At 40.0% G+C, this 63,460-nt stretch overlaps 3 protein-coding genes across 4 annotated transcripts; all 3 read left to right on the top strand.

The window, feature by feature from the left end:
* Positions 1-6,531: 6,531 nt before the first annotated feature.
* tonsl (tonsoku-like, DNA repair protein) lies at positions 6,532-35,626 on the top strand. 2 transcript variants are annotated; one of them, XM_088354112.1, is made up of 28 exons: positions 6,532-6,780; positions 6,845-6,940; positions 9,342-9,484; positions 9,566-9,746; positions 9,829-9,958; positions 12,094-12,265; positions 12,335-12,449; positions 15,613-15,764; positions 16,929-17,081; positions 17,590-17,715; positions 20,458-20,662; positions 20,743-20,798; positions 20,870-20,959; positions 22,045-22,117; positions 22,186-22,349; positions 24,882-25,005; positions 25,084-25,322; positions 26,460-26,919; positions 26,991-27,178; positions 28,587-28,702; positions 30,470-30,626; positions 30,690-30,768; positions 31,796-32,103; positions 32,168-32,339; positions 33,668-33,843; positions 34,083-34,156; positions 34,328-34,461; positions 35,176-35,626. In XM_088354112.1, the coding sequence occupies exons 1-28, from the start codon at positions 6,756-6,758 to the stop codon at positions 35,373-35,375; spliced, it is 4,308 nt and encodes a 1,435-aa protein (XP_088210238.1). In that variant the 5' UTR covers positions 6,532-6,755; the 3' UTR covers positions 35,376-35,626. The 2 variants fall into 2 exon arrangements, with proteins under 2 accessions (XP_088210238.1, XP_088210237.1); XM_088354111.1 differs by having other exon boundaries at positions 26,991-27,184.
* Positions 35,627-42,409: 6,783 nt separating this feature from the next.
* LOC148351758 (actin, alpha cardiac muscle) lies at positions 42,410-53,328 on the top strand. The gene is made up of 9 exons (XM_088355201.1): positions 42,410-42,576; positions 46,824-46,976; positions 48,739-48,867; positions 48,956-49,066; positions 49,453-49,537; positions 50,967-51,128; positions 51,191-51,382; positions 52,837-53,018; positions 53,090-53,328. The coding sequence occupies exons 2-9, from the start codon at positions 46,848-46,850 to the stop codon at positions 53,231-53,233; spliced, it is 1,134 nt and encodes a 377-aa protein (XP_088211327.1). The 5' UTR covers positions 42,410-42,576; positions 46,824-46,847; the 3' UTR covers positions 53,234-53,328.
* Positions 53,329-57,551: 4,223 nt separating this feature from the next.
* LOC148351757 (olfactomedin-4-like) lies at positions 57,552-61,843 on the top strand. The gene is made up of 5 exons (XM_088355136.1): positions 57,552-57,608; positions 57,680-57,847; positions 59,753-59,965; positions 60,826-60,967; positions 61,050-61,843. The coding sequence occupies exons 1-5, from the start codon at positions 57,552-57,554 to the stop codon at positions 61,841-61,843; spliced, it is 1,374 nt and encodes a 457-aa protein (XP_088211262.1).
* The last annotated feature ends 1,617 nt before the right edge of the window (positions 61,844-63,460 follow it).

Genomic DNA, 63,460 nt, shown 5'->3' with positions numbered 1-63,460 from the left:
CACAGAGGAATGGTTTCCCTCATTGTGCTCTTTTTTGTGTTTATCTATTTCTCTCAGGACAACTTTCTGCCTTTTCCTATGTCATCTACATCCCTAGTGGTCTAATGATTGCACGTTGGATTTAGGTAATGTCAGGACCAGAACGGAAACAGGACCAACTCCCGTAACGTTTTCTAACAAGTTTTATTAGAAGAAAGGGAAAGGGGTGCGATCCGGGGATTGCTGGATGCGGGAAGCAGGTCGGTCCGAACGCGAAAGTGGGACTTCGGTGGCGAGCGATGGCAGTGTCAGGGGCGGAAAACTGGTTGGTAGCTGTGACTGGGAGAGCAAGACGTGGTCGGGGTCGGAAACGAGTCGTAAGCCGGGACGGGAGAGCAGACGTGGTCGAGATCAAAAACGGATCGTTATTCGGTGCGGGAGAGCAGAAGTGGTCGGGATAAAAACAGGTCGCAGCGGGAGACAAACAGGAGCAAAAAAACGGGACAGGCGTGAGTCGGGGTCGAAAAAAGGGCTTGCCGTGTAAAAACATTTGCAGATGGACCGACAAAAGGGGACTGACAGGACAGAGTTTAAATACTGACAGGGAGCCAATCTGTCAACAAGCTGCAGCTGGCGCCACACGGGCAGGGCCAATTGGGCACCATGGCAACCGTGACAGGTGACTTTTATTATTATTTTTACGAATGTGGTTATAGGGCTAGGCCCCGAGAATATTGTCAGACATCATACCCGTCCGTAGTACTGAAAAGGTTGGGGACCACTTATGTAAAACATGACACAGTAATTCAAAGTGCTCAACTTTATTCAATGTTGACGGGTTTTTTTTCCAGATAAGTGAATAAATGCCTCTGTCTAAAAGATAAAGCAATAAAACTGAGCAGTTTCCTTAGCAACATCCCTCAATGTTTGGACTTTTTTTGTTCCATTTACTGAATATTAATGGTTCTGCAAACACCAATTAAAAAGTCCCATGCTGCCTCTCTCTCTCTCTCTTTAAAAACACACAAACACACATACACACACATATATATATATAAAATCTCATTGTGTTATATATATATATTTCTCTCTCTATCATTCTCTCTTTCTCTCATGCAGAAGGTCGGATTATAAAGTAACGGATTGGGGTTAGCGTCACGGATGACAGAGCTGACAATTGGTGTAAATAACACAGTGCGGGGCTTTGTTTGTACTGCTGACTCTTAATGAGAACCGTTTAAGATTGCCATTGGCCTTGTTGCAATTAAAATATGGATAAATAGTATTGCTGGCTGTGCAATTTTTAAGAGGAAAGCAAAGATGCGAAAGAGTCCTGGGAATTTTCCCTTGAATTTGTTCTTTTTTTAATCTACAAGAAAAGCGCTGATAAAACATTCCAATGTTCTACAATACCTTTTATTTTTAACCAAAAATAATGAATAAAATAAATAATGAAAATGATCATACAGTAGATACCGACGACTAAAAAAAACAGAAATTAACTGACAACTGCTTGATCAGAGGAATTAATTATTATTATTCAGTGTCAGATGTCTGTATTAATGATATAACCTTAAACTTCCTGAACATGAATATAACATTAAACCCGAACTATTCTGAACAAGGCTAGAGACCTGGCAGGGCTTCTTCTCACAGATCTGAGACACATTAGTCCAGAGGGAAGAAGCAGTGGAGACACTCAGTGGGGCTTGAAGGTGCTCATAAGTAACTATGGACCTGTACTTGGACTTATTGAAGTTCAAGTTGGAGAAGAGCCTCTCACACAAGTATAGGCTCCCAAAAAGGCACATGGTCTGCTTGAACACTCGGGTAAGCTGGATGTCAAATCTCTCAAAAATTGCCAATGATTGTCTGCTTCTCCACACACCTTCTAGAACCTAGCTTTGAGTGCAGGGGTTGAACTGCAAGTCAATGAGTTCAATTTGAAACACAGGAGGGGCATGAAGGGGTCGGCAAAAATTTGGAATGTGGCTCTGTGTGTCGCACGAGCCGATTTACCCCAGCCTCTTGTGTATACAGTGCATTTTGACAGTGATGGTGTTATTTAGGCTCTTATTTTGACAAGGAGTCTGTGAATATGTGTGTTTGGTTCAGTTTATCAGCCACAGTGATCTAGTATGGTGTGAGTGTGGCGACTTTCTGAATTGGTCCGTTTGAGTTCAGTGTGTCCAAACACAGAGAGCAAGACATGAAATTCCGCTCTGTTTCTTATTTGCCTGGCAGTTCAAGCATGTGAAATTCGGATACTTTTGACAGGATCATTTTCTGATCAATTCACTCGTTCAGTGTGAAAAAAAATTGTACAGTCTATACCAAGCTTGACTCTTAAGTTTCAGTTTCATGAATAAATCATAAGCGACGCGCCTACATGGAGTAGGTCCGAGTTACTGAGAAGAACCAACACACAGCAGTGGAATGGATGCAAAGAAATGAATGGATGAATGGAATGAGTGAGTGAGCGAGTAACCCGACAGCCCGGCCAATGTCAACCCTACACCTAACCGTGATTGGTTAAGTCAGTTTCTCACACAAGTGTCATTCATATCAGTTTTACTAGGGTGTTTTGTTTTTTCTACTCGCACATGCATGGAACCTCGGTTTTCGAACGCCTCTCAATTCGAACAAATCGGAGTCCGACCAAAAATTTCGAGAAATTCTTGCTTCGCTGTTCGGTCAAAAAATCGGAGTTCGAACGTCGGTAATGCGTGAGTGCGTACGCTAGAGTGCGATGCTGAGCGGCGTACGGGTGTAGATCGCTCTTTTCGTGACCAACTGTTATTGCGTGCGGACGTGCATCGTTTTGCTTTCGCTTTCAATATAAGTGTACAAAGTGTTTTAGCCCATAATTACGCCTCTTAAGAAAGTCGGTGCAAGCAGCAACGTTGCTACAAGTGAAAAAAGAAAAGTAGTGCGTACAACTATTGCATTTAAGAAATAAATAATAGCACCAACGTCCACCTGCGCCTTCTGCTGACCACCACAAAGGTAAGAAATCCTATTCATAATTCTTTTCTTTATCCTTTTTTTTTTATTTTTACACGTTCATGTTAGCTTAATCTTTCGTACGGAAGATTACGATAACGCGAACGTACGATTAGCCCGCGTTAGCTTTAAGTTTACGTTGAACATTCAGTAAACATTCAGGGTGTTGGAACGGGGCCCAACATTGAGGGTGTTGGAACGGAGCCCCCTTTCCAATGAACCGCTCACCACTTGTTGTGGAGATCTGGGTGCTAAATGACTTGTTACCGACCTGATTTTTTTATTTTTTCACGTTCATGGTAGCGTAATCTTTCGTACAGATGATTACGATAACGCGAACATACGATTAGCCTGGGTTAGCTTTAAGTTTACGTTAAACATTCAAGGTAAACATTCAGGGTGTTGGAACGGATTAAAACGATTTACATTATTTTTAATGGGAAAAATGATTTCGGTGATCGAACAAATCGGTTTTCGAACAGGGTTCTGGAACGGATTATGGTCGAGAACCGAGGTTCCACTGTACTAAGTATTTGTGGCTGCATTTGTGAGTGAATTGTTTCCCAGTTTTGAGCTCTGCCTAACTAATTGGCACAGAGGTATACATATCAAACTTGCACAGGCCACATTGACATTAAGCATTTATATTAAGGCCGGGGCCCATAATTATTGTGGGTTCGAGACCAATGTCCTAGGTAATTGGTTTAGTCAAGTGGCTTCGGAGAGCTGTTATCCTTGAGTTTGAACTCCCTCCAAAGATTTTCGATTGGGTTCAGGTCTGGAAACTGGCTGGGCCATGCTAGAACCTTGATATGCTTCTTACAGAGCCACTCCTTGGTTTTTTGATTATTTTGAATTGCTTACGGCGTATAATTTGTGTAAGGGGAAAAAAACTACTGCTACGTATAATAAGCAATTCTAAATTTACTGCTAGAAGGGGAAAGAACTGGGGAATTTTAATCATTGTTAAGGGGAGTAACTGGTAAAGGTTGACAGGTATGTTATCTGTATATGACATGTTTTTATTGGTATTCTTTATTTACAAAAGTAATTTTACGATTACAGAACATAATGAATAGGCAGCACGGCGGCACAGTGGTTAGCGCGTGTCCGGCACAGTTCAAAGGTCATGAGATCGTACCTCCTGTGTGGAGTATGCATGTTCTCCCCGTGCTTGCGTGGGTTTCCCTCCGGGCACTCCGGTTTCCTCCCACATTCCAAAAACACGTATGTCAGGTTAATTGGCCGGTCCAAATTGTCCCGAATGAGCGAGCCAATTGTCCTGTGTGCCCTGCGACTGGCCGGCTACCAGTTCAGGGTGTCCCCTGCCCACTGCCCGGAGATAGCTGGGATGGGCTTCAGCACCCCCGCGACTCTACTGACGATAAGAGGTGCAGATAATGGATGTATTGAGAACATAATGAATACAGACACTACAGTATTGCATGAATACGGTAACAAAAAATTGCTATGCTAAGAGTACAGAAAGGTTGTATAAAAATATTGTAGAGATTTCACAGGTTTTAATATACATTACAATTTATTAATTATTTAATCGGGCAGCACGGCGGCGCAGTGGTTAGCGCTTGTGTGGCACAGTTCATGTCATGGGTTCAAATCCAGCTCCAGACTTACTGTGTGGAGTTTGTATGTTCTCCCCGTGCTTGCGTGGGTTTCCTCCGGGCATTCCGGTTTCCTCCCACGTTCCAAAAAAAACATGCATTTCAGGTGAATTGGCCGGTTCAAACTGTCCCTAGGTGTGAATGAGCGAATGAGTTGTGTGCCCTGCGATTGGCTGGCAACCAGTTCAGGGTGTCCCTTGCCCACTGCCCAGAGATGGCTGGGATGGGCTCCAGCCCGCCCGCGACCCTAATGAGGATAAGCGGTACGGCTAATTAGCTGAGATGAGATGAATTATTTAATCTTATAATTTACTCCATGGCCAGGGCTGCCCTGAAAAGAGTGGCCTATGCAAGGATCACTTTGCCCTAAAAGACCTAAGAAGGATGTGGCAGAGACTAGTAAAGATCACAAACTTCAGGTGCCACAAACTGGTGACTGTTGGGGCTTATGCTTCACTGGTAGAGGACCTCATCATTCCTTTGCTTTCTTTGATGTTGGCAGGTCACCCGCAGCCACACCAAAGTCACTAGGAACCACCAGGATTCCACTGGTATATCAGAAGCATGAAGTGAAACATGTGCTGAAGACTGTGAACCCCAGAAAGGCAGTTGGCCAAGGTGGAGTAAAAGGGAGGGTGCTAAGACACTGCGCAGACTACCTGGCTGGGGTCTTCGTCAACATCTTCAACCGGTCCCAACCATTTCACCCTGCCTAAAGCCGTCCACCATCATCCTAATCCCAACAGTGGTTGGCCTAAATGACAACAGGCCTGTCGCCTGTGGTCATGAAGTGCTTGTTGGTGTTCCAACACATCAGAGGTTCCCTACCCTCACACTGGACCCTCATTAATTTGCCTACAGGATAAACCGCTCCACTGATGAGCCGATAAACACCGCTCTTCATTCCGCGTTGGGGCATTTAGAAAAAACGCGAGAGCTATGTCAGAATGCTCTTCCTGGACTTCTGCTTTGTGTTTAACACCGTTGTTCCGGATATCCTGTAGGAGAAACATTACCAACTGGGGCGCTCCTCCATCTGCAGCTGGATTATGGACTTCTTTTCCAACCACCCGCAGGCTGTACAACTCGGCCGCCATGTTTCTTCCACCCTGTTGCTCACTGGACAGGACAAGTGCACTGAGTTAAAGATCACACAAATAAATCGTTAAAAAATCATGCATTGTGATTTCTGGATATTTTTTAGTTTATCTCTCTCACAGGGACATGCACCTTTTCTTTTCAAAGTCTCCGTATTACATGTTTTACCCTGGAGTGCCAATCTTTTTTCATAACGTTGATATCAATGACAATAAAGACAATTCTAATTTGGATTAAAGCCCCATTGTGTAATATTTGACCACTAGATGGCACCATGTTGTCTGGTACTAGAAGGTCAGTGATACACGGCAGAGTGTGGGGGCAGGATGCTGTAAGAACATGGCACCGATCCAAGAAGGGATACCACGGTGAAAACAGAATACAAATTTCTCGCTCTTTGATTTGGAAAAAAAAATGGTATGATAGTTCTTGTATCCTTGCCCAGTATTCAAATCAACGTTTTATTTAATATTTTTTGTTCCAATAGGAAGCCCTAAATATTACACACTGTCCCTTAAAAGTACATTTTCCTATTTCGTTCAGAGACTGTTAAAGTCATGTGATCCCGGGTAGCCAATCATTTATAACTTAATTTCTTCTCATCTTTGACTCACAGGCATGCTTTACAACTCGGTTTTGTCTTGCATAAAGTCAACAAATTTAAGACTTTTGAAACATGTTACTTGATTTTTATTATTGAATGTGAGTTTACAACATTTATCTCTTAAATCTTATGCGCATGGAAAAATAAAGTCTGCCTGACAGACTTAAAAAGCGGGGAAAACTATACGTGTTCTGATTGGATAGTAACCACACTGGCGGGGCTTTGCAAAGTTCCATAACAAAAAGTCGTCTCAAAATGGCGAAGTTTCTCATCATCAATAATAGTTTACGATCGTGCCATTAAATCGTTTTTTGTGATGTATTTAATCGAAAAACACACTTAAAAGTGTCATCCGGTCGGTCTTCGTTTCATCCCCTCGCAACCCAAATGAGTGAGCTGAACACTCTGCTAACAAGTTAGCAAACTGGTAACGTCGCTGGAACTTCAGGATGAGTTTTTCACGAGAGAAAAAGCGTAAGTAGGAAGTTCATCTCCCGATTTCTGTTCTTAACTCACTGCGATTGTTGTTGTTTTCCAGTGCTTCTGAAGGCGAAGAACAAAGCCCAAAACAACAACAATTTAAGAGAAGAAGCAAACGTTTGCAATCAGCTTGGAGAGCTGCTGTCAAGAAACGGTAACCACTCGATTATTGCCTCTTATTTTATATTTAAATGATGAAGTCAAGTCATGTTTATTTGTATGGCCCTTAATCACAAAGAGTCTCAAAGGGCTGCAAAGACCCGCGATTATTGCAAACCACAGACTATCATGACACCATTCCCTGATCTTAAACCTACATGAAGGCAAATAATACACTGATATTGTCAACATAAAATATAGGTTATTCATATGCTATAGAATAGAAGTATGTTTTAAGTTTAGATTTAAACATTTCCACTGAGGTTGCTGACCGAATCTCAGGGGGAAGAGCATTCCACAGCACCGGGGCCCGAATGGAGAACGCTCTCGAACCTGCGGATCTCTTCTTGGCTCTTGGGATCACTAATAAATCAGTGTTTTCCAAACGCAGGCTCCAGACCGTAACATAGGGGGGAATTAAATCTGAAAGATATGAAGGAGCAAGTCCATGCATGATTTTGTATACTACCAACAGAACCTTAAAATCACATCTTAAACTAACAGGGAGCCAATGCAGGTTAGCTAAAATCGGGGTAATGTGTTTCTTGTCTTGGTTAAAAGCCTCGCTGCAGCATTTTGTACCAGCTGAAGGCTCTTGATTTTGGACTTCAGGAGACCGGAGAGTAGTGAATTACAGTAATCGAGACGGGAGGTAACAAACGCGTGAATTATAATCTCTGCATCCGACTGAGACAGCATAGGGCAAATTTTAGCAATGTTGGGAAGATGGAAGAAAGTTGTTCTAGTAATATTCTTAACCTGTGTTTGAAAGGACAGATTGGGGTCAAATATGACACCAACATTTTTGACCGAGTCACTCTGGGTGATAATACATTTGTCAATGTTCAGAAGAAATCACAAGTACTAACGGGTTCAGAGATGTTTTCCCCATGGTCAAACAAGTGCACAAGATTATACTATATTGCATTTTTCTCGAGATTTTTAAAAATGGTTTAGATGTCATTGCATACTTTTTCTTTGAATTATTTTTCCAATGCTCTTTCAACTTAATTCACGAACAAGGGACATCACCCGATCACTTCCACAACAAGGTGGCGCTACTATAGGGAGAATTTGCATTCTGCCTTTGCTCCTGAGTGTGGATTGCACAAGTCAAGTCATGTTTATTTGTATGGACCCAATCACAAAGAGTCTCTAAGAGCTACTCAGACCAGATTATTGCAAACCACAGACTATATTACACCATCCCCGATCTAAAACCTACATGAGGGCAAAGAAAAACTCAAAAACCTCAACATGAGGAAAATGAAGAAACCTTGAAAAGGGACCGCAGATGAGGTAATCCCCTTCCAGGATGACCAGGCTGCAATTGATGTTTCAATGACAAATAATACACAGATATTGTCAACATAAAATATAGGTTATTCATATGCTAGAGAATATGGGAGCACCCTTAACAAGCGCTGAAGATCATAACCTGTAGCATTTTTCTTAATTCTCAATTCTTTCTAATGCACTTACAACTTATTTCAATCTCCACTACCTTATAAATAATTTGGCCTATTTTCTTCCTTTTTTTTCTTTTCTTTTTTTTATCCATCTCTAAAGTATTTATTACATGCGTATCCTGGAGTGCTACTTCTTATCTAGTTGTAAAACAATATGTCAATGACAATAAAACAAATTCTAATTCTCAAAACATTGAATGAATAAACTTGTATGCATTAAATGGAGTGATTATAATATAATACAGGAGAATTATTAATCTAAATAGAGACTGCTCTAATTCTATATTTTATTCAAGTCACTCAATCAGCACAAAACATTTGCACTTAGAATATATAAAATATCTATCTTCAAAATGTGCGTCTGTCCGTCCGTCATAACAAAATACACATGCCTTACAGTTTAAAAGTAATAAAACTTATTACCTATACTCCCAAAAAAAATTATACATACACAGCCCAAATAGTGTTAAAATGGATCAATCAACTACTTACATGAATTTGTCATCTTACTAGAGTTTTCACCAAATTGCCTAATATTTTATAATTTTCCAAATAATGACAGTTTTTGAGATAATAAAAAAAATCAAACTATCGCCACATTTAAGGCCGTTTAAAATAAAATAATATTTTTTGGGGGGCCACATTATAGGCAGTTTAAAACATTTTTTTGCTTTACATTTTATTCGAAACGTTTTTATAGGGGGTTTTGTTAAACAAAATTTGTTTGTTTTTTTTGGGTGTGTTTTACTTCATACATTGTTTTATTTTTAACCGAAATTTGTCGCTTTCTTATTTAGGGCTGTTTCAAACAATTGACCCAATACTTTGTATTCTAACAAACGAACCCAATTTTAGGTAATGTTAAACAAAAGGTTTTTTTTTTCAAAACTGAAATCGCAGGGTTTTTCCTTTTTTTTTCATATCCAGGTGACTACGAAGCTGCCATTGAGGAGCACAGGGAGGAGCTGGCACTTTCTGAGGTGTTGAACGATGTCATTGGACGAGCTGTTGCCCATCGCAAGATAGGAGAGTGCTACGCGGAGCTTGGTAACATTGAGACCGCTCTTAAAGTAAGTTTGTGTTTATCATGTTATGTAAAGATGTGGAAACGGGGCTCTTTATAAGGTACATGTGTTGTATGTCTTTATTAGCATCAGCGCTGTCACCTGGACTTGGCCCGCTCTGTCGGAAATCACATAGAGGAGCAGCGGGCGCTCGCCACAATAGGTCGGACGTACCTCTTCCGCTTCGAATCGGATCAATCGAGAAGAAGTTTGGAACAAGCAGAAGACGCCTTCAGGAAGAGCCTCGCCATTGTGGATAATCTTCAAGGTGAGAACCTGTTGCTGGTATCCAACCCTGTTCATGTGTAAACGTAATCACTTCACTGAGGTTGTGTCTGTTTCTTTGAAAGGGACCGTGCCAGAGCAGGAAATTCATGAAATGAAAGCTCGACTTTTTCTCAATCTCGGTTTGGTTTGTGACCATCTGGGTGAGCCCGAACGTTGCAGCGAGTTCATCCGACGCAGTGTTTACATTGCAGAGTAAGGGCCGCCTCGTCCATTCTGTTTTTTTAATTTTTATTATTATTATTTGTTGACATTTTATTTCTTTCTCTCTTTTCATCCCAGAAGCAAGGTCTGTTCAAAAACAACACAAACAAAGTTAAAAAATAAAAGTCCCACAGGAAAAATTCAAAGCTTATCTTAGTCCCGTCCCCTAAACTGTCTTAGAAACCTTTACATTAGGATATTCAAGAAACAGAATGACAATAGCATAGGGTTTAAATCAAACAATCATTTTTAGTATTTGTTGAAAAGAAAACTCTAGTTTTTTATTACCTTAACTCAGACACAAGGCATATACCTGTAAAGCACTCAACGTGTTATTAAAGGGACATTGTGTATTTTTTAAACGCCTCCTAGTGGTAAGAAAAACAAAAATAAATAAAATAAGACGATTGATTGGTAAAATAATCCAAAATACATGAACTATCATACAAAAGTGCATCATAGGTTGAGAAATTTATTTTACATAATATAAGGCTAACCTAAAGGATGCTGACCCCAAAAATGTATGAAAGGCTGGGTAAAAAAATTAGAAGGAAATGGGGCAGTTTGGTCACTTGAGTCTTCGTAGTTTGTATTCTTCCTTGTGCTTTTTAGCACTCGTTTTTGTTGGCACTACACAACACAGCAGCATATAGTGGTCAAATATTACACAGAGTCCTTTTATGGTACTATCAAATATAAATTTATACATTTTGTTTTCACATTAGATTTAACCCACCGTATATTCCGCACCATAAGCTAGTTTTTTTCATAGTTTGGCCGGGGGTGCGCCTTATACTCCGGTGAGACTTATCTGTGAAATTTTTAACAAAATATAATTGGGTTAAAATTTCACTTATTTTCACAGTAAACCTCAAGAGGTCGCTCTTGGCCTGTGTTGATCATTTCAAAATTGCCTGTGTTGTCCCGCTTGCGTGAAGTAGAAAACGTCACTAAAATGACTTCATATCTTGTTTTTGGGGGAAATGTAGTAAAAAGGTAAAGCACGGATAATTTGCATCTTGTATGGAAATCAGTTTCGAGCAAGCTAACAATATTTACTGGCGAAATGACGCAACCTTTTCTTGCCATTGACGTACACGAAAACGAGTTGCTTTTATCGCAATTCACCGGTGATTCCAAACGGTAAACATCCGAGTATCACATGTATTGAAAACTGTTATGTGCTCTACCATTAAGCTTATTAGGCTGAAATGAACTGTCAAATTATTGGAGCGGGTCCCTCGCGACTTTAACTGGCGTGTCTACTGCGAGTCTCATATAGATATAGATATATATACGTATGTGATATATATATATATATATATATATATATATGATGTTAAAAAATGTTCAGAAGATAAGGCGTTATTTTGCCAAGGTAACTATTTTAAGTATTTCACTTATAAGCAATTTTTGAAAAAGATGCAAATCCTCTGTTTTACTGTTCTAATACATTCCCCAAAAATGAGATCCAAAGTCGTTTTAGTAGTGTTTTTGCAAGTGACGTATGCTAGTAGGGGCTTTTAATGAGCGGAGGGGGTGTCATCTAAATTGACGTTCAAGATGTCATGTATTCTTTTTGTGTTCGATTTTTTTTCCCCAAAAAAGCTCCCCCAAAAATGCCAGTTACGCTGTACTCCGGGTACGACTGATATGTTTCTTCCCTCTTAATTGTGCATTTTTTGGCTTGAGGGACGTATAATCTGGAGCCACTTCTAGTTTAGAAAATATGTTAATCGCAAAAGAATTGTGTTTGTCACCATTTTTCCCTTCTTTCCTTCGCTACCAGAAGAATAATATATATGATATGATTCCATTTTTTTCAGGTTAAACCAGTTCTTTTGGAGTACAGGGACCAAGCAGATATAAAATAGAATTGAGTTTTAACGGATGGATGCATCAGCGAACTATTACAAAATAATTACTAATGCACTGGAAACAGATCTAATTTGAGCTTTCCGCCTTGACTTATTTCTGATCGGTGTTGGATTTATGTTAGACTTGCGAACCAACTTTTCTTTTAGTGCAGGCTTAATTTCCCAGAACTGAGTCTCCTGTGTCCATTCGATTTTGACCTTGGTCGCTTACTGTTGAATCTCTTCTCCTCTTTATTTGAACTAAAAAAGGAAGCGCGGTCTCCTTGAGGATCTCTATCGGGCCAACTATAACCTGGGCAACATCTTCTTTCGCAACGGGCATAAATCCAACTCCTTACGCTTCCTGGAGCAGGCCAAAGAGTGTGCTCGTAAAATGAAGGACAAGTTCAGCGAAAGTGAATGCTTCCACTGCATTGGCAAGGTGATTTTAAAAAGGAAAAAAATGGCGGTAAAGGTTGAAAATTGAACAGTCGTTTTTTAATTGTCACAGGTCCAACTTACTTTGGGGGATTTTGTAGCAGCAAGACGATCCCTCAAAAAGGCACTGTTGTTGGGATCTCAGCAGGAACAAGACAAACAGGCGATGAAGAAAATGTTTAAATATGGTAAGGGCGTTTTTTTTGAGTTTTTACATAGCCGGCGGCTGAGTGGTTAGCGCGTCCGCGGCACAGTTCTGAGGTCATGGCATAAAATCAAGCTACCATATTTCCTGTGTGGAGTTTGCTTGTTCTCCCTGTGCTAGCGTGGGTTTTCTACAGGCACTCCGGTTTCGTCCCACATTCCGAAAACATGCATGTCAGGTATATGGCCGGTCAAAATTTTCCCAAGTTGGGAATAAATGAGTGAGTTGTCTGTCTCAGTGTGGCCTCCAACCAGTTGATGGTGTCCCTTGCCCACTGCCTGAAGATAACTGGGAGGTGCTCCAGCACCCCGCGGCCCTAATGAGGATAAGCGGTGCAGATAATGGATGGATGGATAGAAGAGTCTAAGGCTACGTTCACACTGCAGAGCTTGATGCTCGATTCCGATATTTTGGGTGAAATTTGATGTTTTTTTTAATTTGTTACCAACTAATTGCGACTTGACCTCCCCGGGTAAATGCCCCACAACTGTCACCCGTGCGCACAGGATGAGACGTGACGTCACACGCAATGCACTCATGTTTGAGGAAGTACTCATGGATTCAAAAAGCAGAGCGTTGTCCTCCAAATTTTATTTTAATTAAATCCAAAACCTCGCTTTCCCCCATTTAATACTGTCTGTATGGTGAGATTTGAATGTAAATATTGTTAACTACCACTAGAGGCTATCTGTTTAAGAATGAACTCGAGCGTTGTGTTGTGAATCCTCAAAGCGAGGTTGGCTGTTCTGTGAGTTACAAAATAAACAAGTGTTCATCTTTCATGAATGTGTGATTTAATGACACCCCATGTTGTTGTTCATTTCCCCGCTTCCTTCCGCCCATTTGAAGGCGGAATAGTGACGTCTGCTGTGCATGATGATGATGTGCTTTGACAGTTCAGACGGCAGTCACATTCTAGAAGATTGTACATATGTATTGGATTTAGAACCAAAAGGTTGCCAAGGTCCGGTGTGAGAAAATCAGATATGTTCCGTTCAGACGGACTCTAACAGATCAGATACAGGTCGCGTCCATGCGAAAAAAAATCAGATGTCCCTGAGGTGTTAATCTAGCCTTAGTGTGCTAAGCCACTGTGAAAATGCTTGTTCTAAAACTGGTACTTTTGTTTCCTTATTCATTGCTACTGGATGGTCGAAAGCACTTTTAACATGGTGTTAGTTTCTGTGCAACAGTTTGCAACATGTTTCTTGGATTGTGTCTACATTGGCATAACAAATATAATTACAAGAAGCTAGTTGAGTCACCGTAAATATTTGTATTGAGTGTGTTAATAACTGGCACTGCTTGCAAAAGTCTTCATTATTTTGTATTTTTGGTGGTAGAGTTACACATGCAAGTAAAACATTTTTTTTCTTTTCATTTTCATTTACCAAAGCAATGCTAATAAGGAACAATTATTTAATATAATTAAGCTAAGATGAAAATGGCAAACAGAGCAGACACAAAGCAGATAGTAAACTATTAAAATGGGTCCAAAATAATTCAAATTTTAAGATTTAAAAGTTGAAGGCACTGGTTGTACTGATTTGTTTGCTCTGGTCAACGTTTTGGTTAAGATTTTTGTTTTTGTCGATCTATTTTTAGTGAATGTGACCCAAAGTGCCTTCAACAGGCCAGAAAGAGAAGCGATTGAGAAATCTTGAATGGATTTTGAAATACGGCTGGCAAAATTGCAGTGCATCTCAATTAATCTGAATGCATTTATAGTTTTTTTTGTTTTTGTATCTTATTTTTTCCTGAAACAAACATTCCATCACAAAAAGAACAAGTCACCTGAAAAGAACAAGGGGATGACTGGTTGAAGCTAAAGGCGTACAGGAGACCCACCCCCATAATAACTTCTATCAATTCTAAACAAAAGATCAGATCTTAGACAAGAACAATCATTTCTTAATCCATTCTAAAATGGTCACATTGTTTGAATCACAATATACACAATATTTTAATATTTCTGTTTTATTTTCCCATTCTTCTCCTTACCCTCTAACAACAACATAAAGTGTAATACCTACACCCAAAATGACAGCATAAAGGAGTAAAAACGGACAAATTCCGGAGCAAGCATTAAAAAAACGTCCTTTTTTTGTGAGAATCCGGAAGTAGATTCAGATTCTAGTATTCTAAACCTTGCCTTCAGGTTAAAGATTGTCTTTGTAGCTAAAGGAATTAAGCAGAAAAATCAATTTTTTTTGTATTTGTCTCAGTATGGAACATTTTGCCACTTTTTCACAATACTTTGTTTAACGCCAGATTCACTTCCCACTTAATATTAGAATCATATCAAACTGATTTTTTTCTGCATTTTTAAGGTCTAAACATTGAAAAAATCGTGTTCCACTGGCAGAAAATTTTGCTTATTGGAGTTTACATTTATATTTTTTTAGTTTTAGTTCTTTTTTTAACTTGTATGTCGAGTAAAATTAGAAAATATTTGTTATAATAGGCTAGATGAAATAGTATTGCAGGTGATAGATCATTTTGAGTATTTGTTTTTTATTCTACTAAAGCTAACTCTTATATTAAAGGGCCAGTGTGTGTTTTTTGACCACTGGATTTTGCTGTATTGTGTAGTGCAACCAAAAACCAGTGCTAAAAAGCACAAGGAAGAATACAAAAAACGGAGACTCAAAGTAACCAAACTGCACCATTTTTTTCCTCATGTTTTTGCCCAGCCTTTACATCATTTTGTGGAGTACCCGTAACGGCACTATTATGCAAAATGAATGCCAATTTATATGAGTGTTTATTTAAAAAGCACTTTCATCTGATAGTTCATGTTTTTTTCCTTTTTTTTTAATCAGTATGGTTGGGGTTTTTTTTTACCACTAGGGGAGCTAAATTATACATACTGTCCTTTTAAACTTTAAAACAAAAACATATCTATAAAACCTTTTTTTTTATATATATACTTTTCTATTTTATTGTATTTGTCTTGCTGTGCAAGATCTTCTTTGAAGTGAAATTCCATAACAAGTAAATGTTTCCTTGGGCCATGCACAACCAGTCAAAAGTTTATTAGAAATATGTTTTATGTAAGGATAAGCAGCGCATGTGATGGATGGATGTTTTATGTTTTTTTTCCTGCAATGCTCACTGCAATTTCCTTTTACAAAAACCTTTCATAGCTGATCGGGGCTCTAAACTTGAAGAGGAATTGGGGGAGAATCTGGCTAGAAAACTGAACTCCCACGAGGCCGTCGGGCTGGCAGAACAACTCGGGGACCTCTCCGCCAAGGTCGGCTGCTTCCACAAAGCCCTTGACGCTTATCAAGCTCAGGTATTATTTTTGTCATTTTCTGTGTTGTGTTTTTTTAGTTATCGTATTTTCCTTATAATTGTAAGGTGAGCCCCCAAGATTGTTTTTTGATATATATTTTTTTATATATCGAAGGCACACTGAACCATAAGATGCATGGAATTAGAACTACTGTATGGGCTACGGTTGCACAACTAATAAAATAGTGCAGTATTTGTGCATCGGTTGAATATATCACCGATTAAATACAAATTCTTAACATTGGATGCAATGATAATTGATTGTTGTGTGTAGTGCACCAGATCCTATCCACTAATCCACTGAGGAAACCGATGACTTATGAAAATAAATTGTGTTTTATGTCGTCATCACGCTATTTTTAATCACACTACCAAATTCTTGATGTTATTAAGACAGGCTGCGAGAATATTGTTAGACGTAATACCCGTCTTTACGAAGCGCAATATATTTTGAACTTAATGATGAGAAAGGCATTGTGGGAAGTAATTTGGTCGTTCTGAAATGAATGAAGGGAACGACACAGTAAGAAGTAATTTGGTCGTCCTTAAAGATGTAAACACAAGGCTGCATGTATTCAAAACATGTCACAATGCTTAGCTTGAGCTGAGAAAAAGTGAAACTACATTCTCTCACATATCTAATACCGTGACTAAAAATTGTGTGATAATGAGGACCTATAGCCTCTTCAAGTACTTTTTGTAGTGGTGTAATGCACTGATTTTCAACCACTGTGCCATGACACACTAGGGTGTCGTGAGAGATCGTCCGGTGAAAAACACTGGTCTAATAAATAAGATCTAGCACTCCCCCCACCAGCATCCGGGTTTAATTTCCATTGCATCTACTGTTATGTTATTGTGAGCAACCATCCATGTCCCTTGCGATCTCGTGGTTAGGATTCGGTGCTCTTAGCATTGCTATCTTATTCGATCCCAGTTGCCCCCATTGGTATTCAATTATGGTCTGTGATAACATTTATTGACTGATCAATAATTGCACAAATATGGTAACACACAATAATTGCACGAATAAGGTTCAAATTCCTGGCCAATTTGTTTTTTTTGGGGGGTGCTTCTTATAGTCTTGACAATACAGTAATTACATTGAAAACAAACCCCTTTTGAAAAAAATGTTTGTTTTTTGTTGATGATCCATCCGGATTAGCTGACTGGAGCCGAGGCGTTAGGGAAACCGGCACGCGAGCTGGCGGTCATCCACGTGTCCCTGGCCGCCACCTTCAATGACCTGCGGCGGCACAGCGAGGCCGTGCAACACTACAAGCAGGAGCTGGCGCTGCGGCAGGGCAGTCCGGCTGAGGTAATCCGATTTGCGATTGACGGGGGGGTGGGAAAAAAAATTGGCTTTTCGCACATGAATCCGGATGTGTGTGTGTGTCAAGAATGTATGAAAGCCAGTTTATGAATATATTAGCGCCTGGGACTTTTGTAGTAGGGGCGGCATTGGCTCATGAGGTAGAGCGCTTGTCTGGGGATCAAGAGATCGCAGGTTCGATTCCCGACTCCTCCGTGTTATATGTCGAAGTGTCCTTGGGTAAGACACTCAATCCCTAATGCCCCCAATAAGCAGGTTGTATGGCTGCACGGCCGCTTTTGGTGTGTGAGTGTGTGTGAAAGGGTAAATGTAAAGCGCTTTGGGAAATCCTCATTGACTTGAAAAGCGCTATATGAATGCAGATCATTTCATTTTCATATCATAGTGTATGGTAGTATAGTAGTGTGTGAGTGGGGGTTATAGTAGCATGTGTGTGAGTATGATGTTATATGTGTGAGCAAGTATGATTTACTTCTCAAACTGCCTTGTATAGGAATGTAGCACTTGGTTGAACATCGCAGCGGCTCAGGAAGAGAGCGGCGGTTCCACAGAGGATCTGGACGTCAGCTATTGTGCAGCGCTCCGCTGTGCTGAAAAGTTTGGCCAGGCCAGGTTACAGGTAAATCTCAGAAAGTTCACCTTTTTGCTTTAGCCATCGTTCCACTCTATTGATTATTAACCATCAGTTATTATGCCCTCCCCCTCGACTCTTTAAACTGACCTAAGATTCGTCCAGGCACCCACCCTCAGGCTACATGCAATTTTGGATCTTTGTTGCCATGGTAACGGGCCGATTTTTACATTAGGATCATGCTCCCTTGCAGATATTCTCTATTTATGAACACCCATCATACCGGTTTTGATATTTGAATAATTGAGCTTACAGCCTTGGCAACATGGAGGTCCAGTGATGAGCACGTTTGTCTTGTTGTTGACAGGTCTTGCATTCAAATTTTCTGCATGGAGTCGTGAGTATTGGTGTTTCGGTAATATCAATAATACTCTAAATTACTGGAATGCTTGTGAGTGTAAGATTATCGGCCCTTGTATGCACATACTTTCAAGTCGTTCTACTAGGTACAAACCTGACATTTATTGCAGGGATTTAATTCCAAAAAGACCCCGTGATAGGCGAAATCCGTGAATTAGAAACCCTTTTTTTACAATTATTATACTACTCTACACTAAAATCAAAGAACAAACCCTTTTTTCCGGCTCAAGCATTATTTTGACATGTAAAAGTACGGTATAAACACAAACATTTTTTTTTTAACAAATAACTACTGTTCTGTCAAATAATAATAAGCGTGGAAACTGTTTAGCCAATAAGAATGCAGAACACAATGCACGATCCTTATCCGTGAAGTAGTGAAACCGGGAGAGTAAATTGCTATTGTGCAAATTATTTTGTTGTTGCAAATTAATGTCCTGCACTGCAATAACTACAATTTTATGAGACTTACATATTTCTTTTGCTTATTTCAAATGTTTTTTTTAATATACTGTATATGTATATTTATTTTATTATGTAATTTATGTTTATTATGTAACTTTTTTGAATGGATAAGAAAATAAAGCTTGTATGTCTCATCCAAAACAAATTGACTGCATTTTATCACGGTTCATGGATCCATTAAGCACTCTGGTTGTAGGGGCACCACTTCCTGTGGTGTGTCTTGGGCAAGTACAGCCTGGCAGTGCCCATCCCTCTCCAGGCTGACCCAGATACAGCATCTTCATTATCTGGGTGCCGTTGTTTTTCAGTGCAATGCGTCATCCCACTTTTCAGAGATGAGCAGGACCTCCGCATCGTTGGGCAGCGACGCGATGATACCAATACTAGATCCTAAATTACTTGGGAAAAACATATTGTTCAATACGTGGCTTTCATGTTTTATTTTACACACATATTTTAGTCTAATAGTTCTTGAAATAATAAAAAAATTGTCATAATAGATGGTATTGTTTGTTTTAAGGTTTTAAACTTTTCAAATGCTTAAGTAGAAGGGAGCATTAAAAGTATAGCTAATATTTATTACTTTCCAAACAAATTAAAGTAAAAATATACTCAAAATAGAAAAGTAGTTAAATATGTAGATAGATAGATAGATAGATAGATAGATAGATACTTTATTCATCCCCTAAGGGAAATTCACATTTCCAGCAGCATCCCTGAGCTGAGAACAATACAATAATAAAGCCAAAAGAATACAATATACAAATACCCAGTGTGACGTGCAAATGCCCACTTTAGCATGTTATATAGAGTAACTAAATAGTGCTACACAGAACACATAATGCAGTAAGATTCGGTAATATCCAATGTAGGTGGTGTGGTTTAATGTGGGCCTTTACTCTGCCGGGTGGAGTTAAAGAGCCTCATGGCATGAGGAAGAAAAGATCTCTTCAGTCTGTCCGTAGTACAAGACAGTGACAGCAGTCTGTCACTGAAACTGCTCTTCTGTCCGGAGATAATGCTGTGAAGCGGATGCGATGGATTGTCCATGATTGACCTCAGCTTTTTCAGTGCCTGTCTCTCAGCTACTGTTGTTAGGCTGTCCAGCTCTTTGCCCACAACAGAGCTCGCTTTCCTAGCCAGTTTATTGAGACGAGAGGCATCCTTCTTCTTGACGCTGCCTCCCCAACACGCTGCCGCATAGAAGAGGGCGCTTGCCACTACTGTCTCATAGAATATTTTTAGGAGCTTTTTGCAGATGTTGAAGGAGGCCAGCCTTCTGAGGAAGTAAAGTCGGCTTTGCCCTTTCCTACATAGAGCTTCTGTGTTGGCAGTCCAGTCCAGTTTGTTGTCCAGCTGCACACCCAGGTATTTGTAGGTCTGGACAAATTCTACACATTCTCCCTTGATGGTTACAGGAACCGGGTGAGTTCTGGTTCTCCTGAAGTCCACCACCATCTCTCTGGTCTTGGTGGTGTTTAGGTGCAGGTGGTTTGCGTAGTAAAATTTCTATAGAAAAGTAAATTTCAGAAAAATAATAAGAGAACCCCCAAAACCAAAAAAAATGAATTATAAAATATCTTTAGGATTCTTATTATCTATGAAAAAGAATATTCGAAATGCAAAAGTTTCTGCCAGTGGGGAATTTGTTCTTCACCAGCAATATATTCCCCTGTGCCTTATCAAATATGCAATGGCTAGGTTCGCAATGGTGTACTGCTAATCTGATGATAGCAGCATAAACAGGACTTCATACACATGCTATTAAATGTATACAGAGGTCGTCAGTGAATCCTTTTGTAATTTCTTATTTTTGGGGGGGAATACAGATTTTGTGTTCAGGATGTGTCCCAAATGTGGTCAGTGTGTCGTTGTCAGCCCTGGTTTTTCCTTCTGTTTCTGCAGAAGCACGTTTTGAAGCTCTGGCTGGCGGCCCAGAAGCGAAAGGGGTCGTCTGATGCCAGCAACACTGAAGCTAAGCTTCTGGAGCTGTGCTCCTCTCAAGGCTGGAACCCTGACGGCAGTGATGGAGAGGAGGAGGAGGAAGCGGAAGAGGAGATGGACAACAGCGAACCTCTAGATGATAGCGATGTCGTCCTCTCCGACTCAGGTTGGCCTGTTTATTTTTTAACATCTGATGCACCGCCGGTTCGAAAATTTGTTTTTCCAAATGCCTCGTTTTGTTTCTAGATGATGACCTGGAAGGATATGACAAGATGATGCCTGGAAGGAGGAAAGCAGGACGGGTTAGAGAAAGGAACACATTTTGTTCATCTTACACAATTTTCAGAGTTAATTTTCTTTTCTTTTTCTGTAGTGGAACAGGAGGAACGAGAAGGGTGAGACGTCCCTCCACAGGGCCTGCATAGATGGCAACCTGAAACAAGTCCAATATCTCTTGGAGCAGGTGCTTCACAAATGCATTTGAGTCCATAAAATGTGCCTTTTACCTGAATGCATTCAATAGCATTAGCTTAGGTATCGGAATCTTTTTTCCAATATTTGACTTTTGATTTGTTGGACAGTAGGGATTTGATACCCCTCTTTTCCCAGATTGATACCAATATGTAACCTAATTAAACCAATACCAATAATAAATAAAACATCCTCCTCCATAATAAAAGTGTGTTTTTCAAAGAAATAAAAGAATAGAACAAAATAAAAGGAGGGATTTTTTTAAACACAAATGCTACCAAATCCTTACATAATACTTTTCCTTACAGTATTATTACATGAAATAATGTCAATCAAATATCCCTCTAATTTCTATTTTTTGATTGTGAAACTGCAACCAGAGGGGAGCTAATAATGGTATTTTCCCCAATCTAACTAAACACTCTGATGTTCTCTTGGTTGGTTGTGCAGTGGGGCCTTCCCCTCCTCAAATTACTTAGTTAGAGCGTGTTTGTGCTGTTGTGTAAATAGAGTAGTACACATCATTGTGGAAGAACTTCAGTTTCTTGGCATGGAAATATCCTTGATTTCTTAGAGCAAGATTATACTGTCCAGTTTCACACAAAGGTTCTATTTTTCTTGACATTCTGATGGTTTAATCACACTCATAAATGTGATGCCTAAAGGAAGGTCAGTTTTATAGCTTTTCAGACCAGCTTAAACAGTTGCCAACCTCATTGTGCAATCACCCAATTAGCTATCACAATGTACGATTACAACAATGGAGTGCTTGTCGCTGGAAATAGTTCGGGTTGAGCCTCTGTACACCTATGATGACATTGCATTTTAAAAAAAGACATCATCTGCTAAAAAATGTGTGTACGTTTGATCAGTTTCCAGATAATTCAAAAAATATATTTTTTAATTTTTTTTTCTTCAATTTTCATCAAAAACGTGATACAATCCTAAATTTAAAACACACACACACACTTTTTTTTAATTGTAGATATTTTATGTATTTATTCATTGTCAAAATATTTTTAAGTTTGCTTTAATCAAGGTGACTCACTGAACAAGCTCCTTGCTTTTCACCATCAGGGTCACCCAGTGAACCCGCGAGATTTCTGCGGCTGGACCCCGCTGCACGAGGCCAGCAACCACGGTCACTATGGTAACCAGTTCGTGTGTTTATTTTTTCTGCAGCAAATCAATCCCATTCACTTCTTTATTTACCTCCAGACATTGTGGCTGTGCTGCTGGATCGAGGCGCCAATATAAATGACCCGGGCGGCAAAATGTGTGACGGCGTGACTCCCCTCCATGATGCCTTGAGCTGCGGCAACTTTGCTGTGGCAAGACTCCTGGTGGAAAACGGGGCCTCCATCAACCTGCGCAATGCCAAGGTAATATGTTCTTGCTGACCCGTCTCAAGAGGGGGCATATATAATGCATGGGGGGCACAATTATCATAACCATAATCACACAGATCAGGCTTCCATTGAGGGGGCACAGGCCCTTAGTGGGGTGTGGCAAGCCTTTTCTGACCCTCCCATAGTGAGAGGTGTGTGTTCCTGTGTCTGTTTCTGTGTCAATGCATATTAGTTAATAAACATCAATGGCATAGGAAAAAACAGGTGGAATCAATCCCTAAGTCATATTTGTACAACCTAAATAATATCCCTTGGACTCGTGAAAATCTGAAGGCCTGATTTCTTGGTATCCTTACCTGTGTCGTTGCTTTCCCTCTTGTGGCGGTTTTACACTCAGAAACTAGAAATCAAACAAATACAGGCTTTTACCCAGAATTTGAAAGCTCAACTCTGATTGTAGGGCGTGTGGGAGTCTTTGACTAGAGGATAACATTTCTGTATTTTAAATGGATCATTTTAAATAATACAAAGGGGATATGCAATATTAGGATGTTGGTCCTTTTTTAAGTTATTCCATTTCTTAACAACCGAATGTTTGATCTTACATTACACATAGTCCAGTGTATTTCCGAATTGCTCAGTCCACAATTGAATGGATTTGGGAGTACAGTCCATAAACATGCCCGATTAAAGTCGCCGTCGACGATAAAGCTCCGTTGGGGTGTGCAAGCTGCTGTTAAGCAGCGGGCCGTAGATTTAGCGCTATGCTAACGTTAGCATCCGGTGAAACTGTTAGCGGTGGAAAGTATACAGCAAACACAAAGACCACAGTTAACTCTCCCGGTACATAGCTAGAAACTCCATATCGGGTGAGCAGTGTGTGTCAATGGTTCCGCTATTATTGTAGCGCGTAGTCTCCAACCCCTGTTTTTACCGGAGTCTTCGTCTCGTTCGAGCCGGTGATGTAATGCGGCGTCGGGAAAGCCAAGACTCCATGATGACAAAAAAAAAAAGTCCTCCAATTCCGGACGTTGTTGGTGGCGATCCGCAGCTCAATTCACTCATTGTGGACGATGGATCTGGCGTTGGTTGAACATGCTTGGGAGCGCTGGTCTGTGTGGTCGCCTTCTTAGCTTAGCTCAGCCTTTGCTCCGTCGTTGTCATTGTCGGCAGGCGGCAAATCTTCCAGGGAGATGCTCAATAAAGATAAATAAAGTGAAGTTTAACTTACTTTTGGAAGATGCGCTTCTAGAGGTCCTCCTCTGTGGTAAAAGTGGCCGGAAAAAAAGCGTTTCGACCATTTACTCAACCGCATCAAGCTTTCTTATTCCACTTTTATTTCAAAAGAAACGGCTCGCCTCCTCTTTACACTTTACACCAAGCATATTGAATAAATGCACGAGACATTAAACAGTAAAAATATCAATGTTCTTAGCACGCTGGAGATATAGTATAATATGTGTACACACAAACTAGGAAGAGGCAGCCGGATTTCTTCTTCGGGGTGGATGCTGGGTGAGCTCTCACAGCGCCACATGCTGGTAGCGGTGGAAAGAAACACTACAGTTCTGTCCTGTACTTGGAAAAAGGTGCGCAATTCAAAATCTAACTTACAGCAATGTCCAAGTATTTTTCGACATCCCGAAAAAAATGTTCTTGTCGACCGTTTTTCGTAGCTCGAATGTTCCCAAGTAGGGGAGCGTCTTTAATATTCTTTATTCTTGCTTTATTTTAAGTTATTTCTCATAAAACAAGAAAAAAAAATCCTAATTTTGAATTTTAAAAGGAGAAAAAGATTGAATTAATAATTTTTCTGGTGACATGGTGGATGGATGGTTAGCGTACAGCCCCATGGTGTGGGAGTCCAGGGTTCAATTCCAACTACTGCCCTTCCCGTGTGCAGTTTGCATGTTCTCCTCGTGCCTGCATGGATTTTCTTTCCGCGCACTGGTTTATTCCCATGTTCCAAAGACATGCATGGCAGGTCAAATGGTTTGAATGAGCAAGTAACTGGTTGTATGTTTGGCTGGCAAACAATTATGGGTATTCCCTGCCCACTGCCCAAAGTCGGCTGGGATGGGCTCCAACACCCCCCTGCGGCCCTAGTGAGGATAAGTGGTGCAGAAAATGGATGGATGGATAGTTACTCTGTGATATTTATAATGAACATCCAATATTTTTTTCTATTTTTTTTAATGTTTGATTTAAGAAAGTTAAGAATGTCATAAAACAGCAACAAATACCATAGAATATAGATAAATACAGAGATGGATACAGATAACTGCTCATTTTGTTACTTAAATGAAAAGAATAAGTTAAAACACAATTTAAAAAAAACTTCATACAACAGTTATATGAGCAAAGTATTTGCAAATTTGACAATTTTTTTGCATTATTTGTGAGGTGACTTTAGTGGTATCTAGCAAAAAAATTTTTATTCCGGACATCCCTTGTGTCGTTCCGGGTTGGGAAAATTAATTATAAACTAATAAAAGATCTGGAAATTATTTGATTTTTTGTTTTTTTGTTTTTATCATAGTTTGTATTTGATAATTCCTTGTTCAGGGCGAGACTGCAATGGAAACTCTTCGTCAGTGGCAGAGGATGTACAAAAAGGAGTTGGACCAAGAAGCCAGGCAAGAGTGTGCGGCTACTGAGCAACTGTTGAAAAAGGCGCTTGCAGGAGAAGGTCATTTATTTCCCTATTCAATCATTAAACTTCAATATCATACTCACAAATCAGATTTCGTGTCCCTGCTGTCCACAGTTCACGTTTCCGCTCCCCCTCCCAAACCTATTGTCGCTTTGGAGGACAGCCAGCTGTTTGATGCTGAAAACTCAGAACCTCTTTTGCCCTGTGGGGGGCGCGTTTTCTCTAGTCAAGACTGGCCAAAAAGCAGCAATCGGTCTGAGGCGACGCCATGTCTGAGCCTTGGGAAGAGGCAGATGGCTGGTTCTGCTAAGCGAGTGCGAGCCAGAGGCACGGATGCCTCTCTTCTTTATGGGGTATGGGTTTTATTCTATTTTTGGTTAAATGAATGTCAGAGGTAAGATCGGGCCTAAAAAAATCCAGCCTGACTCAACCCAGGCCCGCGGGTATTAAAGGCACACCCACCCCGAGCCCGACCAACTAACGTGATTTGCAAGACCAAAACTCAACCTTTACAGCATTCCTGCAGATCCTTGAAAAGTCTTAAAAGCCATTTAATTCATTACTCTAAAAATAACGCCTTAATTGGCATTCAATCTATTCAATCAAGTTTTAAAAAGTCTGGAAAATGTGAGCACTCTAAGATTTATATTTGTTTTAACTAAAAATGTTAAATTTTTCATGCATCACGATAAAAAATGCTTCATGAATGTAGCAGAAGAGTCCTTAGTAGTTGCCTGGCAGTTTTAAATGAGGATCCATGATATACTGTTAACATCCTTTTTATTTATTGTTTTCCATGTCTAAAACTTTGGAGGGTGCTATGTTTTTCAGACTGAAAGTTTTCAACCGGACATAAATGTCATAATTTTTTTTTTTTTTTTTTAAATAAACATTTGCTTAAAATTGCCTTTAATTCATTTTGTGTTTATTTTTTTTGCTTTGTTTGGTTGAATTGTGGGGTTTTTTCGACCTGGTCTTAAATTTTTTTCAAAGGCATTTAAACGTCTTGAATTTGACTTGCCTTAAGCTTTAGAAAACCTGCTTTTTCTATAAGGACTCTGGAGTAAGGGTGTATTACGATAAAAATTAATGCCTGTCATTTGTAAGAAAACCCGATTTTTATATATCTGTCTGCAGAGGTTACATCAAGCGACAATTTTCCAACATCATTGGATTTTTTTTAAGATGTGACGGGAACATCTTCGGCCGTATGTAATTTTCACGAGTTGGTAATTGTGCCATTAACCACAGCAGCAGCACTTTAAGAGAGAGAGGCAGAGACAATAAAGAATCATGACGGGTGGATAATTAAAGAAAAAAAAGAAAAAAGACAGCAAGAACGTGGCCTAGCGTTGCCTAAATGTAATGATTGACATTTTAGGTCCGACCCGGCCCTAAATTTGGTCTGGGCTTGGGCTTAAGATCTTACTTCTGATGGATATCTCACGTTTTAAAACCAACTAAAGTATAAAGATTTGTTTGGTCTTTAGAACATTACCAGCTCTTCAGATGAGAGTGACTCAGACTGCCCAGTTAGTCCCCTACATCCAGTCCGCCCAAGACTCTCTCTCCCTACAGTTCAATCTCAAAATAATCCATCTTCTAATGAAGAGGAAGGTTCTGTTACCAACACCAGGCTTGTGCAGGATCCTCCTGCCTCCTTTGTCTCAGCGCAGGACGAGTATCAGACCGCCATCCGAGGGTTGGGCAGTGCCAAAAGCCTCTTGCAAGGCCGTTCAACACAACCTCAATTCTCCGTCACGCCAACTAGCAGCAAATCAGCTTTGGTTCCGGAGGAGGAATATCTGGCTGACAACTGGCTGGAAGACGACTTGGGGGAAACTCGTCCCAAAAAGAAAAGGAGGTTTCGAGTTGAGTCGAATGAAGAAAGAGAAGACGAAACTGCAGCTCGGACTTTGAGCGCGACAAACCCTCAGATGTCCTACAGGAGTAAGCGGATAAAAGCAACTGTTCAATCCCTTTATTGATATACTCCAGTCGACAAAACCTTTTGCTTTCAGGTTCCCCACATCCGCCATCCAGCAATAGGGGTCTTTCTTTGAAAAGAAACGGCTCGGTGAAGTCCCAGCAAGTGAAAATGACTCAAATGCCCGGCATGATCCGTTTGGGGAGAAAGGAAGTCAACAGGTCGCTCAGCCCCACCTTTACAGACGACCACGACAGACCGCAGACGCCGCCATCGCCTCAGGTGCAGGTCAGAGAACATGGAAATGTGTTTTTCTTCACTGCGGGTCAACGTTTATTTGTTGAGCACTTTTAGACATCGAAATGCAACTCAAAAATGCTGTATAAAAAGCCATAGTACAATAACCAAAATCCAGCCCTTTCTCCCCAGTCAACATTTCAAACTGTCAAACACACAGACACACATGCAAAAGCTATTAAAAAAACTGAAATTCCTCATCCAAAACACTCAGATAAATGTACAGGAATATTAAGTTTCCCCCAAAAAAATTGTTAAAAAAAAAAGCTAAATACAGGGATCAGAATTTTCCGCGGATCCGCGGATTTCCGCTGTTTTTGAACCCCAAAGGCATTCCGACTTTTTCACTTTTTCTCTTGCGTAGCAAACAAATTCAAAATCCGACTGTCTCACTCTTTCCTTTATTGCTCTGGCGCACCCTGGCGGCCGTTAGAAAAATTGGCCGCATTGTTGCTCAAGCTGCAGGGACTGAACTGCATTTGAACTTATCTTGCAGTATTTACAAAAAAAATCAGTTATGTGGGCAAATTATTTTAATCTTCTAAAAATGTTACTTAAATGATAAATATAAGCATGGTTTTGGACAAGTAAATTGCCTAAAACCCAGGAGCTTGGGGGGGGGGTGTGTCGGGGAAGGGGGGGGGGGCTCCGCCCTGCTTTATTCCTGGACCCTGGCTATTTCAGCTGAAAATGAAAATCTCCATTCTGATCCCTGTAAATAATACATTAAGTAGTTTCCCCATTATAAGGCACATTGGATTATAAGGCTCACCCCCAAAAATGGTCTTTTGTCATATGTTTTTCATACATAAGATGCACCAGACTATAAGGCGCATGAAATTGAGACTAGAATAAGAGCTACCGTATACACTGACAGCATATAATTGTGCAATGATTATACAGCCGATATGTAACACTGAAAAGATTCTTTGCAACGGGAAATGCGCCGATACTTTACCGGTGGTACAAATAACATACGAAAAGGTGTTTAAGCTTATCTTACTACACTACTTTTACTCACCTTGCCAGAAACACTCGTATGCATAAAGCATTCCCATAGGTTAAACAGTCCCTCTACTACATTTACGTAAAATATCTTATTTAGTACTTTGTTTTCTGTTTCTGTCTTTTTGCAACAGTATTGACTTCCAAAAAATAGATTTTAGTTACTATTGAACAGCAGTCCAATTTAGACATACAGGTATATAATTTTTGTTGTTGTTTTTTTCATGTGCACTAAAAACTGAAGCAATCACTCAGCGTATATTGAATGACATGCATGGCATTAGACTCTAAAGATATTACATCGTAAGACAGACTTAACTGTGCAGTATTTGTCTATTTCACACACTTTCCTATATAAGTGTGTCGTTTTTTTTTTTTTTTTTTTCAGTCCTTCCTGCCTCCGACTCAGAGATCATTTGCCCCCACCCAGATTTCGCTGCCTCCGCCAATAAGGATGCGGGTCAGAGTTCAGGACGACATCTTCCTCATCCCAGTTCCCCAAAGGTTGGATAACTCTCTGAAAACGAGGGGAATGTGCAATACAGATTTTCAGGATTCAACAAGATACTTGAATGTATTTTGCAGTACTGGTCCTTGTGGCGAGTATTGGTATTGTATTAGTTGCTCCTTTTGTGGCTGTAGGATCAGGACCTAAATGGCATTTTTAATTAAATCTACTAGAGCACTATACAAAATAAGCAAAGGAAATACTACTATCAAATCACTATTTAATGTAATTTTATTTAAATTAGCTGAATATGTAGATGTTTTTTTTGTTAGGTTTTCAAAAGTAATTTTGGTATCTGCACTTGATATCGAAAAGTAGAAGACTCATGTGGACTGGTACTTGCGACGAGTATCTTTAGTGTATCGCTTGCGTGGAGGTAGGATCAGGAACTGAATGGCTTTTCAAATTCTACTGGGAGCACGATACACAACAAGCTAAGAAAATTTTACTATTAAACTACAGCAAATTTGTATAAAATTACATTAAATAGTATCTGAATATATGGGTGTGTTTTCGTGGAGGTAGGATCAGGAACTGAATAGCTTTTTAGATTCTAATGGGAGCCCTATACACAATATTTGTTTTATAAGCAAAGGAAATTCTACAATAGAATTATTATTGATTTAATGTAATGTGTATTCGAATTTACAGTACCCGAGGTGATTTTATTTTTCTATGGACTTCTTGAAAATTAATTTTGGTATCTGCGCATTGTATCGATAAGCAAGAGTACTCAAATAAATGTATATGAAAACAAAAATGCTTTTGGACATCCTTAGAAAATAATATGGATGCACGACGCTCTTTTTTTCCAGACTGAATCCGATAATAAGTAACCCAGATCATTATTGCTTCATTTATTTTTTTTCTACTGTGTTTATAAAAAGGGTATCTCCGTTTTTGGGCATTTTCTTTTTTTTTTCCGTTAACATTCTATTCATACAAAAAAAATAAAAAACGACAAGCAAATCGGGAAGTCTTTTTAGTATCGCGGAAGCAATTTAGAGCTTTTACGGACGCTGCCCTACTTAAGAATGAGATGGTTCATAAGTTGAATTTGTTAGTAAGTTGCTTCAGTGCTATATTTTGTATGTTTAAGGTTTAAATAAGTATGTTTAAGGCGTGTATAAGTAACCTTTATTGCTTTTTACTAAAAAAATAAACATTAAATAATATGCTCTATAAAGATACATTGTGGTTTTACTCACTTTTGGGACTTACGCTTCAAGAGGTCCTCCTCCTTGGTAAAAAGTGGCCGAAAAAAAGCGTTCTGACCATTTTCTCAACAGCATCAAGCTATCATATTCCACTTTTGCTCTTCTTCACACTTTACACCAACCATGTTGAATGGGTGCACGAGATATTAAACAATAAAAACGTAAAAAGTCTTAGCGCGCTAGAGATACAGGACACGTAGTATGTTTGCACACGAATTAGGAAGTAGAAGCTGGATTTCTGCTACGGGGTTGATGCTGGGTGACCTCTCACAGCACCACATGCCGGTAGCGGCGGAAAGAAGCACTACAGTAATGTCCTGTACTCGGAAATAAGTGCACACAATGCAAAATCTAACTTACAGAAATGTCCGAATATTTTTCGACTTCTCCTGTATTTAGATAAAATATAACACGAACAACCTGCTTTGAATTTCGGAGTGCCAAATTCTGTTTTTTTTTCTATGTTCTATGCATACTGTCTATTTACTCTGCAACACCTTGAAACATTTGTCTTACTTTTCTATTATGTTATGCTTTCTACTGCAGTGAAGCAGAATCTTGCACGGTCTCTTGGCTGTGCGATCAGGCAGCGCAACGTTACTACCAGAAGCGCGGCTTGCTGCCTCGCCTTTCGCTGCAGAAAGAGGGCGCTCTGCTGTCCCCGCATGATCTGCTACTGACAGTCCTGCACACAAATGAGGAGGTTCGGACCACCTAAGTCTTTTCGTCCTAACGAAAAGGCGACTTATTGAGACTTATGCCGTAGGTGTTAGCTGAGGTGTCGTCTTGGGACCTCCCGCCTCTGCAGGAGCGATACAAGAAGGCCTGCAACAGCTTGGCAGTTGGTATGAAGAAAATCACATGTACACTTGCAAGACAATCATGTTGAATTGACCACCTGAAATTAGTACATATGGGTTCCCTTAACCGCCTGGGTCATCTGGGCTCCACTTCCTGTAGTGTGTTCTGGGCAAGTACATCCTGATGACGCTTATCCCTCTCCAGGCAGGATATTTTGGGTCCGGGGTTTTACAAAATATTGGGAATGGGTAATAACCAATACTATGTTTCGGTATTGGTGTAGTTGAAAGCTTTTGAGCAATCAGTACATGCCATGATGGTTAACCAGTATCTCTAATGCAGCAGTTAGGAACCTTTGGCTCGCGAGCCGTATATGGCCGCTTTTATGAGTACATCTGGCTCGGATACAAAATTGAGACCATGTAAATTTTCTCCATGTTGTTTTTTTATTAAGCGCGAGCAAAGTTTATTGTAACGCACTTGAACCAAGAGACACTGATATTAGAGAAGGTATGGTCCAGTGTATATATAGGGAACATTTTTAACTACAGTCAAGATGTCACACCAACAGAACCCATTTTGGCTGCGCATCACCAAGGAGCCTTTTTTTATTGAGGCTCATTAAATAATCCGTGTTCACTGTTGAAACACTTAATGATGAAACGCCACTGAACAAACTGTATACAATCCAAAACACCAGAAAAGCCCCCAGGGCAATTGGACTGGTCAAGCTTCGGGATGAGCGGAACTATGCACAGCGCAAGTGCAACCGTGATCTAGTTTCTAGTATTGATGACTGCTCAAACATCGAGAATCGTTCTTTAAAGATAATTATCAATCATCCCTCACGGTTCACGGATAAGCCTCCTGACATGACTCAGATACAGCATCTTCATCACCTGGTCACCAATGTTTTTGAAGTGTAAAGCGTCATCTCGCTCTTCTGAGATGGACCTTGACATTGACGGGCAGCGTGTGACGATACTAAATAAAAATGTTACCTAACTATTTGAAATTGAGGGATAGAATAAAACCGAAATGTTATTTGTTTTTGTGTGTGTGTGTCTGCAGAGGAAAATGCTCGAGTGAGCCGTCTATGCGAGGTGCAAGACGGCTGCTCGTCTGTTTCGGCGTGCGGACTCGGTTTGGGGGCGTCCCCGCTGGCCGCTTTTTTGCGCGCCCTCAAACTTCAGGCCAGCCTCGCCGAGCTGCGACTGTCGGCCAACCGCCTGGACGATAACCTCATCCCCGAGCTGGTGGCCGCCGCCGCCACCATGCCACGGCTCTGCGTCTTGGACGTTTCAGCCAACCGGGTCACTGGTGAGGGGCTGGAGAAGGCGGCCAAATCCTTAGCTGGCCTTCAGCATCCTGCGTTCCCGGTATGGCACATTTTTGGAACTGCTCCGAGCCCGACAGTGAAAACCTATTGTGTTTTGCTGCTAGTGTCTGAAGGAGTTGAACCTGAGCCTGAACCCGCTCGGCGACTGCATATCGGAGTCTCTTTCCTCAGTTCTGTCGTCCTGTCCAATCTTGGAAACGCTGTCTCTGCGTGGTTGCGGCCTGACATCTCGCTTCCTGCAGCAGCACCGCTTGCTGCTTTCCAGTGCCCTGACAGGTGGCAAATCTCAAAACTGGACTTCCAAAATCTCTCTAAGGCCAGCACAGATACCATTACAACATCCCTTGATCTGAATCCTACATGAGGGCAAGGAAAAACTAAAAAGATAAAAACTCAGAATGAGGAGGATTACAATGTCTTTATTGACATTAATAACAACATGGTAAACATTGGTTGCAATGAAATGAACATGTAATAAAGACTTAAAAGAGGAAAATGAGATCAATAGAATGTCAGGATAAATAGGCAAATCTGTCCACAAGGTAGTGCTTGTAGAATGGGCTAAGCAACAGTGCAAAAAAAATCAACATTTAGCTGGAACAAAATTCCCAAATAAGTCGATAAATAAGATAAAAATACCTGTCTTTCAATACAACTGGCAAGAAATATTTCTCACAGACTTTCGCGCTTGTTTAGGGTGGTGAAGGCCTTGGGGAAGAAACTGTCTCTGAGCCTGTTAGTGCTTGTTTTAATGGACCTATAGCACCTACTAGAGGGCAACAGGTCAAAGAGGTGGTGAGAGGAAACCTTTATAATGTTGTTGAACTATTGCCAACAATGTCCGTCTTTCCCAGCAGATGACTCGCTTAGGGGATGATTAATTGTTCCTTTAAAAAAATTAAAACTCGAATTCAAAAGTCTTCTAGGTTGGTAAGTATAATTTCTTAAAACTTCATAAATAAAAATGAAACATTTAGAAACTGATTAACATGGGGTAATCCCCCTTCCAGGAAGGTCAGGCTGCAATGGATGTTGCAAGGGCAACAACAGACAATCAACCGTAAACTCAAGTAATAACTGAAATCATGCAAAACGTCAACAGCAATGGCAACTGTCTGAAAATCTTGGCTCATGCAGCAGGTTCTAGATAATGGCATGTATCAGGTCCAGGTGTTTTCTCACTGAGCCACCGGAAAGGACAATAAAACCATAGCATGTGGTCGACATCAATCAAAAGCTATGAAATTTAAGTTTGTCTTGTGTCTAGATTTAAACACTTCCACTGAGGTTACATATCTTATCTCAGCGGGCAAAGGATTCCTCCGCACAAGGGCCCGAATGACGTATGCTCTGCAGCCTGCAGATTTCTTCTTGGCTCTTGGAATCACTAGTCGAACAGCATTTTCTGAGCAGAGACTCCGAGGAGGAACATATTGGGTGTAATCAAATAAGAAAGATAAGGGGCAAGTCTATAAAAACTTTAGTATGTTTTTAACAGAACCTTGAACTGACAGGGACCCAGTGCAAGTCATCTAAAATTGGCGTAATATGAACAAAGCTTTTTGTCAAGTAATAATTGACTGTATTGGTTTACCCCCCTCAAGGCACAGGCCACCTGAAGTCAGTGTGTCTTTCCCACAATGCACTGGGCTCCACCGGATTTGAGCTGGTGCTGAAAACACTGCCCCTACACACACTCACACACTTGGACTTGTCGGCTGTGCGCAGAGGCACCACAGATTGCCCAGCCTTGGAGCACCTGGCTGTCCTCCTATCACAGGTATGAGATTCAGAATGTGTGGAAAATCAAAAACGCCCAAATAAAGTCAATATACTGGTATATATAAAATATAAAACATTTTTATTTATTGTTTAATACAATTTTGTTTATTTTTATTGTCACCTATATGTTTTTTACATTTTTGGCTTCATCACTAAATTTTGAGGTTTGCATTAATTTGTGATTCAGTCATGTGACTTCATCACAGAAATTATCATGTGACTTTGTTTACCCTTTAGGACAACTGTTCCCTCAGTTACCTCAGTCTGGCTGCTAACGGTTTAACAGACAGCAGTGCAGCCACCTTGTCCAGGTTTGGCAATAACGTTTACTTCTTTTCAAATGCACTCATGCAATATTATCTATATTGGTATCATAAGATAAAACTTAGTATTGAAAATCCCTTAAAATATTTTTTTTTCCTTAACCTATAAGAGTCACTAGATATACATGATGTATTATTTTCTACAAATGATTTTTTTAGGTGTCTCCCTGTATGCCCCAACTTGTTAAATTTGGATCTGTCTGGAAACCCGTCCATCACCTCGGCAGGCCTGCACAGCATCCTGGGCGCCCTTCGAGAAGCGCAGCGTCCGCTTGGTCTTCTAAACCTTCAAGGTACTTTCTTGTGTGATTATACCTAACTAAAAACATGATTTACATACTGTAATTCCTCGATACTTCTCGCTTTACTTCGCAGTCTCAGTGTATCTTGAATTAAAGTATTCCGCGATCCATTATCCCCCTGTCACATATTACTGCAAGTAGGGGCCAGTAGAGTGCATTTTTGTTGGGCCTGGTGGCTCTTCTAACTCCGTTCTATCCATCAAAAAAGTGAACTTCACTCGTGCGGCTATGATCCATTATCCCCTATGACATATTGTTAAGAGCGGGAGACAGGCGAAGTGAACTTTTGTAGGGTCTGTCTGCTCTTTATTTATTTATTTGAGCCTAAAAGGAACTTGACTCATGCCACTGCTATTAATTATCTCTAATCCCATATTGCTGCAACCGAGGGACTGGCAGAAAGTACTTTTTCAGGAGGCATTTTTCTCAGTTGATCTTTGCCGAGAGCCAATTTGTGTTATTCCAGATCTTTTTATGTTCTTTCCTTCTAAAATGAAGAGCACTCGTTTTGCCGCAATCCATTATCCTCAGTCAACGATTGCTGCAGGCCTGGATGGCAGAGTGCATGTTAGAAATGTGGGGTTACTTTGCAAGTTTTCACAATTCACGGTGTGATTTGGTCCCATTATCTGCGATAAACAAGGGATTACAGTACTTCTGGAAATGTTCAATGTTTATATTTGAATCCATTGCCACCACCTTCAGGCTGCCATGTGTCAGGACCTTTGGACAGCGAGGACCTGGACTCTCTGTCGGAGCTGGTCCAAGATCTGCGTCTTTGCTCTCAGGGCCTGAACAAGCTTGACCGGGAAGCTCTGAAGCAGAACTGGTCTTCCCGTCAGCCTGAAGGCCGTTTTTTGGACTGGAGAGCAGTTTGTTTCCTCTCTTCTGCCACCTCCATGTGATTTGAGTGAAATCTGCAGCAACGATTCAGAGACTGTGAATACTAGCTTGTACTTTAACTTATTTATGCTGTTGTAGTTTTTAAAATATGTTGTTTTTAATTTCTTATTAAAAAAAACCTCAAACATCTCAATGTAAAGAAAATCTGTTTACTTTGGAATATTGAATAGCATTTTTTCCTTGGGCTGATACAAGTTTTAGTGCTACACTCTTGAGTTTTCGCTGATAATATATTAAATTATGATACCTCCTGTTCGTGTAATTTGATATGTTGTTTTTTTTTCTGGCGGATTAGATTCAAGTACTACATTTTTCAGTACTTGCCAATACTTATATAAAGTGCTTATATCATTAGTAATTTTGATAGATAAAAATAAGAAAAAAAAATACTTATTATCACTGTTATGTGAATATCCAATTTTCTTAACCAACACTTATCGACACCTACGTTAGGAAGCCTTCACAAACAATTCTGATGGCCTGGTGGATTTCTGAGCCTGGCAAAATGTAATGACTTAAATGAGTTTGGTTAAATGCTTGAATATGAAAGCTCACATCTGGAAGCAGCACAACCATTGGGAAAGGAATGAAAGTAAAACGACAACTTGGAATTATTTAAGTATTTACGGACGAAATATAATTGCATCATATTATTCTGATATATTTTTTAGGCCAGCACAGAAGGCCTTGCAGGCCATTAGGCCCCACTACTGACATGTAGCCATCACAGCCTAGCCTACAATTTTAAACAATTAGCTGATTCTATAATAAACCTCTTCATGTCTTTGCAATGTAATCCAAAATATTTGATTTAAATCGTAAAGTGGAGCAATGGGTTGCGGGGACCAGGGGAGGAGAAGGTTGAACTGAAGTTTAGAGGACATTGGATGGTCCTTGCTCATAACTTCGGATGCGTTTCTGCCTTCCAGCCAAGTAAGTTAAACATATTTTGTGCTTGACTTGGTTACCAAAGGCTACTTGACTGTTTTTGCTTCGGTCGTGTCTTCATACGTCACAGTGAAACGCAATCTTTAAATGAATTGCTTTGGGGAGAAGCCACAATCAGACCAGGTTATGTTAAATGTTCATAAATGTACACACATTTGAATCGTCATTATTAGATTTTTCTACTTAGAGACTCAAAAAGTCTTTAAGTCTTATTTTTGTTGTAATGAGGGTGAGAAGCTCAGTCATCCGCGAGAGACTTAGTGGAGAGTCGCTGCTCCTCAGCATTGAGAGGAACCAGCTAAGGTCGCTCGGGCATCTCATGAGGGTGACTCCTGGACGCCTCCCTCAAGAGGTGTTACCGGGCATGTCCCAGCGACAGGAGGTCCAGGGGGATGACCCGGGACACACTGGAGAGACTATGTCTGTAGGCTGGCCTGGGAACGCCTCTGGATCCCTTCGGATAAACTGGATGAAGTGGATGGTGATAGGAAGGACTTGGCTTCCCTAATGAAGCTCCTTCCCCCACGACCCGAACCAGATAAGCAGAAGATAATGGATGGATTTTGCAGTAATGTTATTATTTAATTTATCCATTAGTTGATTGATTTCCTCATAAATTCTTAATGGTTTTTTTAGGTCTTTTGTTCCATTAAAACTTAAAGCATTGTGAATTTGACGTTGGCATTAGGTTAACAGATGTTTATTCTTGTGTTTATATACTTTTTAAAGTATTGACCAGACAAAGACCGTTGGAGCCTTTAATCTGTCATAACAGCAAAGGATGCAATGTCATTTCCATAAAATTTGTTTTTCAACAAAGCTATAAAAGTGATAAGTGATGCAATGTATAATGAATGATGTGATATTTAAATTTTTGGAATACTTTATGCCCAGTGATTACGGTTTTCACAAGCCGCTACCAACCTCGAGTTGGATTTTGAGTTAACTTTTTCTTCTCCGTGTTTGTTTTTTTCTGACCACAAAGACGCCTGCTCGTAGGTCTTGGTCACTGTGAATTATACACAATTTGTTTGCAGTCAAGGCTGTTTCGACACCTTTATATTTTCAACAGCAGCACGGCGGCGCAGTGGTTAGCGCGTGTGCGGCACAGTTCTGAGGTCGTGGGAACCTCCTGAGTGGGTTCAAATCCAGCTCCCGGCCTTACTGTGCGGAGTTTGTATGTTCTCCCTGTGCTTGCGTGGGTTTCCTCCGGGCACTCCGGTTTCCTCCCACATTCCAAAGACATGCATTTCAGGTGAATTGGCCGGTCCAAATTGTCCCTAGGTGTGACTGAGCGAGTGAGTTGTCTGTTCCCGTGTGCCCTGCGATTGGCTGGCAACCAGTCCAGGGTGTCCCCTGCCCACTGCCCGATGATTGCTGGGATGGGCTCCAGCATCCCCGCAACCCTACTGAGGATAAGCGGTGCAGCTGATGAGATGAGATTTTCAACAGGGATGTCACCAATTATTGCAAGGCAGTTCATAATGACTTCAACGGTGGAAAATAATGTATTAACCTAGAAGACTTTTGAATTCGAGTTCTAATTTTTTTAAAGGAACAATTAATCATCCCCTAAGCGACTCATCTGCTGGGAAAGACGACACAGTTGTCCTGATTGCTCCAGTGTGACGAAACAACCCAATTGAGACTTTGAGACAGCGTTCGCATTTCCTGAGGAACGAGGAAAACGTCAAATATGGGAAAACCGAGTGCCTGTAACCTTAAAAAAAAATGAAGACACGGCTCCTACCAGGACACGTTTAATTTCCCGGTTGGCACTGTCATCACAATTTGAGCAGCTTGTGCTTGTTTGTTCTCAATTTCCCCCCGTACTGTTTTCTCTCCACACAGAAGTGCTGAGAATTGCAGCGTTTTGTGCCATCTTCCTTGTCATTAACTGTTTTCTGGTTCAGAGCATCTTCATTCCAGATGGGTACTGGCAGTTTTTGGAGATCCCCCTTTGCATGGCCCTTATATATCCTCTGCTGCCCTTTTCAGGTTTTTCCTCAAGTGTCAACCATTAATGCTTTATTTGCAATCATGCTTATCCCCAATGTGACGATGGGTGGTCTTCAGCCTATCCCAAAGAACATAGGTTAGAAGAAATATGTCTCAAACTAACTCAATGAAAAACGTACACATTTTAAACTTTAAATAGAGCCACCAGCAACACTAATACCATGGTCCCTCTAAATACGACATAAATTTGTTCCTAGATCTAGCTTGTATCTGGAATTTCTCGTATGTGGAACAGATTCTCCCAATAAGAAATAACAGAAAACCAATGAATCTGTTCCCGGCCTCCCAAAATCATCCAAGTTAACCCTGAATAGCTATAAAACATATCTTCCTGATCACTAAAAAATATTCAAATAGCTATTGAACCTAAAAATACAGTAATCAATACAGTAATCATATAAATGATAACGAAATAAAATGCGAGTTTATTATGACCACTTACTATAAAGTAAGTTGGCAGTTGTGAATGGTCGTGTGAGGGAACACAAGAGACTGTTGATGAGAAACGCACTTGCTAACCGGGATGAACTGATAATGGAGATGGTAGCTTCTGGAAATTCTCCTAACTTGGATTTTTTTTTGCTTGAAAGACATTTCATATCTAGCCTAGCAATGTTTTGAAAACAAATTATCTGTTATATTTTAGTATACAATACAATAGTTGCAATTATTCTCACCTTTGGAAATTATTTCAGGTTGCGAGGTATTTGCGGTAAAATCTCCTTTTTTTCACAAATCTGCGGACCCTAACATTCCGACTTATGGCCACCTGACATAGAAATAGAAGGAAAATAAAAGAGGTGTCACCTACCCCCTCTTTTGTGCACTTATCCACTCTACCAATGCCTTATGCGCCCTATCAGAGGCTGATCTGACAGCAGTTTTGTTTCCAGGAGTAAAACCTGCAACACTGAAACGCAATTTTTTTGCAAACACAACATTTACTAATGGTAAAAACCCAAGCATGTGGATAAGAGAGTACTTGGTTGGTTTGGACACATGGAGAGAATGGATGAGGAGCAAATGTTAAAGAGGATCTACGGAGCAGAAGTAAATGAAAGGAGACTAAGTGGAAGGCCGCGATTGACGTGAATGGATGGTGTTATGTGTGCACTGCAGGAAAGAGGTCTAAATAGTGTGGAAGCTAGAGCTCTTGTTGGTGATAGGAAGGAGTGAAGAGGTGTTTTGAAAGGATAGTGGGATGTTTAGACCTGTTCTAAGGGATGGGCAGGGCACCTCTATGATACGGCAGGGGTAAATCTGTGAAATCTGTGGGGCCCTGCTGTTGAACAGAAGAATGTGTTGTGTCACTCTGACCCGAGTGACATGGCCACTTTCTTGTGCCCCGTTTTCATCTGGAGGGACGAACGCATGACCAACTTGGGTGCCGGGGTGCTTAACTTGTTTGGGCATTTGGGTTGGCCATGGTCCAAAAATGTTGTGTGTGTTTTTTGCTACTTTTTCCCTTTTTCTATTTTCTTTGTTTCGGTATGTGTTTGTCTTGCTGTTGGTCATCCCTCTCGAGGGATATGACCAGGGTAGATAGATAGATAGATAGATAGAATAAAACCACGGTTGGCATCCAAAAGCCTTGGGTGCAAACCAAAATCGAATTCACAGGTAAGGTGCTAGTTTTTGTTCTATCTACGCTAGGTTAAGTTGAAAGCAGTGAGTAATTACTTTTCCTTTCTACTCAGTCTTATTTTACCCGTTTACTGCTTCAAAATAATGTTTTCTGACGTAACTTTTACAACCGGCATGTTTTTCTGTGGTAGCTTTTTAGCAGACTGTTTGTTGACTAGGGTAATCACGTAGTGTATGTATGCTTGCCAACCTTGGTTTTATACCTTCAGTAAAATTTGTGTTTGCAATAATTCCGAGTTTCAGTGTTGCTGGTTTTACTTAATAAAATAAATCTGCTGTCAGATCAGCCTATGGTAGCCCTCAGATTGTGTTTGACAACGTCATATTGTCAGATATAACGAAATTGTGAATATGCTTAATTGCTGTAAAAATTGTCGAGAAAAATGTTCAAACCTCACATTGTTTATTTGCTGTTAATAGTGTCAATAAAATTGTTCAACCCCAAAAAAAACTTGAACTGCACAATAGGGGTGACGTTTCGTAGTCGGATATTACACACTGTTCCTTTAATGTCCACGTTTATTAGTTAATAACTTTTTTTTTACTTTCTTTGACAACGTTTTTTGCTCCAGGAAATCTCCTTTTTTGTAAATGATCCTCCTAATATTTGGAATGGAATTTGAGTTGCACTCAAAACTTGTTTGTATCTTTTTGTATACGAATTCCTCAGCATCACCCTCCCAGCTCGTCTGATGAACGACATCCCCGATGCCGTATTTCTGCTCGGAGTGGAATGCTCGTGTCGCTTTCCCCGAGGCGAAGAGTTTACCTCATAAGGTCGACTATACATCAAAGAAAACAATCACTTGCAAATATGGAGCTCCTTTCCTCTTAACGGGCGGCTCGGCGAGCATAACCCTAGAAGGCGAAGGATCGGCCAATCAGGGCGCGGCACTGGGAATCCTCGACAGCCAATCGCGTCACAGCTCATCTTTGGCGTCAGCTGTCCCGCGGACGGCTCAGCGCGCATTCAAGTGATGGGGATCTCGGTTCTTTTTAGGGAAGCGGATTTTTCGGCTCCCTAATAATAGCCGCTCTTTCAGCTCACAGACGGTTCTTCAGATTATTATTTTTTGGGACTTAATGTATTGCAAATAATTAAGAAACATTATGCAAAAATTAACTTATTTAGAAAATGTTTATAGAGGATGCCACTTAAATTGACGAGTTACGAGCGTTTTCAACAGAGAGAGAAAGAAAAGAGAGAGAGAAAGAGAGGGAGAAAGACAAGGAGAGGAAGACAAAGAGGGAAAAAGAGCTTGAAAGAGGAAGAGAGGAAGAGGAACAGCGAGAATGAGAGAGTAAGAGAAAGCGGGTGTAGGAAAGAGATTAATAAAGAGGGAGAAGTACAGATAAAGTGAGAGAGTAAGTGAAACGAGAGAGGAGGGGGAGAGACAAAGAGACATAGCAAAAGACAGAGAAATAGAGATACAGAGAAAGACAAAAAGAAAGAGATTATGGGGCATGTGTAGAAAGAACGTGTGATGGAGAGAGACAAAAAGAGAGAAAAGAATACAAGAAAGAGAGAGGGAAAGACAGAAGCAGATGGAAAAAGAGAAAATGGGGAAAAAGAGTGAGAAACTGAGATGAAGATAGTCAGAGAGTGTAAGAGAGAGATAGTGGAAAAGAGAAAGAAAGACACAGAAATAGAGATATAGAAAAAGTCATAGAGAAAGAGAGGCACGTGAAGAAAGAAAGTGAGATAGAGACAGAGAGAGAAATAAATACCAGAGAGGGAAAGACAGAATGAGATGGAAAAAGAGAAATGGGGAAAGAGAGTGAGAAACTGAGATAAAGATAAAGAGTCGGAAAAAGAGAGAGAAGAGGGAAAGAGAGAGCGCGTTTGGAAGGGAGCCAGCTCCTTAATGGGGGTCTGTCGTTCACGTCAAAGAGTTGTCTCATAGAGCCTTTTCATTCACAAACGACTCATCACTACTCGGCGTGCATATTCCGCAGGAGGAATGTTTTCATGATTTTGAATTGTCAATTATGAATATTGGACCCGCATTTTGGGCTTTTTGTGTTATTGCCTTTGAAAAAAATCGATTTAATAAATGCTTGAGTAGTTTGTTAGAGTAGAGTATAGCAGAGTAGAATAGAATAGAACAGAATAGAATAGAATAGAATAGAATAGAATAGAATAGAATAGAATAGGGTTTGTTGTCACTGTAACAAGTTAAATGCACATAAAGTTTAAAAATAGCCATCCTGGCGGTGTAGGAACATTTACAAGATACGATACCGCAGTTTAAGATTCGAAGTTAAGCGTAATAGTATATGAATAAGTAATATTAAATAAAAATAAACAACAACAAAAGTGGCCTATGATAAAAATGGCAGCTTTAGTCCAGCATTTGTGATCACGTGATTACAGGCCAAAACTTTGTTTATGAAGCAGCCACATCCCTATTTGCAAAACACTGCAGTCAGGCTTGCAGATTTCTTTTCCAGAGGCACTTATTTGGACTTGAGTGGACTTTCAGACACGCCCCCTCCCGACCCCACAGACTAAGCCCGGGGTCTTATTTAAAGGGGGTCGCAGCAGCCTTAGTCCCGGTCCCAGTGGAAGCATCCGTCTACAAGTGCACCTTGGTGAGTTTTTTTTTTTCATTTTCATTGTTGGATTTTAAAAACATATATTGTTCTCATTTTAAGTATCATCTTTCTACTTGTTTATACAGTGTACACACAAATGTGAATCAAAACCGCTTTTTAATTTTTCTGCTTTTGGGATCAATCTAGGAAAAGTCACAACATTTAAAGTTGATAGAAATATCATTTAGGGGATTTTGAATGTGTTTTTTTAACAATATACTGGCGGGTCACTTTGACCCGAAGACAAAATACATATTATCACGTGACACAATTCTCTAAGATAGCTTTATAGGTAGAAGGAGGCCCCATTTTTTCTTCTTTTGGTAGCTAATATGAAAAAAATACTGTGTCGTCTGAACGCTTGGCTTATTATGGGAGCTGCAGTACCTGCCTCGGCCTGCCAGGAGGCGTATTACTTAGAGAAATTAAATTGAAGTCCATGGACTCCCGCTGACTTAAAATGGAAGTTCTTCTTTTCAGTGCTTACTCCAAGGGCGTACCTTTGGTCTTGGAATTGGTGATCACATAATACTGGTGGGGACAAAGCGATGATTTGTTAATATTAGTGGGGACACGTCCCTCTCGTCGTTGCCAAAACTACGCCCTTGGCTTGCTCCATAAAACGCAAAACGCTTTAAAACATGGATCACCAATGTGGTGCTCATGAGCCCCCTAAGAACATCTGAGTAGCTCACCAGTAATGGGTCATTACAATTTTCTTATTTAAATTTTCAACTGGCATGAAAAACCACTGACATGATCAGTGTTTTAAAGGGACATTGTGTAATATCTAGCACCACCTTGTTGTAAAAAAAAAAAATCTTTTGATTGTCCATGATCTTGTTACTAGGGTACACCCTAAAACCAAAAACCTTGTGAAAGGCTGTGCAAAAAATAATAGAAAAAAAGATGTGGTTTGGTAGCTTGGAGTTTCCATAGTTTGTGTTCTTCGTTGTGTTTAGTAGCACTCTTTTCTGTGTACCTAATTGAAGCTGATGGATACTTTTGTTACTTTCTAGCCTGATGGGCTTTAAGTTGTATTCGGATTCCTAAAACAACAACTTATGTAGTTAGTATGCTGTTACTATGTTATTATCAGCTTCTAATTATTTCATGTAAAATAAGCCCAGTCAACCGCGACAACATCATGCCAGGTAGAAAGCAAATTTTCTAGAAAATCACAATGACCCATCATTGGTAAGCTATTATCAGAACCTGTCTGCAGGATACTCATGTGTTCTTAGGGAGCACCACGTCGGAGAACAATACAGCGACATCTAGTGGTCAAATATTACACAGTTTCCCTTAAATACATGATCAATTCTTCCAAAATTCTTCTTGAAATTATGTATTTATCACTCGTTTTACCAAGGCTTTATACAAGCCTACTTAAAACAACTTCTACTAACCTGGTAATAACATGATAATGACATAGTAACCACATCGTAATAACGTAATAAGTTATTATCTTAGAAATGTATATCGACCTGGTCGATTTTTGCGCTAATCAGTAACGAAAACCACCTCTCTGCTTTAAAAAGGTTCAAATCTACCTTGTTAAATTAGACTTCTGGTCCGAAATGATACATGGACGCAAAGGCGTAGGTGTGGTTATTACCATTGGTGGCGACGTAGCACATTTTTTGAGTGGGATTTAAAAAAAAGATTAAATAATATAGTGGCGGGTCATTTTGACCCGAAGACAACAGGACGGTTAGGTTCACTATTTGAATGAGGTTACATTTCAATCACGTGACGCAATTCTCTAAGGTGGTAGAAGGAGGCCCTATTGTTTCTTCTTTTGGTAGATAACAGTAATATAAGCGTTTGCTTCTTACTACCCTTTTCGAACATATTATGTAACATTATTTTGTTGTTGAGTTATTGTTTTTGTTCTGTTTTTTATTTTGATGTTCGAATAAAGTTTTCATTCAAGTTTTTTTTTCAAAAAAACACTGTAGATTAGTTCTCTAAGTGTTTTTTATGTTGGTGGGGATACGTCCCCTCCGTCTGGGGCCCAAGCTACGCCCCTGTATGGACTTTTATTATATTAGAAAAATTATTCCAGCAAAGGTGCTTTGCCTAACCATGGTGTACCTATCTCGATTCTTCACAAACATGTAACTGGTCTTTAGGATACTTGATCTAAGTTCCACCATGACAAAAAAACATTGAGAAATGTCCCTCTCTTTTTAAATATTATAACGAGTTTCTGGGTTTCACACTGAGCTGTTGAAGTGGTTGCCCAATATTTGCCCATAAATGGAATTAAGTGATGGAGGGAAACAAAAGCGAGGCAGCAGCTGGATGTCGGCACAACTGAAATAGCAGGAGAGGATCCAAGTATCACTTGTGCGCTTTCTAGGGGGGGCGACGGGGGGGTCCGTCCTGAAAATAGAACGCAAGTATGCGATTCTCTCTGTTCTGTTCCTTTTTTGGGTGCTGCCTCAACGGCTTCTAGGAACAATTGCAGAGATATGCTATCAGTCACCCAGGGCTCTCAGATCACATTTGCTACCGATAGATGGGCCAGGCCATAAAAGGAGAAGGTTTTTTTCTGGGGACAGTGTGTGTTTTTGGACCACTAGATGTCGCCGTAGGGGGTAGTTCTAGAAAGCACATGGGAGAATACAGACTACAGAGACTCAAAGTGACAAAAAGAGCCCATTTTAGCATTTTTAAGGTTTTTGGGTCCCCGTAGCAGCAAGATCGCGGACACCGTGTTAGCTCCCTCTAGGTGAGCGCTATGTTATTTAAAATGAATACATTTCTTTTGACCTACGAGTATTTTTTGAATCATAGTTCATGATTTTACAAGTATTATTTAAATCACGTTTTTTTTAACCTTTTTCAAGCAAAAAAAATATACTTTATGTTACGAATTACCGCAACAACGTACCATGTTATTACTATGTTATTACTATGTTATTACCAGGTTATTATCAGAAGTAGCGTTAAATAGACTCAGTCGACCACTAAAATAAAATCATTTACTTGAAAATCACCCAGCACTGATTGGCTATTTTCAGAACAGGTCCACAGGCACCTCAGCTGTCCTTAGGGGGCAACCTAGTGCACACAAGCACCACGTTGGAGAGCCCTGATTTAACTCACTGGATTTCTTTACATGAATGACATTTTTCACTATCAGGAGGCATTAATACTCACTGTCCCTTTAAAAACATAGTGAAAATTTCTTCTTTATAACTGTTTATTATAGATTTCAATTGTATTTATTTGAAGAATTATTAAACTTATGTTTTTCTTCTTCTTTTATAACCTATTATTGTAAAATCACACCCACATCAGAACAAAGACAAAATAAAAGAAAATAAATTGATTTTTTGTTTTTGTTTTTACGTACTGTAAATATATTTATTATTAATGTATGTTTATGTTTTGTGTTTCTTTGGTTACATTTATGTAAATTTTGAAAAATATGAAATTATGGAATAAAGAAAATGGATGGATGGAAGGATGAAAGTAATGTTATTTATTATTTGTTTTTAATCACTGAGATTCCTTTAACACCCAGCGTAAGCAGCTGTCCACTAGATAGCGCTACAGCTCAAAATGTGTCAATTTGGGACGTCCCCGGGGTTATTCTCTTGCGTTATTAAGTAATAATAAACAGTTTACTAAGGTAAATAATGACAAAAATCTATATTTCAAATGAACTGTTTGCTGCATGCAGCATGGCGGTTGAGTGGTTAGCACGTCCGCGGGACAATTCTGAAGTCATGAGATCAAACCTTACTGTGTGGAGTTTGCATGTTCTCCCTGTGCTTGCGTGGGTTTCCGCCAGGCACTCCAGTTTCCTCCCACATTCCAAAAACATGCATGTCAGGTTAATTGGCTGGTCCAAATTGTCCCTAGGTGTGAATGTGCGAGTGAATTGTCTGTCTTTTTGTGCCCTGCTACTGGCTGGCAACCAGTTTAGTGTGTCCCTTGCTCACTGCCCGAAGACAGCTGGGATTGGCTCCAGCACCCCCGCGGCCCTACTGAATGGACGTTTGCTGTATGCTTGGAAGGCAGGATTGAAAAAATTGTGAGGGTCCCACTTTCCCCACCCCCGCTTGACTCCGAAGTCCGGTTTAAAAGTCTGGCGGGTACAAAGGCACACCCAATTCGCACTCGAAATCCAAACTCCTTTAAACTGACGCAAGCTTCATTGAAAATAAGATATGTGTGTCAGTCTTCGTGCCGTACGTTTAATGAACGTCCTTTTTGTCTGCAAACTTTAGAGCCAACCCCAGTGAAACTTCATCATGTGTGACGACGACGAGACCACCGCCCTTGTGTGCGACAACGGCTCTGGCTTGGTGAAGGCCGGATTTGCCGGAGATGACGCTCCCCGTGCTGTCTTCCCTTCCATTGTGGGAAGGCCCCGCCACCAGGTTTGCTTACCTTATTTTGTTGTGCAAAGAACGTTTCTTCCCCTACAGAAAAAAAACGACTGGGATTGTGCATAAAGATGGGTACAGAGGACATACTAACAAATTATCTTTGAAATCAAGTACTGTATGTTAAGAAACTTGGTCGAACTTCAAACTTTTTTCTCAAATTACGAAACAAGTCCTTTTTTAACACCTAACAAATATTCAACAGTATGACTAATATAAAATCTTTTTTCATGTACTACTACTACTACTTTCATTACTATTACTTCTACTACTTGTACTACCAATACTACTACTACCACTTCTATTACTTCTACTACTAGTACTACTACTACTACTACTACTACTACTACTACTACTACTACTACTACTACTACTACTACTACTACTACTACCACTTCTATTACTTCTACTATTACTATTACTACTACTACGACTACTACTACTACTACTACTACTGCTGCTATTACTACGACAACGACGACTACTACTACCACTAGTATTACTACGACTACAACCACTACTATTACTTCTACTACTAGTACTACTACTACAACCACTACTATTACTTTTACTACTAGTACTACTACTACAACTACCACTAGTATTACTTCTACTACTACTACTACTACTACATCTACTACTGCTACAACTACTCTTACTTCTACCACTATTATTTCTACTACTAGTACTACTACTCCTACTACTACTACTACTACTACTACTACTATCACAACTTTTACTTCTACTACTACTACTACTACTTGTACTACTATTACTTTTACTACTAGTACTACTACTACCACGACTTTTACTTCTTCTACTAGTACTACTACTCCTACCACTACTATTGCTTCTACTACTACTACTACTACTACTACTACTACTACTACTACTACTGTCACAACTTTTACTTCTACTACTACTACTAATACTTGTACTACTAATACTTGTACTACTATTACTTTTACTACTAGTACTACTACTACCACGACTTTTACTTCTTCTACTAGTACTACTACTCCTACCACTACTATTACTTCTACTACTACTACTACTACCACTACTGTTACTTCTACTACTACTACTATTACTACCACTACTATTTCTACGACTACTAGTACTACTGCTACCACTACTATAACTACTATTTCTACTCCTTCTACTACTTCTACTACTACCACAACTATTACTTCTGCTTAGTACTACTATTAGAACTACCACTAATATTACTACTACTACTAGTACTCCTACTACTACTACCACTACGATTACTACTATCACTACTACTTCTACTACTAGTACTACTTCTACTACTATTACTACTACTACTACTACTAGTACTACTACTACTAGTACTACTTAAAATTGGACCTAATTTATATAAATGTTGGATACACTATACAAATTTTAGATGTTAAAACGTATTAATACATCGAGTTTCTTTGGGTATTATATGTTATGGGAGTAGCTAGAGGTGGAATTACAAGTCTGAAATGTAATTTCTTTTTTTTTTTTCGAATTCAGTTTTCTTGTTTTGATTTTGAATTCGTCTTCCCTTCAAGGAAAAATGGAATAGGTGTAGGCATTTAAAAGCTCCTGCTTTGGGTTACATGTATCATTGTATTATACAGTTGTTTCAGTGCAGATACTGTATTGTTTCCTTTTGTTAGCTAGTACTTGATGGTGCTTCTTTGGTTCTGTGCCTGAAAAAAAACACAATCAGAAAGTTTAACTCTCTTTTTCCTTTGGTGCGCAGGGTGTGATGGTGGGTATGGGTCAGAAGGACAGCTACGTGGGTGATGAGGCCCAAAGCAAGAGGGGTATCCTCACCCTCAAGTACCCCATCGAGCACGGCATCATCACCAACTGGGACGATATGGAGAAGGTGCGTCCTGTTGACCTTGAAGTTCATAAAGTGGGATTTCTTTTTGCGGGTTCAGTCCTGAGAGCAGCGGTTGTCATTTGTCCCTCAGATCTGGCACCACACCTTCTACAATGAGCTGCGTGTGGCCCCCGAGGAGCACCCCACCCTTCTCACTGAGGCCCCCCTGAACCCCAAGGCCAACAGGGAAAAGATGACGCAGGTGAGACTGGCGGAAATTATCCGCATAGAACTGTGTTCTTTTCATTTTTTTCCCAAGGACCTTTGTGTATCTGATTTGGGACTATTTATCATAGCCGTTGCTCCTTTGTTTTGTTTGAATGGGCTTGTATTTATACTCTTGAGTATAATTATTCATGAGACTTTGGCCATTTACGTGTTTTCTACTCCGAGCTGACTCAAATAGTCAGGAAACCAGAAGAGGTGAAAAGTAGATGTAACAGTGTTTTTCAATGTGCCACAGTAAACCATCCAATTTTTATCTTGGTAATAATAATAATAAATCATTGATAAATTATCCTTATTACTTACTTGTATGTATTATCACTTTGTGGTGTACATTTTTTTTTAAATAAATTGTGTTTACAGATCATGTTTGAGACCTTCAACGTCCCCGCCATGTACGTCGCCATCCAGGCTGTTCTGTCCCTGTACGCCTCCGGTCGTACTACTGGTAAGTACAATTCAGTACTTCGAGTTGTCTCTATTAATGGTTTTAGTGTGTTATTTAACGCCTCCTAGTGGCAAAAAAATATATAGATTTAAATAAAAAGCAAAAATACATGAGCTAATATATAAAGATATATTTTATAAATACTTGTAAGTCAAGAAATGTTCCTTTATTTTCCATATCATGAGCCTCACCTAAAGGCAAATATTTGTCTGCCGTCTTGCTGCTACAAGTACCCAAAAACCGCAAAAAGGCTAGGCAAAAAAAATGAGACGTAAAATGTTGCGTTTTGGTCACTAGAGTCTCCATAGTTTGTATTCTTCGTAGTTCTAGCACTCGTACAGGGACTTTTAACGTGCAAATCGGAGATACTGTCCCTTTAAATGGGGGCATGTGTGCCGCTGGTGGGTTGTGAGATATCAAAAAAAATAAGCATTTATATAATACAATAAAAAATGTAATTCAGTCCTTAAGATTAGATTAAAATATGTAACGTTTATAAAATTATATGATTTTAAAATATTTGCTGATATTTTAGGGGAACAAATAGCTACTAAAACCCTGAAAGAAGAGTTGTAATTGTGATATCCGATATCTGATATTTTATCTGTACACTGCCCCCATTAAAAAAAATTTTCATTCAAAAAAAACAAAAAAGAATTCTCACCTTGTGTGACTAAAATAGTAAAAATATATAGCTAATTAATAGTTGAAAAATAGAAATATAAGATGTATTGTTTAGTTAATTCTAAGTTAATTTACTGTTTGATTTTTTTATTGTTTATTTTATTTTTATTATTAAAACCTGTAAGAAAAACAATGCTTCAAACTAGAAAAAAATACATGACATAGCTGATCGGAGATCGTTTTGTTTGTCTTCCTAAAAATAATCCCTAAGAAAATGAATTATTAAGAAGAATAAAATCCAAAATACATTTTTTTTACAGTTTTTCATCAATTGCCTTGCTTTCTCGTTTTTGTTTTTGTTATTTTGTTTCCAAAATAAATACATAATCAAACAAAACTAACAGCTGTGGTAAATCATACGTAGCTGTCCTTCTGACCCATATATATATATATATATATATATATATATATATACGGTATATATATATATATATATATATACGGTATATATATATATATATATATATATATATATGGAGAAAGGAGAGAGAGAGAGAGAGGAGAGAGAGAGAGAGAGAGAGAGAGAGAGAGAGAGAGAGAGAGAGAGAGAGAGAGAGAGAGAGATGTTAATATATAGAGGTACTGACTAATTCTCTATATGATGGGCAGTAACAACAGGGCCACAGGAGAGAAATATTGACACCCAGGGTGTTAAATGTGTGCAAAGAGTCCTCCCCGCTTATAAACAAGAGGTGTTAACATCAGCAGTCTTGTCAGCTCATAAAATAGTGACCTTTCTCCAAAGGGATCGTGCTGGACTCTGGCGACGGTGTGACCCACAACGTTCCCATCTATGAGGGTTACGCCCTTCCCCACGCCATCATGCGTTTGGACCTGGCCGGTCGCGATCTGACCGACTACCTGATGAAGATCCTGACTGAGCGCGGCTACTCCTTTGTCACCACCGGTGAGTTTGATCATTCGGTCCAAAACGGGCTCGGTCACTAAATCGGATTCTCCGTGGCCTAGCCGAGCGTGAGATCGTGCGCGACATCAAAGAGAAGTTGTGCTATGTGGCCCTGGACTTTGAGAACGAGATGGCGACCGCCGCCTCTTCTTCTTCTTTGGAGAAGAGCTACGAGCTGCCCGACGGACAGGTCATCACCATCGGAAACGAGCGCTTCCGTTGCCCCGAGACCCTCTTCCAGCCCTCTTTCATCGGTACTTTACTCTTCTTTCTTTTTATCGTCCTAGATTATTACACAAAGTTTGTTACGGTTAATAGCAATTACATTTAAAAGTACAGACGCTCCCCTACTTACGACGAGTTGACTTACGTAAAACGTTAGATACGAACATTTTTTTCGGGATGTCGAAAAGTATCTGGACATTAAAGATTAGATTTTGTATTGTGTGCACCTTTTTCCGAGTGGAGGACAGTACTCTAGTGCTTCTTTCCGCCGCTACCTGCGGAAGAAAAAAAATCCGCCTCCTCTTCCTAGTTCGGTTGCTATTATTCTATACTGTCTATGTCTATACTAACTCCAGCCCGCTAAGAATTTTGACATTTATTTTGTTTAATATCTCGTGCATCCATTCAATATGGTTGGTGTAAAGTGTAAAGAACAAGTGAGCCGTTCCCATGGAAATAAAAGTTGAATAAGAAAGCTTGATGCGGTTGAGAAAATGGTCAGAACGCTTTTTTCGGCCACTTTTTACTACAGAGGAGGAAGTCACCTAAATTTTAAAGGGCTTCCAAAAGTAAACTCAACTTTATTTTTATAGAGCATATTATTTTATGAAATGTTTATTTTTAGTAAAAAACAATACAGGTTACTTAAACAAGCCTTAAACATACGTACAAAATATAGCACTGAAGCAACTTATGAACAAATTCAACTTACGAATGATCGTCCAGAACCATACAACCAAATATGCGTATATAAGCTTACCCCCTAATTAAAGTATTTTATTGTTCTTAAATTGGCTCATATGTGGGTATAGGGGAAAATATCTCAGCGCGCTCTTACTCTGTGCTTGAGACACTACCGCCATAACTGTTTCAGTTGTAGCTTTTTGGTAAAACTTAAACGCACCTATCCCACGAACAGGGTTGGATAGGGTTACTTAAACTTGATTACTTTCAATTGCTTTTGGATTACTCCAATACCAAATATGCTTATAAAAGACAAGAGAAACTAAATATGAATAAAATGATGACTCACAACACGTGGTAAGCTTTCTCTCCTGGCTTTGATCTCTTTGATCTCCGGCAAAACTAACATAAAATGCGACAGAAACAAAATGAAAAAACATAATTTTTGCTGTTCCATGTGTTCCGTTACTCCCCAAGCCTGCACCAAATTTAGTAATTTTATTCATATTTAGTTTCTTTTGTCTTTTATTAGCATATTTGGTATTGGAGTAATCCAAAAGTAATTGAAAGTAATCAAGTTAAAGTAACCCTACCCAACCCTGCCCACGAAATGCTTGGATCTGGGGTAGTAAGTGACCACTTGAGTATCCAGGAGTCAGAAGACTCTGCAATTCATGATCTGCATAAAAAAGGAAGCAAAAACAACCCTGTAATGCACCATGCACTGCCTAGAGAGGATAAGCGTTCTGGGAATGTGTACCTTTGTGTTCCTAACAAATGTTTTCTAATTGTCTATCAGGAATGGAGTCGGCTGGTATCCATGAGACCGCCTACAACAGCATCATGAAATGCGACATTGACATCCGTAAGGACCTTTACGCCAATAACGTGCTGTCCGGCGGTACCACCATGTACCCCGGTATCGCTGACCGTATGCAGAAGGAGATCACAGCTCTGGCCCCAAGCACGATGAAGATCAAGGTAAAGACAAACTAACAATACGCAAAATTCTTCAATATCATCACAAATTCTAATGTTTCTGCCTGTTACAGATCATCGCCCCTCCCGAGAGGAAGTACTCGGTCTGGATCGGCGGCTCCATCCTGGCTTCCCTGTCCACCTTCCAGCAGATGTGGATCAGCAAGCAGGAATACGACGAAGCGGGCCCCTCCATCGTGCACAGGAAATGTTTCTAAATCCGAAAGCAACCTTCCTTCTTCTCGGATGCGTCCCTTGTCGTTTCATGTATATATCTGTCCTGTTGTAATAAAGCCAAGCCCTTGTGAGAGAAGCTTGCCTATTTGCTTTCTTGCTCCTGCTTAATACGTTACATTATTTGTAGTCAATCGTGGATAAGCTGAGAAAATACTCAAGTCATGATAAAATCAATGAACAATGGCTATATTTCATTGTGAGCAGCACAGTAGATGGGTGGTTAATGCGCAGTCACGTGGTGCAGATGTTCAGTGTTCAAGTCCAGCTGCAGCAGACTCCCCATGTGAAGTTTGCATGTTATCCCTGTGTTCTTATGTTCCAAAAACACGCATGTCAGGTCAATTGGCTGGTTTTGGTTGTTGCTGCTGCTAAATGTTATGGCACAAAACTTGCCCCTTGGTTCTTATTTTGGGGTTTTCTTCGCTGCTATATGTTATTGCGCTAATGTTAGGATGCACTATCCTTTTTCATCTTCTCAGCTTCAAACCCGATTTCATAATTTCTTTGGTTTGGGCTTTGTCTAAATGGCGTGCTACCTGAAATGCAGGAGAAGAGCCTCTCCCCCCGTCATGGACTGTAAGGTGGATGAGGAAGAAGATCTCCACACAAATTTAGCTATTCAGAGGAAAGGCTGTGGAGCTTTTATCAGTATGAATTTTGAAAAAAATTAAACTGTTGCCTTTTTTAATCCAATTGTCAACACATTAATCCAGTAATGAAATGCCACTAACATTCCCTCACCCGCACACCATCTGCTGGAGTAACAGCAGCTTTTACGTGCGTTTTTTTTTATCAAAGAACCTCTTTTGACTTAAAAATGGTGCTCCTCAAGCTACTAGCAAGAAATTTGTTTAAATCTGAAAGTCCACAAAATATACTCTTCCTGGGAGTTGCCACACAAAAAAAACCCAAACCAAAAGCTCACAACAGCTCTGAGTGTTATTAAAGCCAGGAAAAAGGGCTATAAGTACGAGCCCAAAAGTCAGACTTGGGTCCATCGCTTAAAATGATCCGTCCTGCCGGGGCACAATTCATGAAACGTAAGTCAGATCCCGAAAACGTCAGCGAACACCAATGTCATTCCACTGCACTATAAAGTGAAATGCAACTTTGATGGACTCCGTTTCCGTTTTTCACCATAGTAATAGAGCAGAACAATCATCATTATCTTCTATTAACTTGTATTATTCATGTGTTGTTTTATTGTATTCTTTTTTTATGGGTTCAAAGAGAAGGTGTATAGCATTTAGTGCCTCCTAGTGGTACAAAAACTTCCATTCAGTAATAATACAACAACATTGATTTAAATGGTTGGTGGTTCCCTTAACCACTAGGATTGTAGGGGCACCATTTCCTGTGGTGTGTCTTCGGGAAGTACAGCCTAGTGGCGCTCATCCCTCTCCAGGCTAATAAATGTTTCCACCCAGTCTTGAACTGAGGACTTTTTGCATGTTAGTCGAATATGCTAACCACTGCACTACAGAAACATTGACCTAAAAACATGTCTTATCATACTAATGATAATGTTTCTAAAAAATCATAGGTCAAGAAATTTGTATTTCTTTATATTGTAGAGTCCATAATGTTTGTCTGGTGTCTTGCAATCAAAAACCAGCGCCACTGAGCAGAGTGTTGCAGTATTAGACAGCAGTGCCAACTAGTGGTCAAATAATACACACTGGGGCTTTAAAAATGATTCATATTTCTATTTTTGTTTCAACTTGAATAAATAAACACATTTTTGTCATTGTTTTATGAACAAATTCCAGAAAAATGTCATGGTGACAATAATGAGGACTATTCTCACCCACCACCTCTTTGATCTGTTGCCCACTTGTAGGCGCTATAGTAAAGCAATTATTAACAGGCTCAGAGACAATTTCTTCCCCAAGGCCATAATAATAATAATAATAATAATAATTTCCTTGTATTGTCATTCTGTATAACAATGTACACAGAACGAAATAACAACCCTAAACAAGCACGCAAAACTGAAAAATCTATATTTTGCCAGTTGTTTCAATGAAACTTGATACTCATAACTTATTTATCACCTTATTTGAGGAATTCTTGTCACTGCTAAATGTCATTGCACTACTTTTCATGACACTATTTTTACGACGCACTATTTTTCATTAAACTTGGATTTCACCTTAGGCCAGTCTCTAAGCACTACCTTGTAAATATTTAATCCTATTTTACTAAAATTATTTTATCTTATTTTTATCTTTCAAGTCTTTAATGTGTGTTTATCTTGAATTTTTATGTTTAATTTCTTTATTAATGACATTCACGTTACAACACTAAAGCTTTTCGCTCCTTAAATGCGCCAACCACTTAAAAAATAATCATAACAATTAACCAATTTTTCGAATTAGAACAGGTTTTACCAGTTTCTTGTTTTTTGGGGTACCCGTAGCAGCAAGATTTCAGACACTTATGTCATCTCCCTCTAGGTAAGACTAGTGTTATGTAAAATAAATAGAAGTGTCTCAACCGCCAATTGTATAAATCAGTATTTTCTTTTTTTAATGAATGATTTTTTTTTTTTTACTTAGTAGGAACTGAATAAGGCAGCACGGCGGCGCAGTGGTTAGCGCATGTGCGACACAGTTCATGTCTTGGAAACCTCCTGCGTGGGTTCAAATCCAGCTTCAGACTTCCTGTGCGGAGTTTGTATGTTCTCCCCGTGCTTGCGTGGGTTTCCTCCGGGCACTCCAGTTTCCTCCCACATTCCAAAAACATGCATTTCAGGTGAATTGGCCGGTCCAAATTATCCCTAGGTGTGAATGAGGGAGTGAGTTGTCTGTCCCTGTGTGCCCTGCGATTGGCTGGCAACCGGTTCAGGGTGTCCCCTGCCCACTCCCCGATGATTGCTGGGATGGGCTCCAGCACCCCCGCGACCCTAGTGAGGATAAGCGGTGTAGCTAATGAGATGAGATGAGGAACTCAATAAGACACTGTCCTTTTGAACACAGCCCTAGCTGATTATGGATCAATTTATTACTACTGATGAATGGATTTATTTTCATATGAATACTTAACATTTTTATTTTCTATTTTTAGATTTTATTTTGTGTAGGGAATTAAAAGTGATGTTTAAAAAGAGTGGAAAGTTTTTATCTAATCGAAAGAGAGAAGGGGAGAAAGAGAGAAGGGAAAAGCAAGAGAGACAGAGTGAAAGAAAGAAAAGAGAGCGAAAAGGAAAAAAAGAGAGAGCAAAAGAAGGTAAAAAGACACAGAGCGTGAAAGAGACAATGACGAACAAAGAAAGAGAAAAAGAGGGACATAGAGTGAAAGAGAAATAGAGAGTGAGAGAAAGAGGGAGGAAGAGAGAGATTGAGAGAGAGAGAGAAATAAATACAAGTACAGCATTTGTGAGAAGTACCTGGCTTTGGCAACATCAAGTGGACATATTTCAACCTGCAGCTTGTTTTTCTCTTGCGCTTCCCTCACCGTTGTCTCGCGGGCCGGATTCAATCCCTTAGCTGACCTGATCCGGCCCGCGGGCCGCCTGTTTGACACCCATAATCTAAACCGTTAGGGAGCCACTAAACGTCAGCTAGCCCTGACCTTAACCCTGACCCTGGCCCTAACCCAAACCCAAACCCTAACCCTAACACAAAGGGACAATGATTGTGAGTTTAATCTCATCTCATCTCATTAGCTACACCGCTTATCCTCAGTAGGGTCGCGGGGGTGCTGGAGCCCATCCCAGCAATCATCGGGCAGTGGGCAGGGGACACCCTGAACTGGTTGCCAGCTAATTGCAGGGCACACAGGGACAGACAACTCACTCGTTCATTCACACCTAGGGACAATTTGGACCGGCCAATTTGCCTGAAATGCATGTTTTTGGAATGTGGGAGAAAACCGGAGTGCCCGGAGAAAACCCACGCAAGCACGGGGAGAACATACAAACTCCGCACAGGAAGTCTGGAGCTGGATTTGAACCCACGCAGGACGTTCCCAAGACATGAACTGTGCCGCACATGCGCTAACCACTGCGCCGCCGTGCTGCCCGTGAGTTTAATCATTAAATTGAAAAGTGACTGCTATAAAAGTGACTTCCGGCTATAAATGAAGCAAACAAAGCCACGCATGTGCTGCCATTCTCATCCGTCCGACAACCGGGTCGAGCTGTCATTCGAACCGTCCCGTGAGAAGCAACATCTGCTGTTGGTGTTCAATAAATTTGGGAAAAGACAACATACGAGTGATGATCTGATAAGACAGTCGCTTTAAGAAGACTTTCAGCAAGCCGTCAAAGAGAAACCTGTGAGGTGCAGGAAGGACGAGATGCTGCCCACTCTGTTGTTGCTGTTGTCCGTCGTTGCTACAGCTCGGGCCTGGATCGTAAGACACAGCCATTCCAACATCCAAAATCAACTTCATCACCTGATTATAAGTTATTTTTCGTTTCTTAGCCGAGCGAGGACTGGGAGTCCGGCAATGTGACATCGTCCGTCGGTGGTGTGGGTGAGTGTCTTTGCCACGTCTTTCTGCCAGACACTCACTTCCCAGCTGATCGGCTGCAGCACATGCAGGAAATCAGCAATGATCTCATCCTGGAAGTGCAGATTCAAATGAACAAGGTAGGATGATGTCATTCATTTTGTGGTAAGATAGCATCTCCCGAAGCCAGGGGTTCTCCGGATCACATTCATTCATAATCTGATCAACTAACCAATCAAGTCTCTGGTCATTTCTTGGTCAGGCAGTAGAACCAGTCCAAGGGAGGTCGAACAAAATAAGCAACCCCCCTCAAAAAAACAGAACCGGCGACAGTCTTAAGCAGAAACAATCCCAGCGTTCCAAACTGGGGGCGACAAAGTGGAGGGTCCTATTTTCTTTCATCCCTGAAAGTCAATCTCTGGCAGCATGCAATAGCATATGTCTGGTGGATGCTACATAAGCAGTATGAAGAGGGGAAACTTAAATAAAATGTAAAAAATAGAAAAGTGCTAAACATGCCCCAAGAAGCTGTTGTTCTCCTCAGCACCCAGACAGACCTGGGAAAATGATAGTAAAGACATCCTCCCTCATTTGTGTAAGTTGATTGTTTCTTGGTTATTTAGGTGCATTAGAGCAGTAAAAATGCTGGGCATTGCCCTTGACGAGGCCCATGGCAGCCGCCCCACCAACTGTGTGTCTTGGTGTGGGGGTCGGGGTGGACGACAGAATTCTTTTGTAAATGGAGTCAACTTTCGATAAATTAAAGTGATCTGATCAGAGGTGGTGATCTGATTAGAACATTACCTTAAAATTCAATGATTAGACTCAATTCTGAAGGCAAATGATTTGCCATCATCTATCATTTTTTTAAAGATAAACGGACCAGGCCTAAAACATTCCTTTATTAAATCTATGTCCTTTTCGTGTTCTCGAGGAGAGAAAAAGGGGCAGTAGGAAATGTCAAAGGACACAGTTCTCTCTAACTACTATTGATTACTGATTATTGCGAAGGACTACCAGCATGCAATTCTAAGAACTGTTATGATGTTATTATTATAATATTATTTGTCACAAGCCAGAAACGGAGACAGGACCCAATAGCGTTCGTTTTACTCAGTTTTATTAATAAAGAGAGAGCAGTGCTTGCTTCCACGATCCGATGATCGTCGGACACGGGTAGCTGATGGCAAGAACGTGGAAATGGCATTTCCGTGTCGGGCGAGGATAGTCGTGGGCAGCGGAAAACTGGTCGATAGCCGGGACGGGGGAGCAAGGGCGGTAGCGAGTCCAGAAAAGAGGTCGGCAACAGGTATCAGGCAGGAAACAGGGCAAAACAGGTCGATGGCCGGGACGGAAGAGCAGGGCAGAAACGGGTCCAGAAACAGGTCGGCAACAGGTATCAGGCAGGAGAAAACAGGGCAGGAGAATGTCGGAAGGTACAGAGCTTGCCTAGCTAAAAGCATAGGTTAGCAGAACGATCTGACAGCTTCCTATCGGAAGACGGGAGTTTAAAAAGAGTCAGGGAGCCAATCAGCGTCCAGGGCTGTTGGCACCAACGGGGCAGTCACATGTGTCCCGAATCAGCAATCGTCAAAATTATTACTAATTTGTTGAAATATCATTATGGCTCCCTCGTTTCCTAATTGTTCATTTTGCTAAGTTCATTTTGTTTTTAATATTGGACACCTGCAAATGAGATTGCACATGATGTCAGTTTACTATTTTGACTATTATACCTCACTGCTGTTTGTCATTTTGACTGTTAAGCACTGTTTACATCATTGTCACTATCGGCCAATGCTGTTGCAGCTCTTTGTTTTTTACACCCTTGAGGGTGGATCCGCTATTTATAATTTCGAAGATTTTTTTAAATCAAATGGCTAAAAGAAGGGCTTTTAGAACAGATTAGGAATTTGCCTTTGTGGGTTTTTTGTTGTACAGTCCTTTCCTGTTCTCCCTGCAAGTTGAAAATTCATTGATGCTTTCCCTCCTTACTTTAGGCGTATACTGTACTAAACCGAAAACTTATCACCTTCCCTTGGTAGATAAACACGTACGAAGAGAAACTGGAGACCTACTCGGAAAATCTTCTGGATCTTCTGGTCAGAGTCACCATGCTGGCCTCCAGCGCCGATGACTACATCAAACTGGACTTTGAGCTGCTTAGAGTCGAGCTCCGAGAGTTCGAGTCTCTGGTGTCCCAGCTTAAGGATTCATTGAATTCCTCCTCACCCATCTTTGATACTCTCTACACTGAGGTTTTTATTGCTATTTTTTATTATAACTATCAAGGCTCGGCGAGTTGTGAAATTAGGTATCACTATCAGGCTGATATACCAAATACCAAAATTCTAAGTATCCGACGAGTGAATGCGGTATCGGCCACAGATATCTCTTCTTTGTTTTGGGGGATATAATATGTATTCGAAGTATTAAGAGTGTCAGTACTTTGTATCTGTATCCATGCAAGGGGTCGCCAACCTTTATTGTTACGAATTAGCGCTAAGGGCTACCAGTTCGATATGTAATTCTACAATACTATGTTGTAATCATGTTTAAATTACTTTATTTCCAGGCTGTAATAACTAGAGGTCAAAATAGGCTCAGTCAACCACTAGACATTACCTTATTTGGAAATCAAGTTTCCTAGAAAATCACAATGACCTATGATATATTTTCAGAATTAGTCTGCAGTCCACTCAGGCAGTCCTAGAGAGCTACCTGGTGCCTGCAGGCAGTGAATACAAAAACAAAATCCTATCTATAGTGAAATAAACAATATTTAGAAACATCTACATCTTTCTTTACCTAAAAAAATGATTCGTTCTGTTACTTTTTATTATTTTTCTGAATTATTTGAACAAACATCTTGCAGCTTGTGGTTATACATGTGCAGAAAACAGAAATTACATAGTTAATAAGGGAAATAAATATACATAAGGATAGCAAAATCGGACACGTAGGCCTTATAATTTTGTTGTTATCAGCCACCATAGCAAGAACATTTTGACTGAAAATATTTCTATTATCCATGTTTACTGTAAGTTTTTTCTCAATTATTTAACAGTACTTTTTACAGTTTTCAAAAATAAATAACTGGGAAAATGTTCATCCCTAGATCCGCAACATGACTGCCATCGTGGACACACTGGAGTCATACGACAAGAGCAACCTTGAAGTGATCCGCATCGAGTTTGCCAAACTCCAGAAGAAGCTGGACGATTGTCAGAAAGACCAAGAGTTCACCAAGCCAGACATTGGTCAGTCAACTTGTTGCATTGTGATAATAAACAAAACCAAAAAAGATAAACCAAAATGGTCCAACTTTGTCTGTTTTTACAGGTAACTGCAACCACAAGGGCATCTTGAGACTCAGCAAACCTATAGTCGGCCAACTGAACGCTCATTTGAAGAATAATTACATTTACGGAGGCTGGGGGAAAGATTCCAAACCTCTTAAAGGTTCTGAATCCATGTACTTCTACAGTGGCTACAGCAGTACCTATACACAATATTTCTATACTTACCCAGACTACAAACACCTACTTCTGATGTCATCATCTAATACTATTTCCCTCGCGACCGGTTATAGGGGATATGGTAACAATTACGTTGTTCACGCTAACAGCATCTACTACCAGAGAGAATCTCCCTTTAGCATGGGCAAGTACAACCTTACCAGTAAAGGCTACGACTCCAGAGTGATCCCGAGCGCCAGTTCATCTTTCTCGTACAGTTATTCCAGTAACCAGAATCTAGACTTTGCAGCGGACGAAAAAGGATTGTGGGCTATGTACGCTTCTGACGAGAGCAAAGGGAAAATTGATTTAGCCAAGATCGACGAGAAAAACTTCGGTATTGAGAACGTTTGGAGCACGGCCGCGTACAAGGAGATGACGGGCAACGCCTTCATGGCCTGCGGCGTTATGTACGCCACCCGGCCCGTGGACCTCAACACGGAGGAGATCTTCTACTCATTTGATACCAAGAATGGGAAGGAAAAACAACTCAGCATTCGTTTCCCAAAATTCCAGGGGAAATATTCCAGCTTGGACTACAACCCCACCGACCAGCTTCTCTACATGTACAATGACGGCTACTACGTGTCCTACTACGTGAAGTTCGACATGGCATAATGTCGTCTTGTGGATATCAACCGTGTTGTGATCGATGTGGTTGACTTAGCTTTTGCCAGTTAGCGCATGCTAACACACATTTGCTGCTGTTTCAATCATAAAAATCAATTTGAAGCATTAAGAAAAGTGAGTTTTTCAATTTGTCCATTCCATGAATTAGTAAAATTGGCTTTGTTCTGAAACGAAGACACTTTTTGTGGTATCGAACAAATTTGGCTGCAGTGTTTGCCTTATTGGTGAACTGCTTGACTGTGTAATGAGTTTGGATTTTCTCCAAAGTAACAGTCTTATTAACTAACAGTTTATAGAGGTTGTGTCAAAGTCTTTTTAGTTCAGGGGGCACGTTGTAGAAAAAGCACTCTCGCAGGGGCCAGACTTGTAATTTAAGGGCATAGAAATGAGCATTAGCTGCAGGGTTGGGGATCTTTCAGAGGCTCACAATTAAATAATAACTGAAGAGTAGAAAATTGGCTTTTGAAACAATTATTGAGGGTTTTTTTCCTTCACTAAAATTGTATCTTTTTTAATGTTTATCAACTGTGGATTTGTAAAAAAAAAAAAAAAAAAAGGCAAAACAAAAATTAAATTCATTTCTACTACAGTTTATCCAACTCAAGTGACTTTAATTGAGAAAGAAAAGTTGTCCAACACACAAACGGACCAAAAACAAAACAAAGCAGGCTCAAATGCAGGCAAAACTACAGATTAGGCATTTAACGGGATTAAACAGAATTTGCAGGAATCTCTCAGAATGTTACACTGAAGTGCAACAAAGTCCAACAAGCACAACAAGAATAAACAGGTATCAACAAGTCTTCAACAAGGGTAAACAATGATGTGGCCAATGGCAGTTCCAAAAGGCGCGTTTAAGTACCCATAGGAGTAATCAGGAAAATGCAGGTCAGCCGGTGTCAAGGGGCGGGGCCAGCTGGGCGCCATGACAACCGTGCAGGACATGACATCAAGGAAACTTATGCAAAATGAAAATTGCAAAATTAGCACGCAACAATTAATTGAATTGCAATGGTTTTTTTATGTTTTAAAAGTCTTTTTTATTTTGCTTTTTATCATTTTTTTAACATAAATGTTTACCTAAATTTGGGAACTTACCTAATTCAAATGTTCTCTGGTTGATAAACAATATTCAGGACATACCGCTATTCTAGGAGGATTTTTTTTTTGCCAGTGTCGGTTGACTTTAACGACATCCAGGAGACATATATAAAACTGCAGGTCATTGTTGGTGGGTCATTTTTCTCTTGAGTTTCTCTCAGCAGTGTCTCAAACTACATAAGTATATTGTGTCGATCAGCGCCAATACTAATAGTTTGACAAAAACATATCACAAAGTGGTCCCCACCGGAAAAAGGAAGTGTTTATTAAGCTACTGTTGACTTTATCCCTTAGCCCAGGGGTCGGCAACTAAAAATATTAAAAGGCCCATAACAGACCTAAAACCCAAAAAAATAAAATGTCTTGCCCTGCAAAATATTAAAAGCCTTATATACATCTTTGAATCAAAATGAAATAGGGATCCATAAAGGTTATTAATTTGATAATTATTCTAAATATTTCCAGAGCATTTGAAAATGTTAAGAATGTGTCATGTTTGTTCTT

Source organism: Urocampus carinirostris, chromosome 15 (assembly GCF_059441175.1).
Source record: "Urocampus carinirostris isolate Australia breed hairy pipefish chromosome 15, RoL_Ucar_1.0, whole genome shotgun sequence".
Lineage (NCBI taxonomy): Eukaryota > Metazoa > Chordata > Actinopteri > Syngnathiformes > Syngnathidae > Urocampus > Urocampus carinirostris.
The sequence above is the reverse complement of the archived record's forward strand: the minus strand, read 5'-3'. Positions and strand labels throughout refer to the sequence as shown.

Bases quoted from the DNA above. Each gene is read 5' to 3' on its own strand.
- tonsl (XM_088354111.1), top strand. From the start codon at position 6,756: ATGAGTTTTTCACGAGAGAAAAAGC. The intron at 9,485-9,565 runs GTAAGTTTGTGT...TGTCTTTATTAG, and splicing joins ACATTGAGACCGCTCTTAAA to CATCAGCGCTGTCACCTGGA. The intron at 33,844-34,082 runs GTATGAGATTCA...TTTACCCTTTAG, and splicing joins TGGCTGTCCTCCTATCACAG to GACAACTGTTCCCTCAGTTA.
- LOC148351758 (XM_088355201.1), top strand. From the start codon at position 46,848: ATGTGTGACGACGACGAGACCACCGCCCTTGTGTGCGACAACGGCTCT. The intron at 46,977-48,738 runs GTTTGCTTACCT...TTTGGTGCGCAG, and splicing joins TGGGAAGGCCCCGCCACCAG to GGTGTGATGGTGGGTATGGG. The intron at 51,129-51,190 runs GTGAGTTTGATC...TCCGTGGCCTAG, and splicing joins CTACTCCTTTGTCACCACCG to CCGAGCGTGAGATCGTGCGC.
- LOC148351757 (XM_088355136.1), top strand. From the start codon at position 57,552: ATGCTGCCCACTCTGTTGTTGCTGTTGTCCGTCGTTGCTACAGCTCGG. The intron at 57,848-59,752 runs GTAGGATGATGT...TTCCCTTGGTAG, and splicing joins TGCAGATTCAAATGAACAAG to ATAAACACGTACGAAGAGAA. The intron at 59,966-60,825 runs GTTTTTATTGCT...GTTCATCCCTAG, and splicing joins TTGATACTCTCTACACTGAG to ATCCGCAACATGACTGCCAT.